Genomic DNA, 72089 nt, shown 5'->3' with positions numbered 1-72089 from the left:
GATGTCAGCAAACGGATGTCAAACAAAGGTCACCTGTCATATTAATTTGATTGATCGATAAGAGGTCAGAGGTCACCTGTCAAAATGAGTTTGAATAAAGGTGTCCTTTTATTTCTCTCGCATTTGATGATGTATAGTCGGGCATTCTCACCCTTTCTCATCAGCTTTTTGCAAATTATGATCTGACATTCACACCTACTTGCAGTCGAACAGCTCTGCTCCCGCTTTTGATTATGTTTGGTTGGATATTCGAACCTTTTCTTAACTTCTTTTTACATATTTTGGTTGGACGTTCACACCTTCTTGTAGCCGAACACTTCAGCTCCTGCTTTTGATGATGTATGGTTGGGCATTCACACCTTTTTTTTGCCCATTTTTCAGGAATTATGGGTGGACATTCACACCTTGCAGCTGAACACCTCCTATCCCACTTATGCTCATGTGCGGTTTGATTTTCGAAAAGTTTCTTTCATGTTTTCTAGCAATTATTGATGGACATGTAGACCTTCTTGCAGCTGAACACCTCCGCTCCCGCTTTTGATCATACATTGTCAGGCATTCGCACCTTGTCTTACCCACTTTTTACAAACTTTAGTCGAACAGTCACACCTTTTTGCAGCCGAACACCACCTCTCCCGCTTTTGATGATGTATGGTCCAGCATTCTTACCTTTTCTAACACATTCTTCAGCAATTATGGTCGGACATTCACACCTACTCAGAGCCGAACACCTCCGCTCCCGCATTTGATGGTGTATAGTCGGGCATTCTCACCCTATCTCATCAGCTTTTTACAAATTATGATCTGACATTCACACCTGCTTTTGATAATGTATTGGTAGGCATTCGCACCTTTTTTTTACCCATTTTTCATGAATTATGGGTGGACATTCACACCTTCTTGCAGCCGAACACCTCCTCTCCCGCTTATGATCATGTGCGGTTTGATATTCGAAAATTTACTTTCTTGTTTTAAAGCAATTATTGATGGACATTCAAACCTTCTTTTTGATGGTGTATAGTCGGGCTTTCGAGCCTTTTCTTTCCGGTTTTTACAAACCATGGTGGGACTTTCACACCTTCTTGTAGCCGAACAACTCCGCTCCCGCTATTGATTGTGTACAGTCGGGTATTTTAACCTTTTCTTACCCGCTTTTTACCAACTATGGTCGGACATTCACACCGTCTTACAGCGGAACACCTCTGCTCCCGCTTTTGATGGTGTATAGTCGGGCATTCGAACCTTTTCTTACCCGCTTTTTACAAACTATGGTGGGACATTCAAACCTTCTTGTATCCGAAAACCTCCGCTCTCTCTTTTGATCATACATTGTCGGACATTCGCACCTTTTCTTACCCGCTTTTTACAAACCATGGTCGGACTGTCACATCTTCTTGTAGCCGAACACATCCGCTCCCGCTATTGATTGTGTACAGTCGGGTATTTTAACCTTTTCTTACCCGCTTTTTACCAAGTATGGTCGGACATTCACACCTTCGTACAGCGGAACACCTCCGCTCCCTCTTTTGATGGTGTATGTTCGGGCATTCAAACCTTTTCTTACCCGCTTTTTCCAAACTATGGTCGGCTATTCACAGCTTCCTCTCCACCATACTTGTATGGTGGGATATTCACACCCACTTGCATCCGAAGACCTCCCCCCCAAATTTTGTTGATATTTAGTCGGACATTCGCACCTTACCCGCTTTTGGCAAACTATGGCCTTCTTGCAGCCAAACACCTCTGATCTCGCTTTTGATGATGTAAGGTTGGGCATTCAGACCTTGCTTCACCTGCTTTTCACCAAATATAGTCGGACATTCACACCTTCTTGCAGCCGAACACTTCCGCTCCACCTTTTATTGTTCTATCACACCTTTTTTTCACCGCATTTTATACATTATGGTCGGAAATTTTCAACCACTCTCATCCGAAGACCTCTCCTCCCGCTTTTGTTAATATATTTGAACTTTAGTCGGACATTAACACCTTCTTGCAGCTTAACCACCTCCGCTCCCTGTTTTGATCATGTATGGTCTGGCAATACTACCTTTTCTTACCCATTTGTGAGTAATTATGGCTGGACATTCACACCTACTTGCAGCCGAACACCACCTCTCCTGCTTTTGATGATGTATGGACCGGCATTCTTACCTTTTCTAACACATTTTTCAGCAATTATGGTTGGAGATTCACACCTACTCACAGCCGAACACCTCCGCTCCCGCATTTGATGGTGTACAGTCGGGCATACAAACCTGTTCTTACCCGCTTTTTACAAACTATGGTCGGACATTCAAACCTTCTTGTAGCCGAACACATCCACTCCTGCTTTTGATGATGTATGGTTGGGCATTCGCACCTTTTCTTACCCATTTTTCAGTAATTATGGGTGGATATTCACACCTTCTTGCAGCGGAACACCTCCTCTCCCGCTTATGATTATGTGCGGTTTGATATTCGAAAATTTTCTTTCATGTTTTATAGCAATTATTGATGGACATTCATACCTTCTTGAAGCCGAACACATCCACTCCTGCTTTTGATGATGTATGGTTGGGCATTTGAACCTACTTTTTGCCCGTTTTTCATTAATTATGGGTGGACATTCACACCTTGTCGCAGCCAAACACCTCCGCTCCCTGTTTTGATCATGTATGTTTTGACATTCGCACCTTTTCTCACCTGCTTTTTACTATTGTCGGCCAATCACAGCTTCCTCTCCACCATACTTGTATGGTAGGAAATTCTCACCCACTCTCATCCGAAGACCTCTCCTCCCGCTTTTGTTAATATTTAGTCGGGCATTCGAACCTTTTCTTACCCACTTTTTACAAATTATGGTCGAACATTCACACCTACTTGCAGCTGAATACTTCCGCTCCACCTTTTAGTGATGTATGGTTGGCATTTGCACCTTTTGTTACCCTCTTTTTATACTGATTGCTGAAGATTAAGTTGTTCTTTCTCAAACTACAATTTTTTTTTAATTGTTGAAACTTGATTTGAAGTGGATAAATAAGGAGGACAAACAGTTTTAAGTCACGCTGATAGAAGAAATTAATTTTATAGCAAAATCTGTATTTCGTCATATGTCGAGAGATGCTTATTGCTGAAGAAGTTCTTTCACATTCTACAAAGTACAACGTTGTTTATCGTTGAAACTTGATTAGACATGAATAAATATGAAGGACAAAGCAGTCTTAACTAGGGTTTGAGTTAATTAATTCGTTTTATAGGAGAATCCGAATTCGGCTTTGACACGCTTCACTGTGGTTGTTAACTGTGTGGTGTGTCCTGAAATGTTATATGTTTGGGCTGTGTGACATGCTTAATGCTTGTCAGTAGCTACCCACTTATTCATATATAGCAACTGACAACATAAGAAGTCCGGACATACTTTGATAGTAGTTGTAGAAGTATCCTTATTGATAATAGATCACTAATTCATAGTGATAGAACAGTAGATGAACAGGTGCTTGCACATGTCTCACGAAAATAAAATGGGTGTATGATTGCTGACGGCAGAGCAATACTGCCAAACTTATGAGTTCTTGTGGCAAACTTGATTCAGTGTCTTGACGTGTATACGCTGTTTCGCTGACTTGATTGTCACAAGAAACAAAGTGTGTTTGATAAGATCCGACCATTTTATTACGGGAGGATCAGCATGTATGGATTCTGATGTGACTGATAAACCCATTCGTATCTTAAGCATAATCTAATACGTGAGACAACGCCCTGGCACACGATAAAAAAAAAAAAAGAGAGAGAGCGGTTTTGTGTCCCCACAGTCCATAATGTAGAAAAGAGAGAAAAAAGCCTTTCTGATTTGGTGTGTGTGCTCATAGTGCAGAGTGTAGAGAAAAGAAAGCCGTTTTGGTGTCACGGGTGTTGTGACTTACACACACACATTTCTAAATTGAGAAAGGAAATTATTTTAGAGGAAGCACTAGAGTTTAGATCCCACATTTGTTGATAGGCATTCATTTATTTCTTCACTTCTGATGAAGTTTCAACAACAAACTTTGTATTATGAGAAAGAACCAGACTCATTCTTCAGGAATCCGAAAATAAGCTCTATTTTATGAGTTATGCACGAATTCGGATTCTCCTATAAAACGAATTCATTAACTCAAACCAAGTTAAGACTGCTTTGTCCTTCATATTTATTCATGTCTAATCAAGTTTCAACGATAAACAATGTTGTACTTTGTAGAATGAGAAAGAACTTCTTCAGCAATAAGCATCTCTCGACATATGACGAAATACAGATTTTGCTATAAAATTAATTCCTTCTATCAGCCTGACTTAAAACTGTTTGTCCTCCTTATTTATCCACTTCAAATCAAGTTTCAACAATTAAAAAAAATTTGTAGTTTGAGAAAGAACAACTTAATCTTCAGCAATCAGTATAAAAAGAGGTGCAAATGCCAACCATACATACCTAAAAGGTGGAGCGGAAGTATTCAGCTGCAAGTAGGTGTGAATGTTCGACCATAATTTGTAAAAAGCGGATAAGAAAAGGTTCGAATGCCCGACTATATATTAACAAAAGCGGGAGGAGAGGTCTTCGGATGAGAGTGGGTGAGAATTTCCAACCATAATCTATAAAATACGGTGAAAAAAAATATGTGAATGCCTCATAGAACACTAAAAGCGGAAGTGTTCGGCTGCAAGAAGGTGTGAATGTCCGACTATATTTGGTGAAAAGCAGGTGAAGCAAGGTCTGAATGCCCAACCTTACATCATCAAAAGCGAGATCAGAGGTGTTTGGCTGCAAGAAGGCCATAGTTTGCCAAAAGCGGGTAAGGTGCGAATGACCGACTAAATATCAACAAAAGTGGGGGCGGAGGTCTTCGGATGCAAGTGGGTGTGAATATCCCACCATACAAGTATGGTGGAGAGGAAGCTGTGAATGGCCGACCATAGTAAAAGGCGGGTGAGAGAAGGTGCGAATGTCAAACCATACATAATCAAAACAGGGAGCGGAGGTGTTCTGCTGTAAGAAGGTGTGAATGTCCAACCATAGTTGGTAAAAAGCGGGTAAGAAAAGGTTAAAATACCCGACTGTACACAATCAATAGCGGGAGCGGAGTTGTTCGGCTACTAAAAGGTGTGAAAGTCCGACCATGGTTTGTAAAAAGCGGGTAAGAAAAGGTGCGAATGCCCGACAATGTATGATCAAAAGAGGGAGTGGAGGTTTTCGGCTGCAAGAAGGTCTGAATGTCCAACCATAATTTGTAAAAACCGGGGAAGAAAAGGCTCGAAAGCCCGACTATACACCATCAAAAGTGGGAGCGGAGGTGTTCAGCTGCAAGACGGTCTGAATGTCCATCAATAATTGCTAGAAAACATGAAAGAAAATTTTCGAATATCAAACTGCACATGATCATAAGCGGGAGAGGAGGTGTTCAGCTGCAAGAAGGTGTGAATGTCTACCCATAATTACTGAAAAATGGGTAAGAAAAGGTGCGAATGTCTAACCATACATCATCAAAAGAGGGAGCGGAGGTGTTCCGCTGTAAGACGGTGTGAATGTCCGACCATAGATGGTAAAAAGCGGGTAAGAAAAGGTTAAATTACCCGACTGTACACAATCAAAAGAGGGAGCGGAGTTGTTCAGCTAAGAGAAGGTGTGAAAGTCCGACCTTGGTTTGTAAAAAGCGGGTAAGAAAAGGTTCGTATGCCCGAATATACACCATCAAAAGCGGAAGCGGAGGTGTTCGGCTGCAAGATATTGTGAACGTCCGACCAAAGTTTGTAAAAAGCAGTTAAGAAAAGGTTCGAATATCTAACCAAATATAATCAAAAGCGGGAGCAGAGCTGTTCGACTGGAAGTAGGTGTGAATGTCAGATCATAATTTGCAAAAAGCTGATGAGAAAGGGTGAGAATGCCCGACTATACACCATCAAATGCGGTAGCGGAGTTATTCGGCTGTGAGTAGGTGTGAATCTCCAACCATAATTGCTGAAAAATGTGTTAGAAAAGGTAAAAATGCCGGTCCATACATCATCAAAATCGGGAGAGGTGGTGTTCAGCTGCAAGAAGGTCTAAATGTCCATCAATAATTGCTAGAAAACATGAAAGAAAATTTTCGAAAATCAAACCACACATGATCATAAGTGGGAGAGGAGGTGTTCAGCTGCAAGAAGGTGTGAATGTCCACCCATAATACCTGAAAAATGGGTAAAAAAAAGGTGCGAATGCCCAACCATACATCATCAAAAGAAGGAGTGCATGTGTTCGGCTACAAGAAGGTGTGAACGTCCAACCAAAGTTTGTAAAAAGCAGTTAAGAAAAGGTTCGAATATCCAACCATACATAATCAAAAGCGGGAGCAGAGCTGTTCGACTGCAAGTAGGTGTGAATGTCAGATCATAATTTGCAAAAAGCTGATGAGAAAGGGTGAGAATGCCCGACTATACACCATCAAATGCGGGAGCGGAGTTGTTCGGCTGTGAGTAGGTGTGAATCTCCGACCATAATTGCTGAAAAATGTGTTAGAAAAGGTAAGAATGCCGGTCCATACATCATCAAATGCGAGAGAGGTTGTGTTCGGCTGCAAGTAGGTGTGAATGTCCAGCCATAATTACTCACAAACGGGTAAGAAAAGGTAGTATTGCCAGACCATATATGATCAAAACAGGGAGCGGAGGTGGTTCAGCTGCAAGAAGGTTTGAATGTCCGACTAAAGTTCAAATATATTAACAAAAGCGGGAGGAGAGGTCTTCGGATGAGAGTGGTTGAAAATTTCCAACCATAATGTATAAAATGCGGTGAAAAAAAGGTGTGATAGAACACTAAAAGGTGGAGCGGAAGTGTTCGGCTGCAAGAAGGTGTGAATGTCCGACTATATTTGGTGAAAAGCAGGTGAAGCAAGGTCTGAATGCCCAACCTTACATCATCAAAAGCGAGATCAGAGGTGTTTGGCTGCAATAAGGCCATAGTTTGCCAAAAGCGGGTAAGGTGCGAATGTCCGACTAAATATCAACAAAATTTGGGGCGGAGGTCTTCGGATGCAAGTGGGTGTGAATGTCCGACTATATTTGGTGAAAAGCAGGTGAAGCAAGGTCTGAATGCCCAACCTTACATCATCAAAAGCGAGATCAGAGGTGTTTGGCTGCAAGAAGGCCATAGTTTGCCAAAAGCGGGTAAGGTGCGAATGACCGACTAAATATCAACAAAAGTGGGGGCGGAGGTCTTCGGATGCAAGTGGGTGTGAATATCCCACCATACAAGTATGGTGGAGAGGAAGCTGTGAATGGCCGACCATAGTAAAAGGCGAGTGAGAGAAGGTGCGAATGTCAAACCATACATAATCAAAACAGGGAGCGGAGGTGTTCTGCTGTAAGAAGGTGTGAATGTCCAACCATAGTTGGTAAAAAGCGGGTAAGAAAAGGTTAAAATACCCGACTGTACACAATCAATAGCGGGAGCGGAGTTGTTCGGCTACTAAAAGGTGTGAAAGTCCGACCATGGTTTGTAAAAAGCGGGTAAGAAAAGGTGCGAATGCCCGACAATGTATGATCAAAAGAGGGAGTGGAGGTTTTCGGCTGCAAGAAGGTCTGAATGTCCAACCATAATTTGTAAAAACCAGGGAAGAAAAGGCTCGAAAGCCCGACTATACACCATCAAAAGTGGGAGCGGAGGTGTTCAGCTGCAAGACGGTCTGAATGTCCATCAATAATTGCTAGAAAACATGAAAGAAAATTTTCGAATATCAAACTGCACATGATCATAAGCGGGAGAGGAGGTGTTCAGCTGCAAGAAGGTGTGAATGTCTACCCATAATTACTGAAAAATGGGTAAGAAAAGGTGCGAATGTCTAACCATACATCATCAAAAGAGGGAGCGGAGGTGTTCCGCTGTAAGACGGTGTGAATGTCCGACCATAGATGGTAAAAAGCGGGTAAGAAAAGGTTAAATTACCCGACTGTACACAATCAAAAGAGGGAGCGGAGTTGTTCAGCTAAGAGAAGGTGTGAAAGTCCGACCTTGGTTTGTAAAAAGCGGGTAAGAAAAGGTTCGTATGCCCGAATATACACCATCAAAAGCGGAAGCGGAGGTGTTCGGCTGCAAGATATTGTGAACGTCCGACCAAAGTTTGTAAAAAGCAGTTAAGAAAAGGTTCGAATATCTAACCAAATATAATCAAAAGCGGGAGCAGAGCTGTTCGACTGGAAGTAGGTGTGAATGTCAGATCATAATTTGCAAAAAGCTGATGAGAAAGGGTGAGAATGCCCGACTATACACCATCAAATGCGGTAGCGGAGTTATTCGGCTGTGAGTAGGTGTGAATCTCCAACCATAATTGCTGAAAAATGTGTTAGAAAAGGTAAAAATGCCGGTCCATACATCATCAAAATCGGGAGAGGTGGTGTTCAGCTGCAAGAAGGTCTAACTGTCCATCAATAATTGCTAGAAAACATGAAAGAAAATTTTCGAAAATCAAACCACACATGATCATAAGTGGGAGAGGAGGTGTTCAGCTGCAAGAAGGTGTGAATGTCCACCCATAATACCTGAAAAATGGGTAAAAAAAAGGTGCGAATGCCCAACCATACATCATCAAAAGAAGGAGTGCATGTGTTCGGCTACAAGAAGGTGTGAACGTCCAACCAAAGTTTGTAAAAAGCAGTTAAGAAAAGGTTCGAATATCCAACCATACATAATCAAAAGCGGGAGCAGAGCTGTTCGACTGCAAGTAGGTGTGAATGTCAGATCATAATTTGCAAAAAGCTGATGAGAAAGGGTGAGAATGCCCGACTATACACCATCAAATGCGGGAGCGGAGTTGTTCGGCTGTGAGTAGGTGTGAATCTCCGACCATAATTGCTGAAAAATGTGTTAGAAAAGGTAAGAATGCCGGTCCATACATCATCAAATGCGAGAGAGGTTGTGTTCGGCTGCAAGTAGGTGTGAATGTCCAGCCATAATTACTCACAAACGGGTAAGAAAAGGTAGTATTGCCAGACCATATATGATCAAAACAGGGAGCGGAGGTGGTTCAGCTGCAAGAAGGTTTGAATGTCCGACTAAAGTTCAAATATATTAACAAAAGCGGGAGGAGAGGTCTTCGGATGAGAGTGGTTGAAAATTTCCAACCATAATGTATAAAATGCGGTGAAAAAAAGGTGTGATAGAACACTAAAAGGTGGAGCGGAAGTGTTCGGCTGCAAGAAGGTGTGAATGTCCGACTATATTTGGTGAAAAGCAGGTGAAGCAAGGTCTGAATGCCCAACCTTACATCATCAAAAGCGAGATCAGAGGTGTTTGGCTGCAAGAAGGCCATAGTTTGCCAAAAGCGGGTAAGGTGCGAATGTCCGACTAAATATCAACAAAATTTGGGGCGGAGGTCTTCGGATGCAAGTGGGTGTGAATGTCCGACTATATTTGGTGAAAAGCAGGTGAAGCAAGGTCTGAATGCCCAACCTTACATCATCAAAAGCGAGATCAGAGGTGTTTGGCTGCAAGAAGGCCATAGTTTGCCAAAAGCGGGTAAGGTGCGAATGACCGACTAAATATCAACAAAAGTGGGGGCGGAGGTCTTCGGATGCAAGTGGGTGTGAATATCCCACCATACAAGTATGGTGGAGAGGAAGCTGTGAATGGCCGACCATAGTAAAAGGCGGGTGAGAGAAGGTGCGAATGTCAAACCATACATAATCAAAACAGGGAGCGGAGGTGTTCTGCTGTAAGAAGGTGTGAATGTCCAACCATAGTTGGTAAAAAGCGGGTAAGAAAAGGTTAAAATACCCGACTGTACACAATCAATAGCGGGAGCGGAGTTGTTCGGCTACTAAAAGGTGTGAAAGTCCGACCATGGTTTGTAAAAAGCGGGTAAGAAAAGGTGCGAATGCCCGACAATGTATGATCAAAAGAGGGAGTGGAGGTTTTCGGCTGCAAGAAGGTCTGAATGTCCAACCATAATTTGTAAAAACCAGGGAAGAAAAGGCTCGAAAGCCCGACTATACACCATCAAAAGTGGGAGCGGAGGTGTTCAGCTGCAAGACGGTCTGAATGTCCATCAATAATTGCTAGAAAACATGAAAGAAAATTTTCGAATATCAAACTGCACATGATCATAAGCGGGAGAGGAGGTGTTCAGCTGCAAGAAGGTGTGAATGTCTACCCATAATTACTGAAAAATGGGTAAGAAAAGGTGCGAATGCCTAACCATACATCATCAAAAGAGGGAGCGGAGGTGTTCCGCTGTAAGACGGTGTGAATGTCCGACCATAGATGGTAAAAAGCGGGTAAGAAAAGGTTTAATTACCCGACTGTACACAATCAAAAGAGGGAGCGGAGTTGTTCAGCTGAGAGAAATTGTGAAAGTCCGACCTTGGTTTGTAAAAAGCGGGTAAGAAAAGGTTCGTATTTCCGAATATACACTATCAAAAGCGGAAGCGGAGGTGTTCGGCTGCAAGATATTGTGAACGTCCGACCAAAGTTTGTAAAAAGCAGTTAAGAAAAGGTTCGAATATCTAACCAAACATAATCAAAAGCGGGAGCGGAGGTGTTCGACTGGAAGTAGGTGTGAATGTCAGATCATAATTTGCAAAAAGCTGATGAGAAAGGGTGAGAATGCCCGACTATACACCATCAAATGCGGTAGCGGAGTTGTTCGGCTATGAGTAGGTGTGAATCTCCAACCATAATTTCTGAAAAATGTGTTAGAAAAGGTAAAAATGCCGGTCCATACATAATCAAAATCGGGAGAGGTGGTGTTCAGCTGCAAGAAGGTCTAAATGTCCATCAATAATTGCTAGAAAACATGAAAGAAAATTTTCGAAAATCAAACCACACATAATCATAAGTGGGAGAGGAGGTGTTCAGCTGCAAGAAGGTCTGAATGTCCGACCAATAATTACTGAAAAATGGGTAAGAAAAGGTGCGAATGCCAAATCATACATCATCAAAAGCAGGAGCGGATGTGTTCGGCTACAAGAAGGTTTGAATGTCCAACCATAGTAAGTAAAAGGTGGGTAAGAAAAGGCTCGAATGCCCGACTATATACCATCAAAAGCGGAAGCGGAGGTGTTCGGCTGCAAGACGGTGTGAACGTCCGACCAAAGTTTGTAAAAAGCATTAAGAAAATGTTCGAATATCCAACCAAACATAATCAAAAGCGGGAGCAGAGATGTTCGACTGCAAGTAGGTGTGAATATCAGATCATAATTTGCAAAAAGCTGATGAGAAAGGGTGAGAATGCCCGACTATACACTATCAAATGTGGGAGCGGAGGTGTTCGTCTGTGAGTAGGTGTGAATCTCCGACCATAATTGCTGAAAAATGTGTTAGAAAAGGTAAGAATGCCGGACCATATATCATCAAAAGCGGTAGAGGTTGTGTTCGGCTGCAAGAAGGTGTGAATGTCCAGCCATAATTACTCACAAACGGGTAAGAAAAGGTACTATTGCCAGACCATATATGATCAAAACAGGGAGCGGAGGTGGTTCAGCTGCAAGAAGGTTTGAATGTCCGACTAAAGTTTGTAAAAAGCGGGTAAGACAAGGTGTGAATGCCCGACAATGTATGATCAAAAGAGGAGCGGAGGTTTTCGGCTGCAAGAAGGTCTGAATGTCCACCCATAATTACTGAAAAATGGGTAAGAAAAGGTGCGAAAGCCCAACCGCACATGATCATAAGTGGATGAGAAGATGTTCGACTGCAAGTAGGTGTGAATGTAAGATCATAATTTGTAAAAAGCGGGTAAGAAAAGGTAAGAATGCCCAACCATAAATTATCAAAAGCGGCAGCAGAGTTTCGGCTGGTATTTATCAATGTCTAGATAGATTTCAACAAAAAACAACGTTGTACTTTGCAGTAAAAGAAAGTGCAAATCAAAAGTTTTAGGAATCCGAGAATAAGCTTATTTTCATGAGTACTGCACGATTTTGGATTTTATGTATAAAATGAATTTCTTCACGCAAACTAAGTTAACACTGCTTTGTCCTTCATATGTACCCATTTCTACATATATTTCAAGCATAAACTTCCTCATATTACCCTGAATGAGAAAGAGCCACACTTGTGATTAAGCCATACCTCCCTTTTGAGGAGTTCTGCATGATTTGGGATTTTATCTATAAAATTGATTCCTTCACTCAAACTATGTTAAAACGGCTTTTACCTTCATATTTATCAATGTCTTGATAGATTTAAACAAAAAAACAACGTTGTACTTTGCAATAAAAGAAAGAGCAAATCAAAAGTTTTAGGAATCCGAGAATAAGCTTATTTTCATGAGTTCTGCACGATTTCGGATTTTATGTATAAAATGAATTCATTCACTCAAACCAAGTTAAAACTGCTTTTTCCTTCATATTTATCAATGTCTAGATCAACTTCAACAAAGAACAACATTGTATTTTGCAGTAGAAGAAAGAGCAAAACTGAAGGATCAGGAATCCGAGAATAAGCTTCTTTTCATACGTTCTGCATGATTTGGGATTTTATGTATAAAATGAATTCCTTCACTCAAACTAAGTTAACACTGCTTTGTCCTTCATATGTACCCATTTCTACATATATTTCAAGCATAAACTTCCTCATATTACCCTGAATGAGAAAGAGCCACACTTGTGATTAAGCCATACCTCCCTTTTGAGGAGTTCTGCATGATTTGGGATTTTATCTATAAAATCAATTCCTTCACTCAAACTATGTTAAAACGGCTTTTACCTTCATATTTATCAATGTCTCGATAGATTTAAACAAAAAAACAACGTTGTACTTTGCAATAAAAGAAAGAGCAAATCAAAAGTTTTAGGAATCCGAGAATAAGCTTATTTTCATGAGTTCTGCACGATTTCGGATTTTATGTATAAAATGAATTCATTCACTCAAACCAAGTTAAAACTGCTTTTTCCTTCATATTTATCAATGTCTAGATCGACTTCAACAAAGAACAACATTGTATTTTGCAGTAGAAGAAAGAGCAACACTGAAGGATCAGGAATCCGAGAATAAGCTTATTTTCTTATGGGCAAGTGGGAACTGCTTTGTCCTTCATATTTATCAATGTGTAGATGGATTTCAACTTCTTCTACTTCAAAGTCCAATGTTTTTCTTTGTTGAAGTCGATCTAGACATTGATGAATATGGAAGGACAAAGCAGTTCTAACTTGGTTTGAGCAAAGCAATTCATTTTATAGCAAAATCCGAAATCGTGCAGAACTCATGAAAGCAGGCTTATACTCGGATTCCTGAAACTTTAGATTTGATCTTTCTTTTACTGCAAAGTACAACGTTGTTTTTTTTTAAAAAATATTTCTAGACATGGTAAATATGAAGGACAAATCAGTTTTAACATAGTTTGAGTGAAGTAATGCATTTTATAAGCAAAATCCCAAATCATGCAGAACTCACGAAATGCTTTTTCTCGCTTTTCACTGCTTTTTACAAACTTTGGTCGGACGTTCACACCTTCTTGCATCCGAACACCTCCGCTTCCGCTTTTGATGATGTATATTCGGGCATTCGAACCTTTTTTTACCCGCTTTTTACAAACCATTGTTGGACTTTCACACCTTCTTGCAGCCGAACACCACCTCTCCCGCTTTTGATGATGTATGGTCCAGTATTCTTACCTTTTCTAACACATTTTTCAGCAATTATGGTCGGACATTCACACCTACTCACAGCTGGACACCTCCGCTCCCGCTTTTGATCATACAATGTCGGGACATCGCTCCTTGTCTTACCAGCTTTTTACAAACTTTAGTCGAACATTCACACCTTCTTGCAGCTGAACACCTCCGCTCCCGCTTTTGATGATGTATAGTCGGGCTTTCGAGCCTTTTCTTACCCGGTTTTTACAAATTATGGTTGGACATTCAGACCTTGCAGCCGAACACCTCCGCTCTCTCTTTTGATCATACATTGTTGGGCATTCGCACCTTGTCTTACCCGCTTTTTACAAACTATAGTCAGACATTCACACCTTGCAGCTGAACCTCCGCTCCCTGTTTTGATCATGTATGGTCTGGCAATACTACCTTTTCTTCCCCCGTTTGTGAGTAATTATGGCTGGACAATCACACATACTTGCAGTCGAACAGCTCTGCTCCCGCTTTTGATTATGTTTGGTTGGATATTCGAACCTTTTCTTAACTGCTTTTTACAAACCATGGTCGGACTTTCACACCTTCTTGTAGCCGAACAACTCCGCTCCCGCTATTGATTGTGTACAGTCGGGTATTTTAACCTTTTCTTACCCACTTTTTACCAACTATGGTCGGACATTCACACCGTCTTACAGCGGAACACCTCCGCTCCCGCTTTTTATGGTGTATAGTCGGGCATTCGAACCTTTTCTTACCCGCTATTTACAAACTATGGTAGGACATTCAAACCTTCGTGTATCCGAAAACCTCCGCTCTCTCTTTTGATCATACATTGTCGGACATTCGCACCTTTTCTTACCCGCTTTTTACAAACCATGGTCGGACTGTCACACCTTCTTGTAGCCGAACACATCCGCTCCCGCTATTGATTGTGTACAGTCGGGTATTTTAACCTTTTCTTACCCGCTTTTTACCAAGTATGGTCGGACATTCACACCTTCGTACAGCGGAACACCTCCACTCCCTCTTTTGATGGTGTATGTTCGGGCATTCAAACCTTTTCTTACCCGCTTTTTCCAAACTATGGTCGGCCATTCACAGCTTCCTCTCCACCATACTTGTATGGTGGGATATTCACACCCACTTGCATCCGAAAACCTCCGCCCCCACTTTTTTTGATATTTAGTCGGTCATTCGCAGCTTACCCGCTTTTGGCAAACTATGGCCTTCTTGCAGCCAAAAACCTCTGATCTCGTTTTTGATGATGTAAGGTTGGGCATTCAGACCTTGCTTCACCTGCTTTTCACCAAATATAGTCGAACAGTCACACCTTCTTGCAGCCGAACACTTCTGCTCCACCTTTTAGTGTTCTATGGGGTATTCACACCTTTTTTTTCACCGCATTTTATTGATTATGGTTGGAAATTCTCACCCACTCATCCGAAGACCTCTCCTCCTGCTTTTGTTAATATATAGTCGGGCATTCAAACCTTTTCTTACCCGCTTTTTACAAATTATGGTTGTACATTCAGACCTTGCAGCCGAAAACCTCCGCTCCCTCATTTGATCATACATTGTCAGGCATTCGCACCTTGTCTTACCCACTTTTTATAAACTTTAGTCAGACATTCAAACCTTGCAGCTGAACCACCTCCGCTCCCTGTTTTGATAATGTATGGTCTGGCAATACTACCTTTTCTTACCGGTTTGTGAGTAATTATGGCTGGACATTCACACCTACTTGCAGCCGAACACCACTTTTCCCGCTTTTGATGATGTATGGTCCGGCATTCTAGTCTTTTCTAACACATTTTTCAGCAATTATGGTTTGACATTCACACCTACTCACAGCCGAACACTTCCGCTCCCGCATTTGATGGTGTATAGTCGGGCATTCTCACCCTTTCTCATCAGCTTTTTGCAAATTATGATCTGACATTCACACCTACTTGCAGTCGAACAGCTCTGCTCCCGCTTTTGATTATGTTTGGTTGGATATTCGAAACTTTTCTTCACTGCTTTTTACAAACTTTGGTCGGACGTTCACACCTTCTTGCAGCCGAACACCTCCGCTTCCGCTTTTGATGATGTATATTCGGGCATTCGAACCTTTTCTTACCCATTTTTCAGTAATTATGGGTAGACATTCACACCTTCTTGCAGCTGAACACCTCCTCTCCCGCTTATGATCATGTGCAGTTTGATATTCGAAAATTTTCTTTCATGTTTTCTAGCAATTATTGATGGACATTCAGACCTCCTTGCAGCTGAACACCTCCGCTCCCGCTTTTGATGATGTATAGTCGGGCTTTCGAGCCTTTTCTTCCCCGGTTTTTACAAAATTATGGTTGGACATTCAGACCTTCTTGCAGCCGAAAACCTCCGCTCCCTCTTTTGATCATACATTGTCGGGCATTCGCACCTTCTCTTACCCGCTTTTTACAAACCAGGGTCGGACTTTCACACCTTTTAGTAGCCGAACAACTCCGCTCCCGCTATTGATTGTGTACAGTCGGGTATTTTCACCTTTTCTTACCCGCTTTTTACCAACTATGGTCAGACATTCACACCTTCTTACAGTGGAACACCGCCGCTCCCTCTTTTGATGGTGTATGTTCGGGCTTTCGAACCTTTTCTTACCCGCTTTTTACAAACTATGGTCGGACATTAAAACCTTCTTGTAGCCGAACACATCCACTCCTGCTTTTGATGATGTATGGTTGGGCATTCGTACCTTTTCTTACCCATTTTGCAGTAATTATGGGTGGACATTCACACCTTTTTGCATTTTAACACCTCCTCTCCCGCTTATGATCATGTGCGGTTTGATATTCGAAAATTCTCTTCCATGTTTTCTAGCAATTATTGATGGACATTCAGACCTTCTTGCAGCTGAACACCTCCGCTCCAGCTGTTGATGGTGTATAGTCGGGCTTTCGAGCCTTTTCTTCCCCGATTTTTACAAATTATGGATGGACATTCAGACCTTCTTTCAGCCGAAAACCTCCGCTCCCTCTTTTGATCATACATTGTCGGGCATTCGCACCTTTTCTTACCCGCTTTTTACAATTCATGGTCGGACTTTCACACCTTTTAGTAGCGGAACAACTCTGCTCCCGCTATTGATTGTGTACAATAGGGTATTTAAAACTTTTCTTACCTGCTTTTTGCCAATTATGGTTGGACATTCACACCTTCTTACAGCGGAACACCTCCGCTCCCTCCTTTGATGGTGTATGTTCGGGCATTCGAACCTTTTCTTACCCGCTTTTTACAAACTATGGTCAGACATTCAAACCTTCTTGTAGCCGAACACATCCACTCCTGCTTTTGATGATGGTTATTCAAACCTACTTGTTGCCCGCTTTTCATTAATTATGGGTGGACATACACACCTTGTCGCAGCCAAACACCTCCGCTCCCTGTTAGGATCATGTATGGTTGGGCATTCGTACCTTTTCTTACCCATTTTGCAGTAATTATGGGTGGACATTCACACCTTCTTGCATTTGAACACCTCCTCTCCCGCTTATGATCATGTGCGGTTTGATATTCGAAAATTCTCTTCCATGTTTTCTAGCAATTATTGATGGACATTCAGACCTTCTTGCAGTTGAACACATCCGCTCCAGCTGTTGATGGTGTATAGTCGGGCTTTCGAGCCTTTTCTTCCCAGATTTTTACAAAATATGGATGGACATTCAGACCTTGTTTCAGCCGAAAACCTCCGCTCCCTCTTTTGATCATACATTGTCGGGCATTCGCACCTTTTCTTACCCGCTTTTTACAAACCATGGTCGGACTTTCACACCTTTTAGTAGCGGAACAACTCTGCTCCCGCTATTGATTGTGTACAATCGGGTATTTTAACCTTTTCTTACCTGCTTTTTGCCAACTATGGTCGGACATTCACACCTTCTTACAGCGGAACACCTCCGCTCCCTCCTTTGATGGTGTATGTTCGGGCATTCGAACCTTTTCTTACCCGCTTTTTACAAACTATGGTCAGACATTCACACCTTCTTGCAGCCGAACACTTCCGCTCTACCTTTTAGTGTTCTATGGGGTATTCACACCTTTTTTTTCACCGCATTTTATAGATTATGGTTGTAAATTCTCACCCACTCTTATCCGAAGACCTCTCCTCCTGCTTTGGTTAATATATAGTCGGGCATTCGAACCTTTTCTTACCCGCTTTTTACAAATTGTGGTCGAACATTCACACCTACTTGCAGCCGAACACCTCCGCTCCCGCTTTTGATGGTGTATAGTCGGGCTTTCGAGCCTTTTCTTCCCCGGTTTTTACAAATTATGGTTGGACATTCAGACCTTGCAGCCGAAAACCTCCGCTCCCTCTTTTGATCATACATTGTCAGGCATTCGCACCTACTTGCAGCCGAATACTTCCGCTCCACCTTTTAGTGATGTATGGTTGGCATTTGGCACCTTTTCTTACCCTTTCTTACCCTACTGATTGCTTAAGATTAAGTTGTTTTTTCTCAAACTACAACATTTTTTTAATTGTTGAAACTTGATTTGAAGTGGATAAATAAGGAGGACAAACAGTTTTAAGTCAGGCTGATAGAAGGAATTAATTTTATAGCAAAATCTGTATTTCGTCATATGTCGAGAGATGCTTATTGCTGAAGAAGTTCTTTCTCATTCTACAAAGTACAACGTTGTTTATCGTTGAAACTTGATTAGACATGAATAAATATGAAGGACAAAGCAGTCTTAACTTGGTTAGAGTTAAGGAATTCGTTTTATAGGAGAATCCGAATTCGTGCATAACTCGTAAAATAGAGCTTATTTTCGGATTCCTGAAGAATGAGTCTGGTTCTTTCTCATAATACAAAGTTTGTTGTTTATTGTTGAAACTTCATCAGAAGTGAAGAAATAAATGAATGCCTATCAACAAATGTGGGATCTAAACTCTAGTGCTTCCTCTAAAATAATTTCCTTTCTCAATTCAGAAATGTGTGTGTGTAAGTCACAACACCCGTGACACCAAAATGGCTTTCTTTTCTCTCTTTTCTCTACACTCTGCACTGTGAGCACACACACCAAATCAGAAAGGCTTTTTTCTCTCTTTTCTACATTATGGACTGTGGGGACACAAAACCGCTCTCTCTTTTTTTTTTTGATTGTGTGCCAGGGCGTTGTCTCACGTATTAGATTATGCTTACGATACGAATGGGTTTATCAGTCACATCAGAATCCATACATACTGATCCTCCCGTAATAAAATGGTCGGATCTTATCAAACACACTTTGTTTCTTGTGACAATCAAGTCAGCGAAACAGCGTATACACGTCAAGACACTGAATCAAGTTTGCCACAAGAACTCATAAGTTTGGCAGTATTGCTCTGCCGTCAGCAATCATACACCCATTTTATTTTCGTGAGACATGTGCAGGCACCTGTTCATCTACTGTTCTATCACTATGAATTAGTTTATCTATTATCAATAAGGATACTTCTACAACTACTATCAAAGTATGTCCAGACTTCTTATGTTGTCAGTTGTTATATATATGAATAAGTGGGTAGCTACTGACAAGCATTAAGCATGTCACACAGCCCAAACATATAACATTTCAGGACACACCACACAGTTAACAACCACAGTGAAGTGTCAAAGCCCAAACATGTAACATTCAACAGGACACTTACACAACACATTCAAATCAAACAGTCAGACAACATACAAGAACATATACCCCAGCCGGCATTGCTCCCTGCCTATTTTCCTACAGCTCACTATGTGTGCGCACACCTTTATTCACAAACTCTTCAACTTATACTCTTTTACCAAAGCTGCTACAGCTCGATTGGCCGAATACCCTTAGATCCTATTTCGGTGAATTTGACATCTGCCTTACATGTAACAGATTAGCGGTTTAGCAGTTTTAATTTAGTTCGAGTGAAGGAATTCATTTTATCGCAAAATCCGAAATTGTGAAGAACTCATGAAAGTAAGCTTATTCTCGGATTCCTGAAACTTTAGATTTGCTCTTTCTTTTACTGCAAAGTACAACGTTGTTTTTTTTTTTATTAAATCTTTCTAGACATGGTAAATATGAAGGACAAAGCAGTTTTAACATAGTTTGAGTGAAGGAATTCATTTTATAGATAAAATCCCAAGAGTCTGCTGAGAAAAGAGAGTGAATGCGAAGTAGACTTTAACACGGCTCTGGGAGCGAGCCGAGTGTGGGCTAACCGGGAGAATTGCTTGAAAGAAACGCGACACCGAATGAGCGGTCAGAACAAAGCCTCAATACGGTGTTCCCGTGGTGTTTTTGTTGCTGCCTTGTCGATTGCACAGGGGCAAGCGTTTCAACCAAGCAACGCTCACCATGGGGAAGGTGGCTATGGCAACTAGCCTGATGCCCTGCTCCCGCAGTGACGGATAATCGTACTCTGGTTTCTCTTCATAACATACAAGTCTTTCGCCTTTTACTAAAGACTTTCGTGGAGAGCAGCACTAATGAGTTGTTTCTATTTTTGGCAGGCTTTACCTTTGCGGGTGAAGCCCTTTCTGTCTGTGCAAAATAAATTTTGTTACTGTGCAGAGTTACTTCTCTGAGTAGAGTCGCCTTACTTGTTGCGATTGTGCCGATGTTCGAAGCTGGAGTGCAAAGTTTTTGCTTGAATGGTGCTTGCTGGAGCATGCGGGAGTGCAAAGTTATACCATTTAAAAGGGCTGAAGAGTGCTCAGTGCAGCGGGTGGGCGGAGGTGCAACGTGACACTCTGGCCACCTATGGCCATAAAAAGAACACTGCTACAAGTGCGCATTGTGCCAGCAAGGGCCCTCGGACCTGAAACAGTGGACAGTTATCGCTTCTCGGCCTTTTGGCTAAGATCAAGTGTAGTATCTGTTCTTATCAGTTTAATATGTCCTCTATACGAGGACTACATATTAAATGGATTTTTAAGAATAGGAGTTGAAAAAGAAGCTTGCTCCGTTCACTCCAAGCATCGACCCAGTACTGCAGTGCCGCTGGGAACGGTGCGCTCTTCTCTGCTCTTGTGAAAAAGCAAACAGCGATGCAGGATGGAAGTTTCAGGGAGCCCAAGATGAAACTTTCTTTTAATCTGCTGAGAAAAGAGAGTGAATGCGAAGTAGACTTTAACACAGCTCTGGGAGCGAGCTGAGTGTGGGCTAACCGGGAGAATTGCTTGAAAGAAACGCGACACCGAATGAGTGGTCAGAACAAAGCCTCAATACGGTGTTCCCGTGGTGTTTGTGGCTGCCTTGTCTTTTGCACAGAGTAAAAGACAAGGCAGCCATCGAATAGGGCCCGATTGTTCCTACTTGGTCAGCCGAGGAGCAAGGGGGGGGGAGCAAGCGTCTCAACCAAGCAAATCTCACCAAGTAGGAACAATCGGGCCCTATTCGATGGCTGCAACACCTGAAAGAGATATTGATGCGAGACCCGATCAAAAGCTTTTTCAAAGTCTAAATTTAAGATGACAAGCCGGGTGTTTCTGTCTCTAGCGTAATCAATGATGTCTCGAATCAGTACGAGGCTGTCGGTGAGTTGTCTCTCTGAGATGACACAAGCCTGGTCTGGGTGAATTACCTCCTCTAAAACAGAGGACATCCGTGTCGTTAAAACCTTGCTAAAAAGTTTACAGTCAAAGTTTAAAAGTGTGATGGGCCTCCAATTCTTTAGGTCAGTCTTATCATTTTTATCAGAAGTGAAGAAATAAATGAATGCCTATCAACAAATGTGGGATCTAAACTCTAGTGCTTCCTCTAAAATAATTTCCTTTCTCAATTTAGAAATGTGTGTGTGTAAGTCACAACACCCGTGACACCAAAACGGCTTTCTTTTCTCTACACTCTGCACTATGAGCACACACACCAAATCAGAAAGGCTTTTTTCTCTCTTTTCTACATTATGGACTGTGGGGACACAAAACCGCTCTCTCTTTTTTTTTTTATCGTGTGCCAGGGCGTTGTCTCACGTATTAGATTGTGCTTAAGATACGAATGGGTTTATCAGTCACATCAGAATCCATACATACTGATCATCCCGTAATAAAATGGTCGGATCTTATCAAACACACTTTGTTTCTTGTGACAATCAAGTCAGCGAAACAGCCTATACACGTCAAGACACTGAATCAAGTTTGCCACAAGAACTCATAAGTTTGGCAGTATTGCTCTGCCGTCAGCAATCATACACCCATTTTATTTTCGTGAGACATGTGCAGGCACCTGTTCATCTACTGTTCTATCACTATGAATTAGTTTATCTATTATCAATAAGGATACTTCTACAACTACTATCAAAGTATGTCCAGACTTCTTATGTTGTCAGTTGTTATATATATGAATAAGTGGGTAGCTACTGACAAGCATTAAGCATGTCACACAGCCCAAACATATAACATTTCAGGACACACCACACAGTTAACAACCACAGTGAAGTGTCAAAGCCCAAACATGTAACATTCAACAGGACACTTACACAACACATTCAAATCAAACAGTCAGACAACATACAAGAACATATACCCCAGCCGGCATTGCTCCCTGCCTATTTTCCTACAGCTCACTATGTGTGCGCACACCTTTATTCACAAACTCTTCAACTTATACTCTTTTACCAAAGCTGCTACAGCTCGATTGGCCGAATACCCTTAGATCCTATTTCGGTGAATTTGACATCTGCCTTACATGTAACAGATTAGCGGTTTAGCAGTTTTAATTTAGTTCGAGTGAAGGAATTCATTTTATCGCAAAATCCGAAATTGTGAAGAACTCATGAAAGTAAGCTTATTCTCGGATTCCTGAAACTTTAGATTTGCTCTTTCTTTTACTGCAAAGTACAACGTTGTTTTTTTTTTTATTAAATCTTTCTAGACATGGTAAATATGAAGGACAAAGCAGTTTTAACATAGTTTGAGTGAAGGAATTCATTTTATAGATAAAATCCCAAGAGTCTGCTGAGAAAAGAGAGTGAATGCGAAGTAGGCTTTAACACGGCTCTGGGAGCGAGCCGAGTGTGGGCTAACCGGGAGAATTGCTTGAAAGAAACGCGACACCGAATGAGCGGTCAGAACAAAGCCTCAATACGGTGTTCCCGTGGTGTTTTTGTTGCTGCCTTGTCGATTGCACAGGGGCAAGCGTTTCAACCAAGCAACGTTCACCATGGGGAAGGTGGCTATGGCAACTAGCCTGATGCCCTGCTCCCGCAGTGACGGATAATCGTACTCTGGTTTCTCTTCATAACATACAAGTCTTTCGCCTTTTACTAAAGACTTTCGTGGAGAGCAGCACTAATGAGTTGTTTCTATTTTTGGCAGGCTTTACCTTTGCGGGTGAAGCCCTTTCTGTCTGTGCAAAATAAATTTTGTTACTGTGCAGAGTTACTTCTCTGAGTAGAGTCGCCTTACTTGTTGCGATTGTGCCGATGTTCGAAGCTGGAGTGCAAAGTTGTTGCTTGAATGGTGCTTGCTGGAGCATGCGGGAGTGCAAAGTTATACCATTTAAAAGGGCTGAAGAGTGCTCAGTGCAGCGGGTGGGCGGAGGTGCAACGTGACACTCTGGCCACCTATGGCCATAAAAAGAACACTGCTACAAGTGCGCATTGTGCCAGCAAGGGCCCTCGGACCTGAAACAGTGGACAGTTATCGCTTCTCGGCCTTTTGGCTAAGATCAAGTGTAGTATCTGTTCTTATCAGTTTAATATGTCCTCTATACGAGGACTACATATTAAATGGATTTTTAAGAATAGGAGTTGAAAAAGAAGCTTGCTCCGTTCACTCCAAGCATCGACCCAGTACTGCAGTGCCGCTGGGAACGGTGCGCTCTTCTCTGCTCTTGTGAAAAAGCAAACAGCGATGCAGGATGGAAGTTTCAGGGAGCCCAAGATGAAACTTTCTTTTAATCTGCTGAGAAAAGAGAGTGAATGCGAAGTAGACTTTAACACAGCTCTGGGAGCGAGCTGAGTGTGGGCTAACCGGGAGAATTGCTTGAAAGAAACGCGACACCGAATGAGTGGTCAGAACAAAGCCTCAATACGGTGTTCCCGTGGTGTTTGTGGCTGCCTTGTCTTTTGCACAGAGTAAAAGACAAGGCAGCCATCGAATAGGGCCCGATTGTTCCTACTTGGTCAGCCGAGGAGCAAGGGGGGGGGAGCAAGCGTCTCAACCAAGCAAATCTCACCAAGTAGGAACAATCGGGCCCTATTCGATGGCTGCAACACCTGAAAGAGATATTGATGCGAGACCCGATCAAAAGCTTTTTCAAAGTCTAAATTTAAGATGACAAGCCGGGTGTTTCTGTCTCTAGCGTAATCAATGATGTCTCGAATCAGTACGAGGCTGTCGGTGAGTTGTCTCTCTGAGATGACACAAGCCTGGTCTGGGTGAATTACCTCCTCTAAAACAGAGGACATCCGTGTCGTTAAAACCTTGCTAAAAAGTTTACAGTCAAAGTTTAAAAGTGTGATGGGCCTCCAATTCTTTAGGTCAGTCTTATCATTTTTATCAGAAGTGAAGAAATAAATGAATGCCTATCAACAAATGTGGGATCTAAACTCTAGTGCTTCCTCTAAAATAATTTCCTTTCTCAATTTAGAAATGTGTGTGTGTAAGTCACAACACCCGTGACACCAAAACGGCTTTCTTTTCTCTACACTCTGCACTATGAGCACACACACCAAATCAGAAAGGCTTTTTTCTCTCTTTTCTACATTATGGACTGTGGGGACACAAAACCGCTCTCTCTTTTTTTTTTTATCGTGTGCCAGGGCGTTGTCTCACGTATTAGATTGTGCTTAAGATACGAATGGGTTTATCAGTCACATCAGAATCCATACATACTGATCATCCCGTAATAAAATGGTCGGATCTTATCAAACACACTTTGTTTCTTGTGACAATCAAGTCAGCGAAACAGCGTATACACGTCAAGACACTGAATCAAGTTTGCCAAAAGAACTCATAAGTTTGGCAGTATTGCTCTGCCGTCAGCAATCATACATCCATTTTATTTTCGTGAGACATGTGCAGGCACCTGTTCATCTACTGTTCTATCACTATGAATTAGTTTATCTATTATCAATAAGGATACTTCTACAACTACTCTATCAAAGTATGTCCGGACTTCTTACGTAGTCAGTTGCTATATATGAATAAGTGGGTAGCTACTGACAAGCATTAAGCATGTCACACAGCCCAAACATATAACATTTCAGGACACACCACACAGTTAACAACCACAGTGAAGCGTGTCAAAGCCCAAACATGTAACATTCAACAGGACACTTACACAACTCCCGGTAATATAATTGAAACAACTCATTAGTGCTGCTCTCCACGGAAGTCTTTAGTAAAAGGCGAAAGACTTGTATGTTATGAAGAGAAACCAGAGTACGATTATCTGTCACTGCGGGAGCAGGGCATCAGGCTAGTTGGTATAGCCACCTTCCCCATGGTGAGCTTTGCTTGGTTGAGACGCTTGCCCCCCCCCCTTGCTCCTCGGCTGACCAAGTAGGAACAATCGGGCCCTATTCGATGGCTGCCTTTTCTTTTACTCTATGCAAAAGACAAGGCAGCAACAAAAACACCACGAGAATCCCGTATTGAGGCTTTGTTCTGACCGCTCATTCGGTGTCGCGTTTCTTTCAAGCAATTCTCCCGGTTAGCCGACACTCGGCCCGCTCCCATAGCCGTGTTAAAGTCTACTTCGCATTCACTCTCTTTTCTCTGCAGACTCTTGGGATTTTATCTATAAAATGAATTCCTTCACTCAAACTATGTCAAAACTGCTTTGTCGTTCATATTTACCATGTCTAGAAAGATTTAAACAAAAAAAACAACGTTGTACTTTGCAGTAAAAGAAAGAGCAAATCTAAAGTTTCAGGAATCCGAGAATAAGCTTACTTTCATGAGTGCTTCACGATTTCGGATTTTGCTATAAAATGAATTCCTTCACTCAAACTAAATTAAAACTGCTAAACCGCTAATCTGTTACATGTAAGGCAGATGTCAAATTCACCGAAATAGGATCTAAGGGTATTCGGCCAATCGAGCTGTAGCAGCTTCGGTAAAAGAGTATAAGTTGAAGAGTTTGTGAATAAAGGTGTGCGCACACATAGTGAGCTGTAGGAAAATAGGCAGGGAGCAATGCCGGCTGGGGTATATGTTCTTGTATGTTGTCTGACTGTTTGATTTGAATGTGTTGTGTAAGTGTCCTGTTGAATGTTTGGGCTTTGACACTTCACTGTGGTTGTTAACTGTGTGGTGTGTCCTGAAATGTTATATGTTTGGGCTGTGTGACATGCTTAATGCTTGTCAGTAGCTATCCACTTATTCATATATAGCAACTGACAACATAAGAAGTCTGGACATACTTTGATAGTAGTTGTAGAAGTATCCTTATTGATAATAGATAAACTAATTCATAGTGATAGAACAGTAGATGAACAGGTGCCTGCACGTCTCACGAAAATAAAATGGGTGTATGATTGCTGACGGCAGAGCAATACTGCCAAACTTATGAGTTCTTGTGGCAAACTTGATTCAGTGTCTTGACGTGTATACGCTGTTTCGCTGACTTGATTGTCACAAGAAGCAAAGTGTGTTTGATAAGATCCGACCATTTTATTACGGGAGGATCAGTATGTATGGATTCTGATGTGACTGATAAACCCATTCGTATCTTAAGCATAATCTAATACGTGAGACAACGCCCTGGCACACAATCAAAAAAAAAAAGAGAGAGCGGTTTTGTGTCCCCACAGTCCATAATGTAGAAAAGAGAGAAAAAAGCCTTTCTGATTTGGTGTGTGTGCTCATAGTGCAGAGTGTAGAGAAAAGAGAGAAAAGAAAGCCGTTTTGGTGTCACGGGTGTTGTGACTTACACACACACATTTCTGAATTGAGAAAAGAAATTATTTTAGAGGAAGCAGTAGAGTTTAGATCCCACATTTGTTGATAGGCATTCATTTATTTCTTCGCTTCTGATGAAGTTTCAACAATAAACAACAAACTTTGTATTATGAGAAAGAACCAGACTCATTCTTCAGGAATCCGAAAATAAGCACGAATTCGGATTCTCCTATAAAACGAATTAATTAACTCAAACCAAGTTAAGACTGCTTTGTCCTTCATATTTATTCATGTCTAATCAAGTTTCAACGATAAACAACGTACTTTGTAGAATGAGAAAGAACTTCTTCAGCAATAAGCATCTCTCGACATATGACGAAATACAGATTTTGTTATAAAATTAATTTCTTCTATCAGCGTGACTTAAAACTGTTTGTCCTCCTTATTTATCCACTTCAAATCAAGTTTCAACAATTAAAAAAAAATTGTAGTTTGAGAAAGAACAACTTAATCTTCAGCAATCAGTATAAAAAGAGGGTAACAAAAGGTGCAAATGCCAACTATACATCACTAAAAGGTGGAGCGGAAGTATTCAGCTGCAAGTAGGTGTGAATGTTCGACCATAATTTGTAAAAAGTGGGTAAGAAAAGGTTCGAATGCCCGACTAAATATTAACAAAAGCGGGAGGAGAGGTCTTCGGATGAGAGTGGGTGAGAATTTCCTACCATACAAGTATGGTGGAGAGGAAGCTGTGATTGGCCGACAATAGTAAAAAGCAGGTGAGAAAAGGTGCGAATGTCAAAACATACATGATCAAAACAGGGAGCGGAGGTGTTTGGCTGCGACAAGGTGTGAATGTCCACCCATAATTAATGAAAAACGGGCAACAAGTAGGTTCGAATGCCAAACCATACATCATCAAAAGCAGGCTTCAAGAAGGTATGAATGTCCATCAATAATTGCTATAAAACATGAAAGAAAATTTTCGAATATCAAACCGCACATAATCATAAGCGGGAGAGGAGGTGTTCCGCTGCAAGAAGGTGTGAATATCCACCCATAATTACTGAAAAATGGGTAAGAAAAGGTGCGAATGCCCAACCATACATCATCAAAAGCAGGAGTGGATGTGTTCGGCTACAAGAAGGTTTGAATGTCCGACCATAGTTTGTAAAAAGCGGGTAAGAACAGGTTTGTATGCCCGACTGTACACCATCAAATGCGGGAGCGGAGGTGTTCGGCTGTGAGTAGGTGTGAATCTCCAACCATAATTGCTGAAAAATGTGTTAGAAAAGGTAAAAATGCCGGTCCATACATCATAAAAAGCAGGAGAGGTGGTGTTCGGCTGCAAGTAGGTGTGAATGTCCAGCCATAATTACTCACAAATGGGTAAGAAAAGGTAGTATTGCCAGACCATACATGATCAAAACAGGGAGCGGAGGTGGTTAAGCTGCAAGAAGGTGTTAATGTCCGACTAAAGTTCAAATATATTAACAAAAGCGGGAGGAGAGGTCTTCGGATGAGAGTGGTTGAAAATTTCCGACCATAATGTATAAAATGCGGTGAAAAAAAGGTGTGATAGAACACTAAAAGGTGGAGCGGAAGTGTTCGGCTGCAAGAAGGTGTGAATGTCCGACTATATTTGGTGAAAAGCAGGTGAAGCAAGGTCTGAATGCCCAACCTTACATCATCAAAAGCGAGATCAGAGGTGTTTGGCTGCAAGAAGGCCATAGTTTGCCAAAAGCGGGTAAGGTGCGAATGTCCGACTAAATATCAACAAAATTTGGGGCGGAGGTCTTCGGATGCAAGTGGGTGTGAATATCCCACCATACAAGTATGGTGGAGAGGAAGCTGTGAATAGCCGACCATAGTTTGGAAAAAGCGGGTAAGAAAAGGTTTGAATGCCCGAACATACACCATCAAAAGAGGGAGCGGAGGTGTTCCGCTGTACGAAGGTGTGAATGGCCGACCACACTTGGTAAAAAGCGGGTAAGAAAAGGTTAAAATACCCGACTGTACACAATCAATAGCGGGAGCGGATGTGTTCGGCTACAAGAAGATGTGACAGTCCGACCATGGTTTGTAAAAAGCGGGAGCAGAGGTGTTCCGCTGTAAGACGGTGTGAATGTCCGACCATAGTTGGTAAAAAGCGGGTAAGAGAAGGTTAAAATACCCGACTGTACACAATCAATAGCGGGAGCGGAGTTGTTCGGCTACAAGAAGGTGTGAAAGTCCGACCATAATTGCTGAAGAATGTGTTAGAAAAGGTAAGAATGCTGGACCATACATCATCAAAAGCGGGAGAGGTGGTGTTCGGCTGCAAAAAGGTGTGACTGTTCGACTAAAGTTTGTAAAAAGTGGGTAAGACAAGGTGCGAATGCCTGACAATGTATGATCAAAAGCGGGAGCGGAGGTGTTCAGCTGCAAGAAGGTCTATATGTCCATCAATAATTGCTAGAAAACATGAAAGAAACTTTTCGAAAATCAAACCGCACATGAGCATAAGTGGGATAGGTGTTCAGCTGCAAGGTGTGAATGTCCACCCATAATTCCTGAAAAATGGGCAAAAAAAAGGTGTGAATGCCCAACCATACATCATCAAAAGCAGGAGTGGAAGTGTTCGGCTACAAGAAGGTGTGAACGTCCAACCAAAATATGTAAAAAGAAGTTAAGAAAAGGTTCGAATATCCAACCAAACATAATCAAAAGCGGGAGCAGAGCTGTTCGACTGCAAGTAGGTGTGAATGTCAGATCATAATTTGCAAAAAGCTGATGAGAAAGGGTGAGAATGCCCGACTATACATCATCAAATGCGGGAGCGGAGTTGTTCGGCTGTGAGTAGGTGTGAATCTCCGACCATAATTGCTGAAAAATGTGTTAGAAAAGGTAAAAATGCCGGTCCATACATCATCAAAGGCGAGAGAGGTTGTGTTCGGCTGCAAGTAGGTGTGAATGTCCAGCCATAATTACTCACAAACGGGTAAGAAAAGGTAGTAGCCAGACCATATATGATCAAAACAGGGAGCGGAGGTGGTTCAGCTGCAAGAAGGTTTGAATGTCAAACTAAAGTTCAAATATATTAACAAAAGTGGGAGGAGAGGTCTTCGGATGAGAGTGGTTGAAAATTTCCAACCATAATGTATAAAATGCGGTGAAAAAAAAGGTGTGATAGAACACTAAAAGGTGGAGCGGAAGTGTTCGGCTGCAAGAAGGTGTGAATGTCCGACTATATTTGGTGAAAAGCAGGTGAAGCAAGGTCTGAATGCCCAACCTTACATCATCAAAAGCAAGATCAGAGTTGTTTGGCTGCAAGAAGGCCATAGTTTGCCAAAAGCGGGTAAGGTGCGAATGTCCGACTAAATATCAACAAAATTTGGGGCGGAGGTCTTCGGATGCAAGTGGGTGTGAATATCCCACCATACAAGTATGGTGGAGAGGAAGCTGTGAATAGCCGACCATAGTTTGGAAAAAGCGGGTAAGAAAAGGTTGGAATGCCCGAACATACACCATCAAAAGAGGGAGCGGAGGTGTTCCGCTGTACGAAGGTGTGAATGTCCAACCATACTTGGTAAAAAGCGAGTAAGAAAAGGTTAATATACCCGACTGTACACAATCAATAGCGGGAGCGGATGTGTTCGGCTACAAGAAGGTGTGACAGTCCGACCATGGTTTGTAAAAAGCGGGTAAGAAAAGGTGCGAATGTCCGACAATGTATGATCAAAAGAGAGAGCAGAGGTTTTCGGATACACGAAAGTTTGAATGTCCTACCATAGTTTGTAAATAGCGGGTAAGAAAAGGTTCGAATGCCCGACTATACACCATAAAAAGCGGGAGCGGAGGTGTTCCGCTGTAAGACGGTGTGAATGTCCGACCATAGTTGGTAAAAAGCGGGTAAGAAAAGGTTAAAATACCCGACTGAACAAAATCAATAGCGGGAGCGGAGTTGTTCGGCTACAAGAAGGTCTGAAAGTCCGACCATGGTTTGTAAAAAGCAATTAAGAAAAGGTTCGAATATCCAACCAAACATATTCAAAAGCGGGAGCAGAGCTGTTCGACTGCAAGTAGGTGTGAATGTCCAGCCATAATTACTCACAAACGGGGGAAGAAAGGGTAGTATTGCCAGACCATACATGATCAAAACAGGGAGCGGAGGTTCAGCTGCAAGGTGTGAATGTCTGACTATAGTTTGTAAAAAGCGGGTAAGACAAGGTGCGAATGCCCGACAATGTATGATCAAAAGAGAGAGCGGAGGTGTTCGGCTGCAAGGTCTGAATGTCCAACCATCATTTGTAATAACCGGGTAAGAAAAGGCTCGAAAGCCCGACTATACATCATCAAAAGCGGGAGCGGAGGTGTTCAGCTGCAAGAAGGTGTGAATGTTCGACTAAAGTTTGTAAAAAGCTGGTAAGACAAGGAGCGATGTCCCGACATTGTATGATCAAAAGCGGGAGCGGAGGTGTCCAGCTGTGAGTAGGTGTGAATGTCCGACCATAATTGCTGAAAAATGTGTTAGAAAAGGTAAGAATACTGGACCATACATCATCAAAAGCGGGAGAGGTGGTGTTCAGCTGCAAGAAGGTGTGAAAGTCCGACAATGGTTTGTAAAAAGCGGGTAATAAAAGGTTCGAATGCCCGAATATACATCATCAAAAGCGGAAGCGGAGGTGTTCGGATGCAAGAAGGTGTAAACGTCCAACCAAAATATGTAAAAAGAAGTTAAGAAAAGGTTCGAATATCCAACCAAACATAATCAAAAGCGGGAGCAGAGCTGTTCGACTGCAAGTAGGTGTGAATGTCAGATAATAATTTGCAAAAAGCTGATGAGAAAGGGTGAGAATGCCCGACTATACATCATTAAATGCGGGAGCGGAGTTGTTCGGCTGTGAGTAGGTGTGAATCTCCGACCATAATTGCTGAAAAATGTGTTAGAAAAGGTAAAAATGCCGGTCAATACATCATCAAAAGCGAGAGAGGTTGTGTTCGGCTGCAAGTAGGTGTGAATGTCCAGCCATAATTACTCACAAACGGGTAAGAAAAGGTAGTATTGCCAGACCATATATGATCAAAACAGGGAGCGGAGGTGGTTCAGCTGCAAGAAGGTTTGAATGTCAAACTAAAGTTCAAATATATTAACAAAAGCGGGAGGAGAGGTCTTCGGATGAAAGTGGTTGAAAATTTCCAACCATAATGTATAAAATGCGGTGAAAAAAAAGGTGTGATAGAACACTAAAAGGTGGAGCGGAAGTGTTCGGCTGCAAGAAGGTGTGAATGTCCGACTATATTTGGTGAAAAGCAGGTGAAGCAAGGTCTGAATACCCAACCTTACATCATCAAAAGCAAGATCAGAGTTGTTTGGCTGCAAGAAGGCCATAGTTTGCCAAAAGCGGGTAAGGTGCGAATGTCCGACTAAATATCAACAAAATTTGGGGCGGAGGTTTTCGGATGCAAGTGGGTGTGAATATCCCACCATACAAGTATGGTGGAGAGGAAGCTGTGAATAGCCGACCATAGTTTGGAAAAAGCGGGTAAGAAAAGGTTTGAATGCCCGAACATACACCATCAAAAGAGGGAGCGGAGGTGTTCCGCTGTACGAAGGTGTGAATGTCCGACCATACTTGGTAAAAAGCGGGTAAGAAAAGGTTAAAATACCCGACTGTACACAATCAATAGCGGGAGTGGATGTGTTCGGCTACAAGAAGGTGTGACAGTCCGACCATGGTTTGTAAAAAGCGGGTAAGAAAAGGTGCGAATGTCCGACAATGTATGATCAAAAGAGAGAGCGGAGGTTTTCGGATACACGAAGGTTTGAATGTCCTACCATAGTTTGTAAATAGCGGGTAAGAAAAGGTTCGAATGCCCGACTATACACCATAAAAAGCGGGAGCGGAGGTGTTCCGCTGTAAGACGGTGTGAATGTCCGACCATAGTTGGTAAAAAGCGGGTAAGAAAAGTTAAAATACCCGACTGTACACAATCAATAGCGGGAGCGGAGTTGTTCGGCTACAAGAAGGTGTGAAAGTCCGACCATGGTTTGTAAAAAGCGGGTAAGAAAAGGTTTGAATGCCCGAACATACACCATCAAAAGAGGGAGCGGAGGTGTTCCGCTGTACGAAGGTGTGAATGTCCGACCATACTTGGTAAAAAGCGGGTAAGAAAAGGTTAAAATTCCCGACTGTACACAATCAATAGCGGGAGCGGATGTGTTCGGTTACAAGAAGGTGTGACAGTCCGACCATGGTTTGTAAAAAGCGGGTAAGAAAAGGTGCGAATGTCCGACAATGTATGATCAAAAGAGAGAGCGGAGTTTTTGGATACACGAAGGTTTGAATGTCGTACCATAGTTTGTAAATAGCGGGTAAGAAAAGGTTCGAATGCCCGACTATACACCATAAAAAGCGGGAGTGGAGGTGTTCCGCTGTAAGACGGTGTGAATGTCCGACCATAGTTGGTAAAAAGCGGGTAAGAAAAGGTTAAAATACCCGACTGTACACAATCAAAAGCGGGAGCGGAGTTGTTCGGCTACAAGAAGGTGTGAAAGTCCGACCATGGTTTGTAAAAAGCAGTTAAGAAAAGGTTCGAATATCCAAACCAAACATAATCAAAAGCGGTAGCAGAGCAGTTCGACTGCAAGTAGGTGTGAATGTCCAGCCATAATTACTCACAAACGTAGGAAGAAAAGGTAGTATTGCCAGACCATACATGATCAAAACAGGGAGCGGAGGTTCAGCTGCAAGGTGTGAATGTCTGACTATAGTTTGTAAAAAGCGGGTAAGACAAGGTGCGAATGCCCAACAATGTATGATCAAAAGAGAGAGCGGAGGTGTTCGGCTGCAAGGTCTGAATGTCCAACCATAATTTGTAAAAACCGGGTAAGAAAAGGCTCGAAAGCCCGACTATACATCATCAAAAGCGGGAGCGGAGGTGTTCAGCTGCAAGAAGGTGTGAATGTTCGACTAAAGTTTGTAAAAAGCTGGTAAGACAAGGAGCGATGTCCCGACATTGTATGATCAAAAGCGGGAGCGGAGGTGTCCAGCTGTGAGTAGGTGTGATTGTCCGACCATAATTGCTGAAAAATGTGTTAGAAAAGGTAAGAATACTGGACCATACATCATCAAAAGCGGGAGAGGTGGTGTTCGGCTGCAAGAAGGTGTGAAAGTCCGACAATGGTTTGTAAAAAGCGGGTAATAAAAGATTCGAATGCCCGAATATACATCATCAAAAGCGGAAGCGGAGGTGTTCGGATGCAAGAAGGTGTGAACGTCCAACCAAAGTTTGTAAAAAGCAGTGAAAAGCGAGAAAAAGCATTTCGTGAGTTCCGCATGATTTGGGATTTTGCTTATAAAATGCATTACTTCACTCAAACTATGTTAAAACTGATTTGTCCTTCATATTTACCATGTCTAGAAATATTTAAACAAAAAAACAACGTTGTACTTTGCAGTAAAAGAAAGAGCAAATCTAAAGTTTCAGGAATCCGAGTATAAGCCTGCTTTCATGAGTTCTGCACGATTTCGGATTTTGCTATAAAATGAATTGCTTTGCTCAAACCAAGTTAAAACTGCTTTGTCCTTCCATATTCATCAATGTCTAGATCGACTTCAACAAAGAAAAACATTGGACTTTGCAGTAGAAGAAGTTGAAATCCATCTACACATTGATAAATATGAAGGACAAAGCAGTTCCCACTTGCCCATAAGAAAATAAGCTTATTCTCGGATTCCTGATCCTGATTCCTGATCCTTCGCTCTTTCTTCTACTGCAAAATACAATGTTGTTCTTTGTTGAAGTCGATCTAGACATTGATAAATATGAAGGAAAAAGCAGTTTTAACTTGGTTTGAGTGAATGAATTCATTTTATACATAAAATCCGAAATCGTGCAGAACTCATGAAAATAAGCTTATTCTCGGATTCCTAAAACTTTTGATTTGCACTTTCTTTTACTGCAAAGTACAACGTTGTTTTTTGTTGAAATCTATCTAGACATTGATAAATACCAGCCAAAACTCTGCTGCCGCTTTTGATAATTTATGGTTGGGCATTCTTACCTTTTCTTACCCGCTTTTTACAAATTATGATCTTACATTCACACCTACTTGCAGTCGAACACCTTCTCATCCACTTATGATCATGTGCGGTTGGGCTTTCGCACCTTTTCTTACCCATTTTTCAGTAATTATGGGTGGGCATTCAGACCTTCTTGCAGCCGAAAACCTCCGCTCCTCTTTTGATCATACATTGTTGGGCATTCACACCTTGTCTTACCCGCTTTTTACAAACTTTAGTCGGACATTCAAACCTTCTTGCAGCTGAACCACCTCCGCTCCCTGTTTTGATCATATATGGTCTGGCAATAGTACCTTTTCTTACCCATTTGTGAGTAATTATGGCTGGACATTCACACCTTCTTGCAGCTGAACACCTCCTCTCCTGCTAATGATCATGTAAGGTTTGATATTCGAAAATTTTCTTTCATGTTTTAAAGCAATTATTAATTGACATTCACACCTACTTGCAGCCGAACACCACCTCTCCCGCTTTTGATGATGTATGGACAGGCATTCTTACCTTTTCTAACACATTTTTCAGCAATTATGGTTGGAGAATCACACCTACTCACAGCCGAACAACTCCGCTACCGCATTTGATGGTGTATAGTCGGGATTTCTCACCCTTTCTCATCAGCTTTTTGCAAATTATTCTCTGACATTCACACCTACTTGCAGTCGAACACCTTCTCATCCGCTTTTGATTATGTTTGGTTAGATATTCGAACCTTTTCTTAACTGCTTTTTTACAAACTTTGGTCGGACGTTCACACCTTCTTGCAGCCGAACACCTACGCTTCCGGTTTTGATAGTGTATTTTCGGGCATACGAACCTTTTCTTACCCGCTTTTTACAAACCATGGTCGGACATTCACACCTTCTCTTAGCTGAACAACTCCGCTCCCTCTTTTGATTGTGTACAGTCGGGTATTTTAACCTTTTCTTACCCGCTTTTTACCAACTATGATCGGACATTCACACCGTCTTACAGCCGAACACCTCCGCTCCCTCTTTTGATGGTGTATGTTCGGGCATTCGAACCTTTTCTTACCCGCTTTTTACAAACCAGGATCGGACTTTCACACCTTTTAGTAGCCGAAAAACTCCGCTCCCGCTATTGATTGTGTACAGTCGGGTATTTTAACCTTTTCTTACCGCTTTTTACCAACTATTGTCGGACATTCACACCGTTTTAGAGCGGAAAACCTCCTCTCCCGCTTATGATCATGTACGGTTTGATGTTCGAAAATTTACTTTCTTGTTTTAAAGCAATTATTGATGGACATTCAAACCTTCTTTTTGATGGTGTATAGTCGGGCTTTCAAGCCTTTTCTTCCCGGTTTTTACAAACCATGGTCGGACTTTCACACCTTCTTGTAGCCGAACAACTCCGCTACCGCTATTGATTGTGTACAGTCGGGTATTTTAACCTTTTCTTACCCGCTTTTTACCAACTATGGTCGGACATTCACACCGTCTTACAGCGGAACACCTCTGCTCCCGCTTTTGATGGTGTATAGTCGGGCATTCGAACCTTTTCTTACCCGCTTTTTACAAACTATGGTGGGACATTCAAACCTTCTTATATCCGAAAACCTCCGCTCTCTCTTTTGATCATACATTGTCGGACATTCGCACCTTTTCTTACCCGCTTTTTACAAACCATGGTCGGACTTTCACACCTTCTTGTAGCCGAACACATCCGCTCCCGCTATTGATTGTGTACAGTCGGGTATTTTAACCTTTTCTTACCCGCTTCTTACCAACTATGGTCGGACATTCACACCTTCGTACAGCGGAACACCTCCGCTCCCTCTTTTGATGGTGTATGTTCGGGTATTCAAACCTTTTCTTACCCGCTTTTTCCAAACTATGGTCGGCTATTCACAGCTTCCTCTCCACCATACTTGTATGGTTGGATATTCACACCCACTTGCATCCGAAGACCTCTGCCCCAAATTTTGTTGATATTTAGTATGACATTCGCACCTTACCCGCTTTTGGCAAACTATGGCCTTCTTGCAGCCAAACACCTCTGATCTCGCTTTTGATGATGTAAGGTTGGGCATTCAGACCTTGCTTCACCTGCTTTTCACCAAATATAGTCGGACATTCACACCTTCTTGCAGCCGAACACTTCCGCTCCACCTTTTAGTGTTCTATCACACCTTTTTTTCACCGCATTTTATACATTATGGTCGGAAATTTTCAACCACTCTCATCCGAAGACCTCTCCTCCCGCTTTCTTTAATATATTTTAACTTTAGTCGGACATTCAAACCTTCTTGCAGCTGAACCACCTCCGCTCCCTGTTTTGATCATATATGGTCTGGCAATACTACCTTTTCTTACCCGTTTGTGAGTAATTATGGCTGGACATTCACACCTACTTGCAGCCGAACACAACCTCTCTCACTTTTGATGATGTATGGACCGGCATTTTTACCTTTTCTAACACATTTTTCAGCAATTATGGTCGGAGATTCACACCTAATCACAGCCGAACAACTCCGCTCCCGCCTTTGATGATGTATAGTCGGGCATTCTCACCCTTTCTCATCAGCTTTTTGCAAATTATGATCTGACATTCACACCTACTTGCAGTCGAAAAGCTCTGCTCCCGCTTTTGATTATGTTTGGTTAGATATTTGAACCTTTTCTTAACTGCTTTTTACAAACTTTGGTCGGACGTTCACAATATCTTGCAGCCGAACACCTCCGCTTCCGCTTTTGATGGTGTATATTCGGGCATACGAACCTTTTCTTACCCGCTTTTTACAAACCAAGGTCGGACTTTCACACCTTCTCTTTGCTGAACAACTCCGCTCCCTCTTTTGATTGTGTACAGTCGGGTAATTTAACCTTTTCTTACCCGCTTTTTACCATCTATGGTCGGACATTCACACCGTCTTACAGCGGAACACCTCCGCTCCCTCTTTTGATGATGTATGGTTAGGCATTCGCACCTTTTCTTACCCATTTTTCAGTAATTATGGGTAGACATTCACACCTTCTTGCAGCTGAACACCTCCTCTCCCGCTTATGATCATGTGCAGTTTGATATTCAAAAATTTTCTTTCATGTTTTCTAGCAATTATTGATGGACATTCAGACCGTCTTGCAGCTGAACACCTCCGCTCCCACTTTTGATGGTGTATAGTCGGGCTTTCGAGCCTTTTCCTCCCCGGTTTTTACAAATTATGGTTGGACATTCAGACCTTCTTGCAGCCGAAAACCTCCACTCCCTCTTTTGATCATACATTGTCGGGCATTCGCACCTTTTCTTACCCGCTTTTTACAAACCATGGTCGGACTTTCACACCTTTTAGTAGCCGAACTAATCCGCTCCCGCTATTGATTGTGTACAGTCGGGTATTTTAACCTTTTCTTACCCGCTTTTTACCAACTATGGTTGGACATTCACACCTTCTTACAGCAGAACACCTCCGCTCCCTGTTTTGATTATGTAAGGTTTGACATTCGCACCTTCTCTCACTCGCCTTTTACTATGGTCGGCCATTCACAGCTTCCTCTCCACCATACTTGTATGGTGGGATATTCACACCCACCTGCATCCGAAGACCTCCGCCCCCACTTTTGTTGATATTTAGTCGGTCATTCGCACCTTACCCGCTTTTGGCAAACTATGGCCTTCTTGCAGCCAAACACCTCTGATCTCGCTTTTGATTATGTAAGGTTGGGCATTCAGACCTTGCTTCACCTGCTTTTCACCAAATATAGTCGGACATTCACACCCACTTGCATCCGAAGACCTCCGCCCCAAATTTTGTTGATATTTAGTCGGACATTCGCACCTTACCCGCTTTTGGCAAACTATGGCCTTCTTGCAGCCAAACACCTCTGATCTCGCTTTTGATGATGTAAGGTTGGGCATTCAGACCTTGCTTCACCTGCTTTTCACCAAATATAGTCGGACATTCACACCTTCTTGCAGCCGAACACTTCCGCTCCACCTTTTAGTGTTCTATCACACCTTTTTTTCACCGCATTTTATACATTATGGTTGGAAATTTTCAACCACTCTCATCCGAAGACCTCTCCTCCCGCTTTTGTTAATATATTTGAACTTTAGTCGGACATTCAAACCTTCTTGCAGCTGAACCACCTCCGCTCCCTGTTTTGATCATATATGGTCTGGCAATACTACCTTTTCTTACCCGTTTGTGAGTAATTATGGCTGGACATTCACACCTACTTGCAGCCGAACACAACCTCTCTCGCTTTTGATGATGTATGGACCGGCATTCTTACCTTTTCTAACACATTTTTCAGCAATTATGGTCGGAGATTCACACCTACTCACAGCCGAACAACTCCGCTCCCGCATTTGATGGTGTATAGTCGGGCATTCTCACCCTTTCTCATCAGCTTTTTCCAAATTATGATCTGACATTCACCCCTATTTGCAGTCGAACAGCTCTGCTCCCACTTTTGATTATGTATGGTTGGATATTCGAACCTTTTCTTAACTGCTTTTTACAAACTTTGGTTGGACGTTCACACCTTCTTGTAGCCGAACACATGCACTCCTGCTTTTGATGATGTATGGTTGGGCATTCGCACCTTTTTTTTACCCATTTTTCAGGTATTATGGGTGGACATTCACACCTTCTTGCAGCTGAACACCTCCTCTCCCACTTATGATCATGTGTGGTTTGATTTTCGAAAATTTTCTTTCATGTTTTCTAGCAATTATTGATGGACATTTAGACCTTCTTGCAGCTGAACACCACCTCTCCCGATTTTGATTATGTATGGACCGGCATTTTTACCTTTTCTAACACATTTTTCAGCAATTATGGTTGGAGATTCACACCTACTCACAGCCGAACAACTCCGCTACCGTATTTGATGGTGTATAGTCGGGCATTCTCACCCTTTCTCATCAGCTTTTTGCAAATTATGATCTGACATTCACACCTACTTCCAGTCGAACAGCTCTGCTCCCGCTTTTGATTATGTTTGGTTAGATATTCGAACCTTTTCTTAACTGCTTTTTACAAACTTTGGTCGGACGTTCACAATATCTTGCTTGCAGCCGAACACCTCCGCTTCCGCTTTTGATGGTGTATATTCGGGCATACGAACCTTTTCTTACCCGCTTTTTACAAACCAAGGTCGGACTTTCACACCTTCTCTTAGCTGAACAACTCCGCTCCCTCTTTTGATTGTGTACAGTCGGGTAATTTAACCTTTTCTTACCCGCTTTTTACCATCTATGGTCGGACATTCACACCGTCTTACAGCGGAACACCTCCGCTCCCTCTTTTGATGATGTATGGTTAGGCATTCGCACCTTTTCTTACCCATTTTTCAGTAATTATGGGTAGACATTCACACCTTCTTGCAGCTGAACACCTCCTCTCCCGCTTATGATCATGTGCAGTTTGATATTCGAAGATTTTCTTTCATGTTTTCTAGCAATTATTGATGGACATTCCGACCGTCTTGCAGCTGAACACCTCCGCTCCCACTTTTGATGGTGTATAGTCGGGCTTTCGAGCCTTTTCTTCCCCGGTTTTTACAAATTATGGTTGGACATTCAGACCTTCTTGCAGCCGAAAACCTCCACTCCCTCTTTTGATCATACATTGTCGGGCATTCACACCTTTTCTTACCCGCTTTTTACAAACCATGGTCGGACTTTCACACCTTTTAGTAGCCGAACAACTCCGCTCCCGCTATTGATTGTGTACAGTCGGGTATTTTAACCTTTTCTTACCCGCTTTTTACCAACTATGGTTGGACATTCACACCTTCTTACAGCAGAACACCTCCGCTCCCTGTTTTGATTATGTATGGTTTGACATTCGCACCTTCTCTCACCCGCCTTTTACTATGGTCGGCCATTCACAGCTTCCTCTCCACCATACTTGTATGGTGGGATATTCACACCCACTTCCATCCGAAGACCTCCGCCCCCACTTTTGTTGATATTTAGTCGGTCATTCGCACCTTACCCGCTTTTGGCAAACTATGGCCTTCTTGCAGCCGAACACCTCTGATCTCGCTTTTGATGATGTAAGGTTGGGCATTCAGACCTTGCTTCACCTGCTTTTCACCAAATATAGTCGGACATTCACACCTTCTTGCAGCCAAACGCTTCCGCTTTTAGTGTTCTATGAGGCATTCACATATTTTTTTTCACCGTATTTTATAGATTATGGTTGGAAATTCTCACCCACTCTCATCCGAAGACCTCTCCTCCCGCTTTTGTTAATATATAGTCGGGCATTCGAACCTTTTCTTACCCGCTTTTTACAAATTATGGTCGAACATTCACTCCTACTTGCAGCTGAATACTTCCGCTCCACCTTTTAGGTATGTATGGTTGGCATTTGCACCTCTTTTTATACTGATTGCTGAAGATTAAGTTGTTCTTTCTCAAACTACAAATTTTTTTAATTGTTGAAACTTGATTTGAAGTGGATAAATAAGGAGGACAAACAGTTTTAAGTCAGGCTGATAGAAGGAATTAATTTTATAGCAAAATCTGTATTTCGTCATATGTCGAGAGATGCTTATTGCTGAAGAATTTCTTTCTCATTCTACAAAGTACAACGTTGTTTATCGTTGAAACTTGATTAGACATGAATAAATATGAAGGACAAAGCAGTCTTAACTTGGTTTGAGTTAATGAATTCGTTTTATAGGAGAATCCGAATTCGTGCATAACTCATAAAATAGAGCTTATTTTCGGATTCCTGAAGAATGAGTCTGGTTCTTTCTCATAATACAAAGTTTGTTGTTTATTGTTGAAACTTCATCAGAAGTGAAGAAATAAATGAATGCCTATCAACAAATGTGGGATCTAAACTCTAGTGCTTCCTCTAAAATAATTTCCTTTCTCAATTTAGAAATGTGTGTGTGTAAGTCACAACACCCGTGACACCAAAACGGCTTTCTTTTCTCTACACTCTGCACTATGAGCACACACACCAAATCAGAAAGGCTTTTTTCTCTCTTTTCTACATTATGGACTGTGGGGACACAAAACCGCTCTCTCTCTTTTTTTTTTTTATCGTGTGCCAGGGCGTTGTCTCACGTATTAGATTATGCTTAAGATACGAATGGGTTTATCAGTCACATCAGAATCCATACATACTGATCCTCCCGTAATAAAATGGTCGGATCTTATCAAACACACTTTGTTTCGTGTGACAATCAAGTCAGCGAAACAGCGTATACACGTCAAGACACTGAATCAAGTTTGCCACAAAAACTCATAAGTTTGGCAGTATTGCTCTGCCGTCAGCAATCATACACCCATTTTATTTTCGTGAGACATGTGCAAGCACCTGTTCATCTACTGTTCTATCACTATGAATTAGTGATCTATTATCAATAAGGATACTTCTACAACTACTATCAAAGTATGTCCAGACTTCTTATGTTGTCAGTTGCTATATATGAATAAGTGGGTAGCTACTGACAAGCATTAAGCATGTCACACAACCCTAACATATAACATTTCAGGACACACCACACAGTTAACAACCACAGTGAAGCGTGTCAAAGCCCAAACATGTAACATTCAACAGGACACTTACACAACACATTCAAATCAAACAGTCAGACAACATACAAGAACATATACCCCAGCCGGCATTGCTCCCTGCCTATTTTCGTACAGCACACTATGTGTGCGCACACCTTTATTCACAAATTCTTCAACTTATACTCTTTTACCGAAGCTGCTACAGCTCGATTGGCCGAATACCCTTTGATCCTATTTCGGTGAATTTGACATCTGCCTTACATATAACAGATTAGCGGTTTAGCAGTTTTAATTTAGTTTGAGTGAAGGAATTCATTTTATAGCAAAATCCGAAATCGTGAAGAACTCATGAAAGTAAGCTTATTCTCGGATTCCTGAAACTTTAGATTTGCTCTTTCTTTTACTGCAAAGTACAACGTTGTTTTTTTTGTTTAAATCTTTCTAGACATGGTAAATATTAAGGACAAAGCAGTTTTCACATAGTTTGAGTGAAGGAATTCATTTTATAGATAAAATCCCAAGAGTCTGCTGAGAAAAGAGAGTGAATGCGAAGTAGACTTTAACACGGCTATGGGAGCGAGCCGAGTGTGGGCTAACCGGGAGAATTGCTTGAAAGAAACGCGACACCGAATGAGCGATCAGAACAAAGCCTCAATACGGGATTCTCGTGGTGTTTTTGTTGCTGCCTTGTCTTTTGCACAGAGTAAAAGACAAGGCAGCCATCGAATAGGGCCCGATTGTTCCTGGTTGGTCAGCCGAGGAGCAAGGGGGGGGGGGGGGGGAGCAAGCGTCTCAACCAAGCAAAGCTCACCATGGGGAAGGTGGCTATGCCAACTAGCCTGATGCCCTGCTCCCGCAGTGACGGATAATCGTACTCTGGTTTCTCTTCATAACGTACAAGTCTTTCGCCTTTTACTAAAGATTTCTGTGGAGAGCAGCACTAATGAGTTGTTTCTATTTTTGGCAGGCTTTACCTTTGCGGGTGAAGCCCTTTCTGTCTGTGCAAAAGAAATCTTCTTACTGTGCAGAGTGACTTCTCTGAGTAGAGTCGCCTTACTTGTTGCGACTGTGCCGATGTTCGAAGCTGGAGTGCAAAGTTGTTGCTTGAATGGTGCTTGCTGGAGCGTGCGGGAGTGCAAAGTTATACCATTTAAAAGGGCTGAAGAGTGCTCAGTGCAGCGGGTGGGCGACACTCTGGCCACCTTGAAAACCGAGGTTACATCCACTAGCAGGGGCAGCCCAAGTTCTGCCGCAAGTGTGGTGAGCATGGGCACCTGGTTGAGGCTTGTACCAAGGTGTTATGTGGGAAGAGCAGAGAAATTGGGCAAACTTTTGGAGAGTGTCCAAATGGCAGGAAATGTAATCTCTGTGGAGAATTAAATCACCTCTTCAGAGATTGCCCTAAATCTTTTGCCAACAAATTAAAGACGGTAAAGCCACAGTCAAGCCAACAAAGAGAAGGACCAAAGGTGGCAGTTGGTGAACAAAGTGAAGAGGTTGACCCAATAAATTCAAACTTCCCGCCAAAAGCTTGGATTGGAAGTGAGGAGCAAAAAGGGGAGGGGTCTGTAGAGGCCTCACCACTCAGTGTTGAAGTCTGTGAGAATTCACAGGCAGAGGGTGGAGCTACGCTAAATGAGGAGGAAGAGCAGACAGGTGAGTCTAGTGAAGATACTCACCTCCCCGAAGGTCAACAGCCGAAGAGGACGGCATCTGAGCCTCTGATTCCCCAGTGGTATCAGAGAAGAGGGGAAGGGTTAGGTCCCTTTCAGACAGTTCTTCAGTGGAAGAACCTAGAGTCTTCCCCTCCGACTCACCAAATGAGGTCTCCTTTTTAACTTCAGCTCTGCAATCAACCCCCAGGGACTCAAAGTTAAATGCAACATTGCGTCAGAGGCCAACACCGAGAGTCCGAAAAGGAAATATAGATCACCCTACTCACTTTTCACCTAAAGAAATGAAGGAAGAGCTAGTTTCCCAAGAAATAACCTGTGTGTAATTTGTTTTGATAACTTAGAAAAACGAAAATGACATACCTACTTTCCTTTATGCTTTTAATGGTTCTCACCTTCTCAACACTAAATGTGAGAAGTGTGAAATCAAAGACAAGAGCCCAGAGTATTTTATCCTTCTTAGACTCCATAAAATCAGATGTGTTTTTAATACAAGAATGTGGACTACCTTTTTTAAAAAACCATAGACAATGGGAGGAAATGTGGCCCCATTTATCGATATGGAGTGGCTCAAATCAAAATAAAAATGATGGTGTGGCCATTCTAATTAAAAATCCGCATGTTCTGGTGAAAGGTAGCACAGTGGTGAGAGACGGACGGGCACTTTTAGCACACTTGAATTTTATGGGGCAAGACTTTAACCTCTTAAATATTTATGGTTTCAATGGAAAAAATGAAAGGTATGACCTTTTAGAAGATATACAGCTTTACATGCTAGGGCAAGTACCTTTAGTTGTAGGAGGGGGTTTTAACTGTATCTTGAGCAGGAAAGATAGAAAAAGAGCAGGGGTAGATTTTAAAGTGGATAAGACTTCGATTTTACTTCAGGGCATATGCAGGGATTTTAAGCTTACTGACTGTTTTAAAACCATGCATCCCAGAGAGGAGGGCTTCACCTGGTTTAGTCATGATGGCACCAGAGCCTCTCGCATTGATTATTTCTTTACTAGAGATTGCCCACCCACTGATGTTAGATTAACCCCTGTTTTCTTTTCAGACCACCTTATGCTCTCCTGCACCCTTTCACCCCCTTCTGGTGTGACGGTAGGAAGTGGTCTGTGGAAACTCAACTGTTCCCTGTTGGAGGATGAAATCATAGTCAGTCAGTACAGGGAATGTTATAAAGAGTGGCAGACCCTTCAAGACCTCTACGAAACACATGCACAATGGTGGGAAATGGTGAAGGAAACGACCCAGACTTTTTTTAAACAGCAAGGTAAACGTAAAAAAAGGAAAGAGAATAGATGTATGATGGGACTACATAAACGCTTACAGCGCTACTTTAAACTAAATCAGTGTGGCATAGACTTTAAAGAAGAAATCAAAGATGTCAAAAAGGAAATGTCAGTTTCAGCAGAAATAAAGAGTAAAGGAATTTTTGTAAGAAGCAGGGAGCAGGAAATTGAGGAAGGTGAAAAATAAAGAAAGTTATAAATAAAAAGGAGTGTATTCAAAATCTAAAAAGAGAAGATGGGTTTTTAACAAAATCCACACAAGAGATGATTGAAACTGTACATACCTTTTATAGTAACATGTACAAAGAGAAACCAGTGCACTTGGAAACATCGGCAGAAATCTTAAAATTCGTTGACAAAACCGTAAAAGAGAATGCACACTTGACACAGAATTTTACTGCTTTAGAGTTAAAAAAATGCCTAACAGGTTTTAAGAGAAGTCGAGCTCCGGGTTTAGACGGGCTTCCTGCAGAATTCTATCTGACCTATTGGGACCTTTTATCATCAGACATTTTAGATGTTTTTAAAGATTTTGAAAAACTCGACCGACTGCCTGACAGTTTTAGAGTGGGAATAGTGACTCTACTTTATAAAAAAAATGATAAGACTGACCTAAAGAATTGGAGGCCCATCACACTTTTAAACTTTGACTGTAAACTTTTTAGCAAGGTTTTAGCGACACGGATGTCCTCTGTTTTAGAGGAGGTAATTCACCCAGACCAAACTTGTGCCATCTCAGGGAGACAACTCACCGACAGCCTCGTACTGATTCGAGACATCATTGATTACGCTAGAGACAGAAACACCCGGCTTGTCATCTTAAATTTAGACTTTGAAAAAGCATTTGATCGGGTCTCGCATCAATATCTCTTTCAGGTGTTGCAGCCATCGAAAAGGGCCCGATTGTTCCTACTTGGTGAGCTTTGCTTGGTTGAGACGCTTGCCCCCCCCCCCCCCCCCCCCCCCCCCCCCCCCCCCCCCCGCTCCTCGGCTGACCAAGTAGAAACAATCTATTCGATGGCTGCCTTGTCTTTTACTCTGTGCAAAAGACAAGGCAGCCACAAACACCACGGGAACACCGTATTGAGGCTTTGTTCTGACCACTCATTCGGTGTCGCGTTTCTTTCAAGCAATTCTCCCGGTTAGCCCGCACTCGGCTCGCTCCCAGAGCCGTGTTAAAGTCCACTTCGCATTCACTCTCTTTTCTCAGCAGATTAAAAGAAAGTTTCATCTTGGGCTCCCTGAAACTTCCATCCTGCACCGCTGTTTGCTTTTTCACAAGAGCAGAGGAGAGCGCATCGTTCCCAGCGGCACTGCAGTACCGGGTCGAGGCTTGGAGTGAACGGAGCAAGCTTCTTTTTCAACTCCTATTCTTAAAAATCCATTTAATATGTTGTCCTCGTATAGAGGACATATTAAACTGATAAGAACAGATACTACACTTGATCTTAGCCAAAAGGCCGAGAAGCGATAACTGTCCACTGTTTCAGGTCCGAGGGCCCTTGCTGGCACAATGCGCACTTGTAGCAATGTTCTTTTTATGGCCATAGGTGGCCAGAGTGTCACGTTGCACCTCCGCCCACCCGCTGCACTGAGCACTCTTCAGCCCTTTTAAATGGTATAACTTTGCACTCCCGCATGCTCCAGCAAGCACCATTCAAGCAACAACTTTGAACTCCAGCTTCGAACATCGGCACAGTCGCAACAAGTAAGGCGACTCTACTCAGAGAAGTCACTCTGCAAAGTAGCAAGATTTCTTTTGCACAGACAGAAAGGGCTTCACCCGCAAAGGTAAAGCCTGCCAATAATAGAAACAACTCATTAGTGCTGCTCTCCACGGAAGTCTTTAGTAAAAGGCGAAAGACTTGTATGTTATGAAGAGAAACCAGAGTACGATTATCCGTCACTGCGGGAGCAGGGCATCAGGCTAGTTGGTATAGCCACCTTCCCCATGGTGAGCTTTGCTTGGTTGAGACGCTTGCCGGTTAGCCCACACTCGGCTCACTCCCATAGCCGTGTTAAAGTCTACTTCGCATTCACTCTCTTTTCTCAGCAGACTCTTGGGATTTTATCTATAAAATGAATTCCTTCACTCAAACTATGTGAAAACTGCTTTGTCCTTAATATTTACCATGTCTAGAAAGATTTAAACAAAAAAAACAACGTTGTACTTTGCAGTAAAAGAAAGAGCAAATCTAAAGTTTCAGGAATCCGAGAATAAGCTTACTTTCATGAGTTCTTCACGATTTCGGATTTTGCTATAAAATGAATTCCTTCACTCAAACTAAATTAAAACTGCTAAACCGCTAATCTGTTATATGTAAGGCAGATGTCAAATTCACCGAAATAGGATCAAAGGGTATTCGGCCAATCGAGTTGTAGCAGCTTCGGTAAAAGAGTATAAGTTGAAGAGTTTGTGAATAAAGGTGTGCGCACACATAGTGTGCTGTACGAAAATAGGCAGGGAGCAATGCCGGCTGGGGTATATGTTCTTGTATGTTGTCTGCCTGTTTGATTTGAATGTGTTGTGTAAGTGTCCTGTTGAATGTTACATGTTTGGGCTTTGACACGCTTCACTGTGGTTGTTAACTGTGTGGTGTGTCCTGAAATGTTATATGTTTGGGCTGTGTGACATGCTTAATGCTTGTCAGTAGCTACCCACTTATTCATATATAGCAACTGACAACATAAGAAGTCTGGACATACTTTGATAGTAGTTGTAGAAGTATCCTTATTGATAATAGATCACTAATTCATAGTGATAGAACAGTAGATGAACAGGTGCTTGCACATGTCTCACGAAAATAAAATGGGTGTATGATTGCTGACGGCAGAGCAATACTGCCAAACTTATGAGTTCTTGTGGCAAACTTGATTCAGTGTCTTGACGTGTATACGCTGTTTTGCTGACTTGATTGTCACAAGAAACAAAGTGTGTTTGATAAGATCCGACCATTTTATTACGGGAGGATCAGTATGTATGGATTCTGATGTGACTGATAAACCCATTCGTATCTTAAGCATAATCTAATACGTGAGACAACGCCCTGGCACACGATAAAAAAAAAAAAGAGAGAGAGCGGTTTTGTGTCCCCACAGTCCATAATGTAGAAAAGAGAGAAAAAAGCCTTTCTGATTTGGTGTGTGTGCTCATAGTGCAGAGTGTAGAGAAAAGAAAGCCGTTTTGGTGTCACGGGTGTTGTGACTTACACACACACATTTCTAAATTGAGAAAGGAAATTATTTTAGAGGAAGCACTAGAGTTTAGATCCCACATTTATTGATAGGCATTCATTTATTTCTTCACTTCTGATGAAGTTTCAACAATAAACAACAAACTTTGTATTATGAGAAAGAACCAGACTCATTCTTCAGGAATCCGAAAATAAGCTCTATTTTATGAGTTATGCACGAATTCGGATTCTCCTATAAAACGAATTCATTAACTCAAACCAAGTTAAGACTGCTTTGTCCTTCATATTTATTCATGTCTAATCAAGTTTCAACGATAAACAACGTTGTACTTTGTAGAATGAGAAAGAACTTCTTCAGCAATAAGCATCTCTCGACATATGACGAAATACAGATTTTGCTATAAAATTAATTCCTTCTATCAGCCTGACTTAAAACTGTTTGTCCTCCTTATTTATCCACTTCAAATCAAGTTTCAACAATTAAAAAAAATTTGTAGTTTGAGAAAGAACAACTTAATCTTCAGCAATCAGTATAAAAAGAGGTGCAAATGCCAACCATACATACCTAAAAGGTGGAGCGGAAGTATTCAGCTGCAAGTAGGAGTGAATGTTCGACCATAATTTGTAAAAAGCGGGTAAGAAAAGGTTCGAATGCCCGACTATATATTAACAAAAGCGGGAGGAGAGGTCTTCGGATGAGAGTGGGTGAGAATTTCCAACCATAATCTATAAAATACGGTGAAAAAAAATATGTGAATGCCTCATAGAACACTAAAAGCGGAAGCGTTTGGCTGCAAGAAGGTGTGAATGTCCGACTATATTTGGTGAAAAGCAGGTGAAGCAAGGTCTGAATGCCCAACCTTACATCATCAAAAGCGAGATCAGAGGTGTTCGGCTGCAAGAAGGCCATAGTTTGCCAAAAGCGGGTAAGGTGCGAATAACCGACTAAATATCAACAAAAGTGGGGGCGGAGGTCTTCGGATGGAAGTGGGTGTGAATATCCCACCATACAAGTATGGTGGAGAGGAAGCTGTGAATGGCCGACCATAGTAAAAGGCGGGTGAGAGAAGGTGCGAATGTCAAACCATACATAATCAAAACAGGGAGCGGAGGTGTTCTGCTGTAAGAAGGTGTGAATGTCCAACCATAGTTGGTAAAAAGCGGGTAAGAAAAGATTAAAATACCCGACTGTACACAATCAATAGCGGGAGCGGAGTTGTTCGGCTACTAAAAGGTGTGAAAGTCCGACCATGGTTTGTAAAAAGCGGGTAAGAAAAGGTGCGAATGCCCGACAATGTATGATCAAAAGAGGGAGTGGAGGTTTTCGGCTTCAAGAAGGTCTGAATGTCCAACCATAATTTGTAAAAACCGGGGAAGAAAAGGCTCGAAAGCCCGACTATACACCATCAAAAGTGGGAGCGGAGGTGTTCAGCTGCAAGACGGTCTGAATGTCCATCAATAATTGCTAGAAAACATGAAAGAAAATTTTCGAATATCAAACTGCACGAAGGCCTAACCATACATCATCAAAAGAGGGAGCGGAGGTGTTCCGCTGTAAGACGGTGTGAATGTCCGACCATAGATGGTAAAAAGCGGGTAATAAAAGGTTAAATTACCCGACTGTACACAATCAAAAGAGGGAGCGGAGTTGTTCAGCTAAGAGAAGGTGTGAAAGTCCGACCTTGGTTTGTAAAAAGCGGGTAAGAAAAGGTTCGTATGCCCGAATATACACCATCAAGAGCGGAAGCGTAGGTGTTCGGCTGCAAGAAGGTGTGAACGTCCGACCAAAGTTTGTAAAAAGCAGTTAAGAAAAGGTTCGAATATCTAACCAAACATAATCAAAAGCGGGAGCAGAGCTTTTCGACTGGAAGTAGGTGTGAATGTCAGATCATAATTTGCAAAAAGCTGATGAGAAAGGGTGAGAATGCCCGACTATACACCATCAAATGCGGTAGCGGAGTTGTTCGGCTGTGAGTAGGTGTGAATCTCCAACCATAATTGCTGAAAAATGTGTTAGAAAAGGTAAAAATGCCGGTCCATACATAATCAAAATCGGGAGAGGTGGTGTTCAGCTGCAAGAAGGTCTAAATGTCCATCAATAATTGCTAGAAAACATGAAAGAAAATTTTCGAAAATCAAACCACACATGATCATAAGTGGGAGCGGAGGTGTTCTGCTGTAAGAAGGTGTGAATGTCCAACCATAGTTGGTAAAAAGCGGGTAAGAAAAGATTAAAATACCCGACTGTACACAATCAATAGCGGGAGCGGAGTTGTTCGGCTACTAAAAGGTGTGAAAGTCCGACCATGGTTTGTAAAAAGCGGGTAAGAAAAGGTGCGAATGCCCGACAATGTATGATCAAAAGAGGGAGTGGAGGTTTTCGGCTTCAAGAAGGTCTGAATGTCCAACCATAATTTGTAAAAACCGGGGAAGAAAAGGCTCGAAAGCCCGACTATACACCATCAAAAGTGGGAGCGGAGGTGTTCAGCTGCAAGACGGTCTGAATGTCCATCAATAATTGCTAGAAAACATGAAAGAAAATTTTCGAATATCAAACTGCACGAAGGCCTAACCATACATCATCAAAAGAGGGAGCGGAGGTGTTCCGCTGTAAGACGGTGTGAATGTCCGACCATAGATGGTAAAAAGCGGGTAATAAAAGGTTAAATTACCCGACTGTACACAATCAAAAGAGGGAGCGGAGTTGTTCAGCTAAGAGAAGGTGTGAAAGTCCGACCTTGGTTTGTAAAAAGCGGGTAAGAAAAGGTTCGTATGCCCGAATATACACCATCAAGAGCGGAAGCGTAGGTGTTCGGCTGCAAGAAGGTGTGAACGTCCGACCAAAGTTTGTAAAAAGCAGTTAAGAAAAGGTTCGAATATCTAACCAAACATAATCAAAAGCGGGAGCAGAGCTTTTCGACTGGAAGTAGGTGTGAATGTCAGATCATAATTTGCAAAAAGCTGATGAGAAAGGGTGAGAATGCCCGACTATACACCATCAAATGCGGTAGCGGAGTTGTTCGGCTGTGAGTAGGTGTGAATCTCCAACCATAATTGCTGAAAAATGTGTTAGAAAAGGTAAAAATGCCGGTCCATACATAATCAAAATCGGGAGAGGTGGTGTTCAGCTGCAAGAAGGTCTAAATGTCCATCAATAATTGCTAGAAAACATGAAAGAAAATTTTCGAAAATCAAACCACACATGATCATAAGTGGGAGAGGAGGTGTTCAGCTGCAAGAAGGTGTGAATGTCCACCCATAATACCTGAAAAATGGGTAAAAAAAAGGTGCGAATGCCCAACCATACATCATCAAAAGCAGGAGTGCATGTGTTCGGCTACAAGAAGGTGTGAACGTCCAACCAAAGTTTGTAAAAAGCAGTTAAGAAAAGGTTCGAATATCCAACCATACATAATCAAAAGCGGGAGCAGAGCTGTTCGACTGCAAGTAGGTGTGGATGTCAGATCATAATTTGCAAAAAGCTGATGAGAAAGGGTGAGAATGCCCGACTATACACCATCAAATGCGGTAGCGGAGTTGTTCGGCTGTGAGTAGGTGTGAATCTCCAACCATAATTGCTGAAAAATGTGTTAGAAAAGGTAAAAATGCCGGTCCATACATAATCAAAATCGGGAGAGGTGGTGTTCAGCTGCAAGAAGGTCTAAATGTCCATCAATAATTGCTAGAAAACATGAAAGAAAATTTTCGAAAATCAAACCACACATGATCATAAGTGGGAGAGGAGGTGTTCAGCTGCAAGAAGGTGTGAATGTCCACACATAATACCTGGAAAATGGGTAAAAAAAAGGTGCCAATGCCTAACCATACATCATCAAAAGCAGGAGTGCATGTGTTCGGCTACAAGAAGGTGTGAACGTCCAACCAAAGTTTGTAAAAAGCAGTTAAGAAAAGGTTCGAATATCCAACCATACATAATCAAAAGCGGGAGCAGAGCTGTTCGACTGCAAATAGGGGTGAATGTCAGATCATAATTTGGAAAAAGCTGATGAGAAAGGGTGAGAATGCCCGACTATACACCATCAAATGCGGGAGTGGAGTTGTTCGGCTTTGAGTAGGTGTGAATCTCCGACCATAATTGCTGAAAAATGTGTTAGAAAAGGTAAGAATGCCGGTCCATACATCATCAAAAGCGAGAGAGGTTGTGTTCGGCTGCAAGTAGGTGTGAATGTCCAGCCATAATTACTCACAAACGGGTAAGAAAAGGTAGTATTGCCAGACCATATATGATCAAAACAGGGAGCAGAGGTGGTTCAGCTGCAAGAAGGTTTGAATGTCCGACTAAAGTTCAAATATATTAACAAAAGCGGGAGGAGAGGTCTTCGGATGAGAGTGGTTGAAAATTTCCAACCATAATGTATAAAATGCGGTGAAAAAAAGGTGTGATAGAACACTAAAAGGTGGAGCGGAAGTGTTCGGCTGCAAGAAGGTGTGAATGTCCGACTATATTTGGTGAAAAGCAGGTGAAGCAAGGTCTGAATGCCCAACCTTACATCATCAAAAGCGAGATCAGAGGTGTTTGGCTGCAAGAAGGCCATAGTTTGCCAAAAGCGGGTAAGGTGCGAATGACCGACTAAATATCAACAAAAGTGGGGGCGGAGGTCTTCGGATGCAGGTGGGTGTGAATATCCCACCATACAAGTATGGTGGAGAGGAAGCTGTGAATGGCCGACCATAGTAAAAGGCGAGTGAGAGAAGGTGCGAATGTCAAACCTTACATAATCAAAACAGGGAGCGGAGGTGTTCTGCTGTAAGAAGGTGTGAATGTCCAACCATAGTTGGTAAAAAGCGGATAAGAAAAGGTTAAAATACCCGACTGTACACAATCAATAGCGGGAGCGGATTAGTTCGGCTACTAAAAGGTGTGAAAGTCCGACCATGGTTTGTAAAAAGCGGGTAAGAAAAGGTGCGAATGTCCGACAATGTATGATCAAAAGAGGGAGTGGAGGTTTTCGGCTGCAAGAAGGTCTGAATGTCCAACCATAATTTGTAAAAACCGGGGAGGAAAAGGCTCGAAAGCCCGACTATACACCATCAAAAGTGGGAGCGGAGGTGTTCAGCTGCAAGACGGTCTGAATGTCCATCAATAATTGCTAGAAAACATGAAAGAAAATTTTCGAATATCAAACTGCACATGATCATAAGCGGGAGAGGAGGTGTTCAGCTGCAAGAAGGTGTGAATGTCTACCCATAATTACTGAAAAATGGGTAAGAAAAGGTGCGAATGCCTAACCATACATCATCAAAAGAGGGAGCGGAGGTGTTCCGCTGTAAGACGGTGTGAATGTCCGACCATAGATGGTAAAAAGTGGGTAAGAAAAGGTTAAATTACCCGACTGTACACAATCAAAAGAGGGAGCGGAGTTGTTCAGCTAAGAGAAGGTGTGAAAGTCCGACCTTGGTTTGTAAAAAGCGGGTAAGAAAAGGTGCGAATGTCCGACAATGTATGATCAAAAGAGAGAGCGGAGGTTTTCGGATATAAGAAGGTTTGAATGTCCCACCATAGTTTGTAAAAAGCAGTTAAGAAAAGGTTCGAATATCCAACCATACATAATCAAAAGCGGGAGCAGAGCTGTTCGACTGGAAGTAGGTGTGAATGTCAGATCATAATTTGCAAAAAGCTGATGAGAAAGGGTGAGAATGCCCGACTATACACCATCAAATGCGGTAGCGGAGTTATTTGGCTGTGAGTAGGTGTGAATCTCCAACCATAATTGCTGAAAAATGTGTTAGAAAAGGTAAAAATGCCGGTCCATACATCATCAAAATCGGGAGAGGTGGTGTTCAGCTGCAAGAAGGTCTAAATGTCCATCAATAATTGCTAGAAAACATGAAAGAAAATTTTCGAAAATCAAACCACACATGATCATAAGTGGGAGAGGAGGTGTTCAGCTGCAAGAAGGTGTGAATATCCAACCATAATACCTGAAAAATGGGTAAAAAAAAGGTGCGAATGCCCAACTATACATCATCAAAAGCAGGAGTGCATGTGTTCGGCTACAAGAAGGTGTGAACGTCCAACCAAAGTTTGAAAAAAGCAGTTAAGAAAAGGTTCGAATATCCAACCAAACATAATCAAAAGCTGGAGCAGAGCTTTTCGACTGCAAGTAGGTGTGAATGTCAGATCATAATTTGCAAAAAGCTGATGAGAAAGGGTGAGAATGCCCGACTATACACCATCAAATGCGGGAGCGGAGTTGTTCGGCTGTGAGTAGGTGTGAATCTCCGACCATAATTGCTGAAAAATGTGTTAGAAAAGGTAAGAATGCCGGTCCATACATCATCATTGAGCGAGAGAAGTTGTGTTCGGCTGCAAGTAGGTGTGACTGTTCGACTAAAGTTTGTAAAAAGTGGGTAAGACAAGGTGCGAATGCCTGACAATGTATGATCAAAAGCGGGAGCGGAGGTGTTCAGCTGCAAGAAGGTCTACATGTCCATCAATAATTGCTAGAAAACATGAAAGAAACTTTTCGAAAATCAAACCACACATGATCATAAGTGGGATAGGAGGTGTTCAGCTGCAAGGTGTGAATGTCCACCCATAATTCCTGAAAAATGGGCAAAAAAAAGGTGTGAATGCCCAACCATACATCATCAAAAGCAGGAGTGGAAGTGTTCGGCTACAAGAAGGTGTGAACGTCCAACCAAAATATGTAAAAAGCAGTTAAGAAAAGGTTCGAATATCCAACCATACATAATCAAAAGCGGGAGCAGAGCTTTTTGACTGCAAGTAGGTGTGAATGTCAGATCATAATTTGCAAAAAGCTGATGAGAAAGGGTGAGAATGCCCGACTATACATCATCAAATGCGGGAGCGGAGTTGTTCGGCTGTGAGTAGGTGTGAATCTCCGACCATAATTGCTGAAAAATGTGTTAGAAAAGGTAAAAATGCCGGTCCATACATCATCAAAAGTGAGAGAGGTTGTGTTCGGCTGCAAGTAGGTGTGAATGTCCAGCCATAATTACTCACAAACGGGTAAGAAAAGGTAGTATTGCCAGACCATATATGATCAAAACAGGGAGCGGAGGTGGTTCAGCTGCAAGAAGGTTTGAATGTCCGACTAAAGTTCAAATATATTAACGAAAGCGGGAGGAGAGGTCTTCGGATGAGAGTGGTTGAAAATTTCCGACCATAATGTATAAAATGCGGTGGAAAAAAAGGTGTGATAGAACACTAAAAGGTGGAGCGGAAGTGTTCGGCTGCAAGAAGGTGTGAATGTCCGACTATATTTGGTGAAAAGCAGGTGAAGCAAGGTCTGAATGCCCAACCTTACATCATCAAAAGCGAGATCAGAGGTGTTTGGCTGCAAGAAGGCCATAGTTTGCCAAAAGCGGGTAAGGTGCGAATGTCATACTAAATATCAACAAAATTTGGGGCAGAGGTCTTCGGATGCAAGTGGGTGTGAATATCCAACCATACAAGTATGGTGGAGAGGAAGCTGTGAATAGCCGACCATAGTTTGGAAAAAGCGGGTAAGAAAAGGTTTGAATACCCGAACATACACCATCAAAAGAGGGAGCGGAGGTGTTCCGCTGTACGAAGGTGTGAATGTCCGACCATAGTTGGTAAGAAGCGGGTAAGAAAAGGTTAAAATACCCGACTGTACACAATCAATAGCGGGAGCGGATGTGTTCGGCTACAAGAAGGTGTGAAAGTCCGACCATGGTTTGTAAAAAGCGGGTAAGAAAAGGTGCGAATGTCCGACAATGTATGATCAAAAGAGAGAGCGGAGGTTTTCGGATATAAGAAGGTTTGAATGTCCCACCATAGTTTGTAAAAAGCGGGTAAGAAAAGGTTAAAATACCCGACTGTACACAATCAATAGCGGGAGCGGAGTTGTTCGGCTACAAGAAGGTGTGAAAGTCCGACCATGGTTTGTAAAAACCGGGAAGAAAAGGCTCGAAAGCCCGACTATACACCATCAAAAAGAAGGTTTGAATGTCCATCAATAATTGCTTTAAAACAAGAAAGTAAATTTTCGAACATCAAACCGTACATGATCATAAGCGGGAGAGGAGGTGTTCCGCTCTAAGACGGTGTGAATGTCCGACAATAGTTGGTAAAAAGCGGGTAAGAAAAGGTTAAAATACCCGACTGTACACAATCAATAGCGGGAGCGGAGTTTTTCGGCTACTAAAAGGTGTGAAAGTCCGATCCTGGTTTGTAAAAAGCGGGTAAGAAAAGGTTCGAATGCCCGAACATACACCATCAAAAGAGGGAGCGGAGGTGTTCGAATGTAAGACGGTGTGAATGTCCGATCATAGTTGGTAAAAAGCGGGTAAGAAAAGGTTAAAATACCCGACTGTACACAATCAAAAGAGGGAGCGGAGTTGTTCAGCTAAGAGAAGGTGTGAAAGTCCGACCATGGTTTGTAAAAAGCGGGTAAGAAAAGGTTCGTATGCCCGAATATACACTATCAAAACCGGAAGCGTAGGTGTTCGGCTGCAAGAAGGTGTGAACGTCCGACCAAAGTTTGTAAAAAAGCAGTTAAGAAAAGGTGCGAATATCTAACCAAACATAATCAAAAGCGGATGATAAGGTGTTCGACTGCAAGTAGGTGTGAATGTCAGATCATAATTTGCAAAAAGCTGATGAGAAAGGGTGAGAAATCCCGACTATACACCATCAAATGCGGTAGCGGAGTTGTTCGGCTGTGAGTAGGTGTGATTCTCCAACCATAATTGCTGAAAAATGTGTTAGAAAAGGTAAGAATGCCTGTCCATACATCATCAAAATCGGGAGAGGTGGTGTTCGGCTGCAAGTAGGTGTGAATGTCCATTAATAATTGCTTTAAAACATGAAATAAAATTTTCGAATATCAAACCATACATGATCATTAGCAGGAGAGGAGGTGTTCAGCTGCAAGAAGGTGTGAATTTCCAGCCATAATTACTCACAAACGGGTAAGAAAAGGTACTATTGCCAGACCATATATGATCAAAACAGGGAGCGGAGGTGGTTCAGCTGCAAGAAGGTTTGAATGTCCGACTAAAGTTTGTAAAAAGCGGGTAAGACAAGGTGTGAATGCCCGACAATGTATGATCAAAAGAGGAGCGGAGGTTTTCGGCTGCAAGAAGGTCTGAATGTCCACCCATAATTACTGAAAAATGGGTAAGAAAAGGTGCGAAAGCCCAACCGCACATGATCATAAGTGGATGAGAAGGTGTTCGACTGCAAGTAGGTGTGAATGTAAGATCATAATTTGTAAAAAGCGGGTAAGAAAAGGTAAGAATGCCCAACCATAAATTATCAAAAGCGGCAGCAGAGTTTTGGCTGGTATTTATCAATGTCTAGATAGATTTCAACAAAAAACAACGTTGTACTTTGCAGTAAAAGAAAGTGCAAATCAAAAGTTTTAGGAATCCGAGAATAAGCTTATTTTCATGAGTTCTGCACGATTTCAGATTTTATGTATAAAATGAATTTCTTCACGCAAACTAAGTTAACACTGCTTTGTCCTTCATATATACCCATTTCTACATATATTTCAAGCATAAACTTCCTCATACTACCCTGAATGAGAAAGAGCCACACTTGTGATTAAGCCATACCTCCCTTTTGAGGAGTTCTGCATGATTTGGGATTTTATCTATAAAATGAATTCGTTCACTCAAACTATGTTAAAACGGCTTTTACCTTCATATTTATCAATGTCTCGATAGATTTAAACAAAAAAACAACGTTGTACTTTGCAATAAAAGAAAGAGCAAATCAAAAGTTTTAGGAATCCGAGAATAAGCTTATTTTCATGAGTTCTGCACGATTTCGGATTTTATGTATAAAATGAATTCATTCACTCAAACCAAGTTAAAACTGCTTTTTCCTTCATATTTATCAATGTCTAGATCGACTTCAACAAAGAACAACATTGTATTTTGCAGTAGAAGAAAGAGCAAAACTGAAGGATCAGGAATCCGAGAATAAGCTTCTTTTCATACGTTCTGCATGATTTGGGATTTTATGTATAAAATGAATTCCTTCACTCAAACTAAGTTAACACTGCTTTGTCCTTCATATGTACCCATTTCTACATATATTTCAAGCATAAACTTCCTCATACTACCCCGAATGAGAAAGAACCACACTTGTGATTAAGCCATACGCCCCTTTTGAGGAGTTCTGCATGATTTGGGATTTTATCTATAAAATCAATTCCTTCACTCAAACTATGTTAAAACGGCTTTTACCTTCATATTTATCAATGTCTCGATAGATTTAAACAAAAAACAACGTTGTACTTTGCAGTAAAAGAAAGAGCCAATCAAAAGTTTTAGGAATCCGAGAATAAGCTTATTTTCATGAGTTCTGCACGATTTCGGATTTTATGTATAAAATGAATTCATTCACTCAAACCAAGTTAAAACTGCTTTTTCCTTCATATTTATCAATGTCTAGATCGACTTCAACAAAGAACAACATTGTATTTTGCAGTAGAAGAAAGAGCAAAACTGAAGGATCAGGAATCCGAGAATAAGCTTCTTTTCATACGTTCTGCATGATTTGGGATTTTATGTATAAAATGAATTCCTTCACTCAAACTAAGTTAACACTGCTTTGTCCTTCATATGTACCCATTTCTACATATATTTCAAGCATAAACTTCCTCATACTACCCCGAATGAGAAAGAACCACACTTGTGATTAAGCCATACGCCCCTTTTGAGGAGTTCTGCATGATTTGGGATTTTATCTATAAAATCAATTCCTTCACTCAAACTATGTTAAAACGGCTTTTACCTTCATATTTATCAATGTCTCGATAGATTTAAACAAAAAACAACGTTGTACTTTGCAGTAAAAGAAAGAGCCAATCAAAAGTTTTAGGAATCCGAGAATAAGCTTATTTTCATGAGTTCTGCACGATTTCGGATTTTATGTATAAAATGAATTCATTCACTCAAACCAAGTTAAAACAGCTTTTTCCTTCATATTTATCAATGTCTAGATCGACTTCAACAAAGAACAACATTGTATTTTGCAGTAGAAGAAAGAGCAACACTGAAGGATCAGGAATCCGAGAATAAGCTTATTTTCTTATGGGCAAGTGGGAACTGCTTTGTCCTTCATATTTATCAATGTGTAGATGGATTTCAACTTCTTCTACTGCAAAGTCCAATGTTTTTCTTTGTTGAAGTCGATCTAGACATTGATGAATATGGAAGGACAAAGCAGTTTTAACTTGGTTTGAGCAAAGCAATTCATTTTATAGCAAAATCCGAAATCGTGCAGAACTCATGAAAGCAGGCTTATACTCGGATTCCTGAAACTTAAGATTTGCTCTTTCTTTTACTGCAAAGTACAACGTTGTTTTTTTGTTTAAATATGTCTAGACATGGTAAATATGAAGGACAAATCAGTTTTAACATAGTTTGAGTGAAGTAATGCATTTTATAAGCAAAATCCCAAATCATGCGGAACTCACGAAATGCTTTTTCTCGCTTTTCACTGCTTTTTACAAACTTTGGTTGGACGTTCACACCTTCTTGCATCCGAACACCTCCGCTTCCGCTTTTGATGATGTATATTCGGTCATTCGAACCTTTTATTACCCACTTTTTACAAACCATTGTCGGACATTCACACCTTCTTGCAGCCGAACACCACCTCTCCCGCTTTTGATGATGTATGGTCCAGTATTCTTACCTTTTCTAACACATTTTTCAGCAATTATGGTCGGACAATCACACCTACTCACAGCTGGACACCTCCGCTCCCGCTTTTGATCATACAATGTCGGGACATCGCTCCTTGTCTTACCAGCTTTTTACAAACTTTAGTCGAACATTCACACCTTCTTGCAGCTGAACACCTCCGCTCCCGCTTTTGATGATGTATAGTCGGGCTTTCGAGCCTTTTCTTACCCGCTTTTTACAAATTATGGTTGGACATTCAGACCTTGCAGCCGAACACCTCCGCTCCCTGTTTTGATCATGTATGGTCTGGTTATACTACCTTTTCTTCCCCCGTTTGTGAGTAATTATGGCTGGACATTCACACCTACTTGCAGTCGAACTGCTCTGCTACCGCTTTTGATTATGTTTGGTTTGGATATTCGAACCTTTTCTTAACTGCTTTTTACAAACCATGGTCGGACTTTCACACCTTCTTGTAGCCGAACAACTCCGCTCCCGCTATTGATTGTGTACAGTCGGGTATTTTAACCTTTTCTTACCCGCTTTTTACCAAGTATGGTCGGACATTCACACCTTCGTACAGCGGAACACCTCCGCTCCCTCTTTTGATGGTGTATGTTCGGGCATTCAAACCTTTTCTTACCCGCTTTTTACAAACCATGGTCGGACTTTCACACCTTCTTGCAGCCGAACAACTCCGCTCCCGCTATTGATTGTGTACAGTCGGGTATTTTAACTTTTCTTACCCGCTTTTTACCAACTATGGTCGGACATTCACACCGTCTTACAGCGGAACACCTCCGCTCCCGCTTTTTATGGTGTATAGTCGGGCATTCGAACCTTTTCTTACCCGCTATTTACAAACTATGGTAGGACATTCAAACCTTCGTGTATCCGAAAACCTCCGCTCTCTCTTTTGATCATACATTGTCGGACATTCGCACCTTTTCTTACCCGCTTTTTACAAACCATGGTCGGACTGTCACACCTTCTTGTAGCCGAACACATCCGCTCCCGCTATTGATTGTGTACAGTCGGGTATTTTAACCTTTTCTTACCCGCTTTTTACCAAGTATGGTCGGACATTCACACCTTCGTACAGCGGAACACCTCCGCTCCCTCTTTTGATGGTGTATGTTCGGGCATTCAAACCTTTTCTTACCCACTTTTTCCAAACTATGGTCGGCTATTCACAGCTTCCTCTCCACCATACTTGTATGGTTGGATATTCACACCCACTTGCATCCGAAAACCTCCGCCCCAAATTTTGTTGATATTTAGTCGGACATTCGCACCTTACCCGCTTTTGGCAAACTATGGTCTTCTTCCACCTTTTAGTGTTCTATCACACCTTTTTTTTCACCGCATTTTATACATTATGGTTGGAAATTTTCAACCACTTTCATCCGAAGACCTCTCCTCCCGCTTTTGTTAATATATTTGAACTTTAGTTTGACATTCAAACCTTCTTGCAGCTGAACCACCTCCGCTCCCTGTTTTAATCATATATGGTCTGGCAATACTACCTTTTCTTACCCGTTTGTGAGTAATTATGGCTGGACATTCACACCTACTTGCAGCCGAACACAACCTCTCTCGCTCAATGATGATGTATGGACCGGCATTTTTACCTTTTCTAACACATTTTTCAGCAATTATGGTCGGAGATTCACACCTACTCACAGCCGAACAACTCCGCTCCCGCATTTAATGATGTATAGTCGGGCATTCTCACCCTTTCTCATCAGCTTTTTGCAAATTATGATCTGACATTCACACCTACTTGCAGTCGAACACCTCCGCTTCCGCTTTTGATGATGTATATTCGGGCATTCGAACCTTTTATTACCCGCTTTTTACAAACCATTGTCGGACTTTCACACCTTCTTGCAGCTGAACACCTCCTGTCCCGCTTTTGATGATGTATGGTCCAGTATTCTTACCTTTTCTAACACATTTTTCAGCAATTATGGTCGGACATTCACACCTACTCACAGCTGGACACCTCCGCTCCCGCTTTTGATCATACAATGTCGGGACATCGCTCCTTGTCTTAACAGCTTTTTACAAACTTTAGTCGAACATTCACACCTTCTTGCAGCTGAACACCTCCGCTCCCGCTTTTGATGATGTATAGTCGGGCTTTCGAGCCTTTTCTTACCCGGTTTTTACAAATTATGGTTGGACATTCAGACCTTGCAGCCGAACACCTCCGCTCTCTCTTTTGATCATACATTGTCGGGCATTCGCACCTTGTCTTACCCGCTTTTTACAAACTATAGTCAGACATTCACACCTTGCAGCTGAACCTCCGCTCCCTGTTTTGATCATGTATGGTCTGGCAATACTACCTTTTCTTCCCCCGTTTGTGAGTAATTATGGCTGGACATTCACACCTACTTGCAGTGGAACAGCTCTACTCCCGCTTTTGATTATGTTTGGTTGGATATTCGAACCTTTTCTTAATTGCTTTTTACAAACCATGGTCGGACTTTCAGACCTTGTAGCCGAACAACTCCACTGATTTTGTACAGTCGGGTATTTTAACCTTTTCTTACCCGCTTTTTACCAACTATGGTCGGACATTCACACCGTCTTACAGCGGAACACCTCCGCTCCCGCTTTTTATGGTGTATAGTCGGGCATTCGAACCTTTTCTTACCCGCTATTTACAAACTATGGTAGGACATTCAAACTTTCGTGTATCCGAAAACCTCCGCTCTCTCTTTTGATCATACATTGTCGGACATTCGCACCTTTTCTTACCCGCTTTTTACAAACCATGGTCGGACTGTCACACCTTCTTGTAGCCGAACACATCCGCTCCCGCTATTGATTGTGTACAGTCGGGTATATTAACCTTTTCTTACCCGCTTTTTACCAAGTATGGTTGGACATTCACACCTTCGTACAGCTCCGCTCCCTCTTTTGATGGTGTATGTTCGGGCATTCCAACCTTTTCTTACCCGCTTTTTCCAAACTATGGTCGGCTATTCACAGCTTCCTCTCCACCATACTTGTATGGTGGGATATTCACACCCACTTGCATCCGAAGACCTCCGCCCCAAATTTTGTTGATATTTAGTCGGACATTCGCACCTTACCCGCTTTTGGCAAACTATGGCCTTCTTGCAGCCAAACAACTCTGATCTTGCTTTTGATGATGTAAGGTTGGGCATTCAGACCTTGCTTCACCTGCTTTTCACCAAATATAGTCGGACATTCACACCTTCTTGCAGCCGAACACTTCCGCTCCACCTTTTAGTGTTCTATCACACCTTTTTTTCACCGCATTTTATACATTATGGTTGGAAATTTTCAACCACTCTCATCCGAAGACCTCTCCTGCCACTCTTGTTAATATATTTGAACTTTAGTTTGACATTCAAACCTTCTTGCAGCTGAACCACCTCCGCTCCCTGTTTTGATCATATATGGTCTGGCTACTACCTTTTCTTACCCGTTTGTGAGTAATTATGGCTGGACATTCACACCTACTTGCAGCCGAACACAACCTCTCTCGCCTTTGATGATGTATGGACCGGCATTTTTACCTTTTCTAACACATTTTTCAGCAATTATGGTCGGAGATTCACACCTACTCACAGCCGAACAACTCCGCTCCCGCATTTGATGATGTATAGTCGGGCATTCTCACCCTTTCTCATCAGCTTTTTGCAAATTATGATCTGACATTCACACCTACTTGCAGTCGAACAGCTCTGCTCCCGCTTTTGATTATGTTTGGTTGGATATTCGAACCTTTTCTTAACTTCTTTTTACATATTTTGGTTGGACGTTCACACCTTCTTGTAGCCGAACACTTCAGCTCCTGCTTTTGATGATGTATGGTTGGGCATTCACACCTTGCAGCTGAACACCTCCTATCCCACTTATGCTCATGTGCGGTTTGATTTTCGAAAAGTTTCTTTCATGTTTTCTAGCAATTATTGATGGACATGTAGACCTTCTTGCAGCTGAACACCTCCGCTCCCGCTTTTGATCATACATTGTCAGGCATTCGCACCTTGTCTTACCCACTTTTTACAAACTGTAGTCGAACAGTCACACCTTTTTGCAGCCGAACACCACCTCTCCCGCTTTTGATGATGTATGGTCCAGCATTCTTACCTTTTCTAACACATTCTTCAGCAATTATGGTCGGACATTCACACCTACTCAGAGCCGAACACCTCCGCTCCCGCATTTGATGGTGTATAGTCGGGCATTCTCACCCTATCTCATCAGCTTTTTACAAATTATGATCTGACATTCACACCTGCTTTTGATAATGTATTGGTAGGCATTCGCACCTTTTTTTTTACCCATTTTTCATGAATCATGGGTGGACATTCACACCTTCTTGCAGCCGAACACCTCCTCTCCCGCTTATGATCATGTGCGGTTTGATATTCGAAAATTTACTTTCTTGTTTTAAAGCAATTATTGATGGACATTCAAACCTTCTTTTTGATGGTGTATAGTCGGGCTTTCGAGCCTTTTCTTTCCGGTTTTTACAAACCATGGTCGGACTTTCACACCTTCTTGTAGCCGAACAACTCCGCTCCGGCTATTGATTGTGTACAGTCGGGTATTTTAACCTTTTCTTACCCGCTTTTTACCAACTATGGTCGGACATTCACACCGTCTTACAGCGGAACACCTCTGCTCCCGCTTTTGATGGTGTATAGTCGGGCATTCGAACCTTTTCTTACCCGCTTTTTACAAACTATGGTGGGACATTCAAACCTTCTTGTATCCGAAAACCTCCGCTCTCTCTTTTGATCATACATTGTCGGACATTCGCACCTTTTCTTACCCGCTTTTTACAAACCATGGTCGGACTGTCACATCTTCTTGTAGCCGAACACATCCGCTCCCGCTATTGATTGTGTACAGTCGGGTATTTTAACCTTTTCTTACCCGCTTTTTACCAAGTATGGTCGGACATTCACACCTTCGTACAGCGGAACACCTCCGCTCCCTCTTTTGATGGTGTATGTTCGGGCATTCAAACCTTTTCTTACCCGCTTTTTCCAAACTATGGTCGGCTATTCACAGCTTCCTCTCCACCATACTTGTATGGTGGGATATTCACACCCAATTGCATCCGAAAACCTCCGCCCCAAATTTTGTTGATATTTAGTCGGACATTCGCACCTTACCCGCTTTTGGCAAACTATGGTCTTCTTCCACCTTTTAGTGTTCTATCACACCTTTTTTTTCACCGCATTTTATACATTATGGTTGGAAATTTTCAACCACTTTCATCCGAAGACCTCTCCTCCCGCTTTTGTTAATATATTTGAACTTTAGTTTGACATTCAAACCTTCTTGCAGCTGAACCACCTCCGCTCCCTGTTTTGATCATATATGGTCTGGCAATACTACCTTTTCTTACCCGTTTGTGAGTAATTATGGCTGGACATTCACACCTACTTGCAGCCGAACACAACCTCTCTCGCTTTTGATGATGTATGGACCGGCATTTTTACCTTTTCTAACAAATTTTTCAGCAATTATGGTCGGAGATTCACACCTACTCACAGCCGAACAACTCCGCTCCCGCATTTAATGATGTATAGTCGGGCATTCTCACCCTTTCTCATCAGCTTTTTGCAAATTATGATCTGACATTCACACCTACTTGCAGTCGAACAGCTCTGCTCCCGCTTTTGATTATGTTTGGTTGGATATTCGAACCTTTTCTTAACTTCTTTTTACATATTTTTGTTGGACGTTCACACCTTCTTGCATCCGAACACCTCCGCTTCCGCTTTTGATGATGTATATTCGGGCATTCGAACCTTTTATTACCCGCTTTTTACAAACCATTGTCGGACTTTCACACCTTCTTGGAGCTGAACACCACCTGTCCCACTTTTGATGATGTATGGTCCAGTATTCTTACCTTTTCTAACACATTTTTCAGCAATTATGGTCGGACATTCACACCTACTCACAGCTGGACACCTCCGCTCCCGCTTTTGATCATACAATGTCGGGACATCGCTCCTTGTCTTAACAGCTTTTTACAAACTTTAGTCGAACATTCACACCTTCTTGCAGCTGAACACCTCCGCTCCCGCTTTTGATGATGTATAGTCGGGCTTTCGAGCCTTTTCTTACCCGGTTTTTACAAATTATGGTTGGACATTCAGACCTTGCAGCCGAACACCTCCGCTCTCTCTTTTGATCATACATTGTCGGGCATTCGCACCTTGTCTTACCCGCTTTTTACAAACTATAGTCAGACATTCACACCTTGCAGCTGAACCTCCGCTCCCTGTTTTGATCATGTATGGTCTGGCAATACTACCTTTTCTTCCCCCGTTTGTGAGTAATTATGGCTGGACATTCACACCTACTTGCAGTGGAACAGCTCTGCTCCCGCTTTTGATTATGTTTGGTTGGATATTCGAACCTTTTCTTAATTGCTTTTTACAAACCATGGTCGGACTTTCAGACCTTGTAGCCGAACAACTCCACTCCCGCTATTGATTTTGTACAGTCGGGTATTTTAACCTTTTCTTACCCGCTTTTTACCAACTATGGTCGGACATTCACACCGTCTTACAGCGGAACACCTCCGCTCCCGCTTTTTATGGTGTATAGTCGGGCATTCGAACCTTTTCTTACCCGCTATTTACAAACTATGGTAGGACATTCAAACTTTCGTGTATCCGAAAACCTCCGCTCTCTCTTTTGATCATACATTGTCGGACATTCGCACCTTTTCTTACCCGCTTTTTACAAACCATGGTCGGACTGTCACACCTTCTTGTAGCCGAACACATCTGCTCCCGCTATTGATTGTGTACAGTCGGGTATATTAACCTTTTCTTACCCGCTTTTTACCAAGTATGGTTGGACATTCACACCTTCGTACAGCGGAACACCTCCGCTCCCTCTTTTGATGGTGTATGTTCGGGCATTCCAACCTTTTCTTACCCGCTTTTTCCAAACTATGGTCGGCTATTCACAGCTTCCTCTCCACCATACTTGTATGGTGGGATATTCACACCCACTTGCATCCGAAGACCTCCGCCCCAAATTTTGTTGATATTTAGTCGGACATTCGCACCTTACCCGCTTTTGGCAAACTATGGCCTTCTTGCAGCCAAACAACTCTGATCTTGCTTTTGATGATGTAAGGTTGGGCATTCAGACCTTGCTTCACCTGCTTTTCACCAAATATAGTCGGACATTCACACCTTCTTGCAGCCGAACACTTCCGCTCCACCTTTTAGTGTTCTATCACACCTTTTTTTTCACCGCATTTTATACATTATGGTTGGAAATTTTCAACCACTCTCATCCGAAGACCTCTCCTCCCACTTTTGTTAATATATTTGAACTTTAGTTTGACATTCAAACCTTCTTGCAGCTGAACCACCTCCGCTCCCTGTTTTGATCATATATGGTCTGGCTACTACCTTTTCTTACCCGTTTGTGAGTAATTATGGCTGGACATTCACACCTACTTGCAGCCGAACACAACCTCTCTCGCCTTTGATGATGTATGGACCGGCATTTTTACCTTTTCTAACACATTTTTCAGCAATTATGGTCGGAGATTCACACCTACTCACAGCCGAACAACTCCGCTCCCGCATTAGAGAAATAAAAGGACACCTTTATTCAAACTCATTTTGACAGGTGACCTCTGACCTCTTATCGATCAATCAAATTAATATGACAGGTGACCTTTGTTTGACATCCGTTTGCTGACATCTGGGGATATGACTTTTGACCTCTTATCGATCGATCAAGCTATTTTGACGTGTGACCTCTGTTTGACATAGATTAGCCATCTGTTGAAGAGATCTAAGGAAGGAAGGGGGAGTTTATGGCTAGGGTTAAGAATTATTACAGCTAAAGTCAGGAGGTTGTGAGAAATATATTAGTTGAATGTTTAAATAAGAGAAAGGGTTAGGGTTAATAGAAAAGGTTAAGTTGTAGAAGCGGTCAGCATTTTAACAGCTTCAAAGACCGGTCCCTGTAAGGTAAAGATGGGAAAATAATTAGATGTGTGGGGTGGGGTCTGTTAACAGACATCTGGTTGTCTCTGGCTGCACCATACTGTGACACTGAACGGAGGATGGGTTGTTTATAGCAAATAGAGGTAGGTTTAAATTACATGAAAAAGGTTTCCCTCTTAGTTTGCATACATGTTGTATATGGTATCATGGGCTAATCTACAGAGAATTCACTAATAGAACAGGTTGCCCATAAAGTTTACATGTAGTTCTCGCTCTGACTGATACTATGAGAGCCAACTGCAGGGGGTCGTAAGAATGCATCATGCTGTGGCACTGGGCTGTAGGGGGCAAATGGCCCGGGTCAATAAGAATGCAAAGTACAGTGTGGTAAACAGTATGTGTCCTTGTCTTAGTTCGCAAGTAAACAAATGAACATATATGATGTTCACAAGGATGCACCATGCTGTGTGGGAATGAGATAACATTTTAAGTCTCGTACGAGCAAGGCTCAGGGTGCCGGAAAGTCCTCCTTTTACCAGGTGTTGCTAGCACTGCATGGATTTGGGTGGGGTGGGGTGGGGGGGGGGGTGTTAACAGACATCTGGTTGTCTCTGGCTGCACCATACTGTGACACTGAACGGAGGATGGGTTGTTTATAGCAAATAGAGGTAGGTTTAAATTACATGAAAAAGGTTTCCCTCTTAGTTTGCATACATGTTGTATATGGTATCATGGGCTAATCTACAGAGAATTCACTAATAGAACAGGTTGCCCATAAAGTTTACATGTAGTTCTCGCTCTGACTGATACTATGAGAGCCAACTGCAGGGGGTCGTAAGAATGCATCATGCTGTGGCACTGAACAGTAAGGACAAATGGGTTCATTAAGAATGCAAAGTACAGTGTGGTAAACAGTATATGTCGTTGTCTTAGTTCGCAAGTAAACAAATGAACATATATGATGTTCACTAGGATGCACCATGCTGTGTGGGAATGAGACAACGTCTTACTTCACAAGTAAACAGAATCAATCTGTTACTAACCGTAGGGTGGATATAAACTAAGTGTGAAGAGCAAATGGGTTGAAATTAGCACTTCAAGAAATTTTTAAAACACTCCCTTATTTCTATGGAGGGGGGTAAGACTATATAAAATGGTTCAGGCATTTACGTCAGGGGCTCAACCGACAGGATAGGAACCATGGACACAGGTACGCAAAAAGTCTCCTTAAAACTTTAAAAAAAAAAAAAAACAACAAAAAAAAAACCCCAAAAAAAAAACCAACAACAAACAACTTTTTTAGGACGGAAAACAAGAGCTGACATCCATACACAGCCAACCGGCGGTTCTTTGGCACTCTTAGGAGTATTCAACGGTAAGTAAAAAAGATCTGATGATAAACATATGAATGCGTGTATAATTATATTACCACACCATGACAGAGTGTTAATTTCCAGAGTTGGACGCAGAGGATTTGGATGACTTCATATTGACGCAAGCCGATTATGGTAATGTTACTTTAACTTTAATAACCTTTAACAAGTGAAATGTTTCAATGAAATAACAACAGATGTAATTGTTCACAGATTTACTAAACAGTGTGGAGCAAGGCCGAAAAAAGAAGAACCCAGCCGTGTTCGAAGGTGAATTGACTTTAAACGCGCCGGGAGGGGGAAACGGACTTTCCCTGAATAAATCCCGGCTACGACGAAGACTGCTCCCTGTACAACACAACCAGTTTTCAACTGAGTGTCCGAGTGTTAGTACAGAGGACGGACGGCAGGAAACATCTGTTCTACACACACCACCGAGTATACCTTACAGCCCACGAGAAACCCAACGACCCGAGTCGCCTGTGAGCGGCTACCATACCGACACGGCTGCAGGGGCTGAAGGGGCTGTCGGTTTACTAGGCTGCATAACGGCGCAGCTATTAGAGGCGCCAAGCGTTGCTCGCGGGGAGGAGGGACCCCTCGCTAAACAGCCTGATCAGCGGGGTAAGTTTTTAAAAAAAACTCATCACTCATTGTTTTTGTTTTCTCACGTGAGCGCGTAAGCGTCATACGTCATCAACACGGATGTGACGCATAGGGAGAGCGTGAAGGGTGAGAGGGGTTAAAAGAGCGCAGCCTTTTTTTTTCCAGTAGAACTCATGTCTGGTGCCTGTAAAACAAGCCAGTTGATATATTATTACTGCTCTGTCCACTTATCCGTGCTGCATTCAACGGGAGCATTACATGGTAACATCTATGCAAATTTCACATAGTGTATACTTAAGCAAGGTTTTTTTTTTTTTAAATTTATTTATTTATCTATTTTACGCTATTAAACTGTGTTTCAATTTGACAGAATCTGATGTTATAGCTCCCGTGAGGTCCGTGGTGTAGAATCGGCGGTGCAATAGAGTGCGCAACAGACTGTCGCTTGTCGAAGGGCTAATGAAAGGTACAGCCTATTATTATTATTATTATTATTATTATTTTAAAATATTATTATTAATTTTTTTTAAATTTTTTTATATATAATTTCTTTAATTTTTTTCATTTATTTTAATTTAAATTTTTAATTTTTAATTTAAATTATTTTTTTTTTTAAACTTTAATTTAAATTTTTAATTCTTAATTTTTTTTTATTTATTTATTTTTTTTATTTATTTATTTTTTTTAAATTCACAATCACTGAACCAGGTATATTCAAAATACTTTTATGGTTATTTCTCCTTCAACCACAGAGGCCGATCTGTCAATAGAACGGATAAATCCTCCAAGCCGGCCCGACCCTCGTCTGTGGAGGAAAAGAAACGCTACCATCCGACGTGAAAGATCAAGAGCTCGGGCATTCATGAGAAGTAGCGAGATTCTTATACAGAGAATTAACCGTGACTTGGCCGTGATTTCGAAGTAAAGTAAATGTGTGTATATATATATAAGTAGATATCTTAACCCCTCTTAGCCATTCTCAATTCTGTGTAAAGATGGATAATCAAGCAGGCAGAGCTGTGCCGGCTGTAATATCCGAGGCTGTGGGAAATTTGGAAAACATACCCATACCGGTTCATGTGTGGGATTACTTTACACCACTGGAGTATGCGCTCCTTAATATCGATTATCAATCATCTCCTATGAATATTGAAGAAGATGAAAATGGTCAAATTGATGTGTTACATGAATTAGAATCATCAGTCCTGAATTTAAACGGGCCTCCGCCACCCGGCCCGAGTTTACAAAATGAGTCATCAAAACCAGCTCCTTGTGTCACATCACTAGAGACAGCCTCAGCGATTAGTGCTTCTCAATCTTCAGCATCAGACACAGCCTCATCAAATCTGAATTCTTTACCTTCTCCAGCTGCAGCAGAGCAAACTCTGCAGCATGGTAGGGGGGTGAATCAGGAGAACGTAGCCGTCCCTGAATTAGAATCGTCAGTCCTGAATTTAAACGGGCCTCCGCCACCCGGCCCGAGTTTACAAAATGAGTCATCAAATCCAGCTCCTTGTGTCACATCACTAGAGACAGCCTCAGCGATTAGTGCTTCTCAATCTTCAGCATCAGACACAGCCTCATCAAATCTGAATTCTTTACCTTCTCCAGCTGCAGCAGAACAAACTCTGCAGCATGGTAGGGGGGTGAATCAGGAGAACGTAGCCGTCCCTGAAACGAGTCGGAGAGCTACACCTCAACCGATTGAGCGGGAACGCTACAATTGTCTTGAAATAAGACGTCCCGTCACAATACCGCGTCCGTGCCCTGATAGAATGCCCAACATCGCTGAGTTCACTTCAGCTGTTATGAGCAATCTTATTGAAGTGGCAGAAACAGCGCGATCACACGCCAGATGTAATGATGTCGTCCAGCTAGAATTAGTAGGTGAGAGTATTTCTCAACATATTACCGTTTCTGTCACAAATGAGTCTGATGTAATCCTGAAAGCCTTTCTGGACTTTTTAGACGAGTTAACTCAATCGAACGCAGAGATTGCCTCTGATACTAACATGGAGTTAGTCCTCCAGGTAGTAAGAAACCCTACAGGGGGCGCCAAACGGAAGGCTTCAAAAACCTTAGAATGCGAATTAATCCATAAGAAAAAATGTCACTTGTACATTACAGATAACTGTGACAATCAGCTCTGTTTCGCCATCAGTCTCGCGCACGTCTCCGGTTCTAAATTTACCGATAGTCAGGCTTCGGCCCAGGCGAGAGAGTGGCAGCGTCAGGCAGGGCTGACTGATCAGACGCCTGTGTCTTTCGGTGATGTTGGAAAATTCGAAAAAATCCTAAACAGAAAAATTGTGGTGTTTCACAGAACCA

At 42.1% G+C, this 72089-nt stretch overlaps 8 non-coding genes across 8 annotated transcripts; 5 read left to right on the top strand and 3 right to left on the bottom strand.

Moving 5' to 3' along the window:
* Nucleotides 1–19988: 19988 nt before the first annotated feature.
* On the top strand, nt 19989–20102 carry LOC140310716 (U5 spliceosomal RNA). The gene has a single exon (XR_011916760.1). It is a non-coding gene; the product is annotated as a U5 spliceosomal RNA (small nuclear RNA).
* Nucleotides 20103–20410: 308 nt separating this feature from the next.
* LOC140310834 (U2 spliceosomal RNA) lies at nt 20411–20594 on the top strand. The gene has a single exon (XR_011916868.1). It is a non-coding gene; the product is annotated as a U2 spliceosomal RNA (small nuclear RNA).
* A 2199-nt stretch (nt 20595–22793) lies between these two features.
* On the top strand, nt 22794–22907 carry LOC140310714 (U5 spliceosomal RNA). Its single transcript, XR_011916759.1, has one exon. It is a non-coding gene; the product is annotated as a U5 spliceosomal RNA (small nuclear RNA).
* A 308-nt stretch (nt 22908–23215) lies between these two features.
* On the top strand, nt 23216–23399 carry LOC140310822 (U2 spliceosomal RNA). The gene has a single exon (XR_011916857.1). It is a non-coding gene; the product is annotated as a U2 spliceosomal RNA (small nuclear RNA).
* Nucleotides 23400–24847: 1448 nt separating this feature from the next.
* LOC140310793 (U5 spliceosomal RNA) lies at nt 24848–24963 on the bottom strand. Its single transcript, XR_011916830.1, has one exon. It is a non-coding gene; the product is annotated as a U5 spliceosomal RNA (small nuclear RNA).
* Nucleotides 24964–42857: 17894 nt separating this feature from the next.
* Nucleotides 42858–42971, top strand: LOC140310619 (U5 spliceosomal RNA). Its single transcript, XR_011916672.1, has one exon. It is a non-coding gene; the product is annotated as a U5 spliceosomal RNA (small nuclear RNA).
* Nucleotides 42972–46242: 3271 nt separating this feature from the next.
* On the bottom strand, nt 46243–46426 carry LOC140310467 (U2 spliceosomal RNA). Its single transcript, XR_011916535.1, has one exon. It is a non-coding gene; the product is annotated as a U2 spliceosomal RNA (small nuclear RNA).
* Nucleotides 46427–46734: 308 nt separating this feature from the next.
* Nucleotides 46735–46848, bottom strand: LOC140310543 (U5 spliceosomal RNA). Its single transcript, XR_011916601.1, has one exon. It is a non-coding gene; the product is annotated as a U5 spliceosomal RNA (small nuclear RNA).
* Nucleotides 46849–72089: the final 25241 nt, after the last annotated feature.

The sequence above is a fragment of the Leuresthes tenuis genome, unplaced genomic scaffold, assembly GCF_036924035.1.
Source record: "Leuresthes tenuis unplaced genomic scaffold, fLeuTen1.0.hap1 SCAF_6, whole genome shotgun sequence".
NCBI classification, from domain to species: domain Eukaryota; kingdom Metazoa; phylum Chordata; class Actinopteri; order Atheriniformes; family Atherinopsidae; genus Leuresthes; species Leuresthes tenuis.
The sequence above is the reverse complement of the archived record's forward strand: the minus strand, read 5'-3'. Positions and strand labels throughout refer to the sequence as shown.